General features: G+C 51.9%; 6 protein-coding genes across 6 annotated transcripts in view; 5 read left to right on the top strand and 1 right to left on the bottom strand.

The window, feature by feature from the left end:
- The first annotated feature begins 10,646 nt into the window (after positions 1–10,646).
- FHAD1 (forkhead associated phosphopeptide binding domain 1) lies at positions 10,647–32,949 on the top strand. Its single transcript, XM_056508311.1, has 28 exons — positions 10,647–10,908; positions 11,074–11,280; positions 14,639–14,900; positions 16,418–16,497; positions 16,759–16,983; positions 17,472–17,595; positions 17,992–18,122; positions 18,832–18,897; positions 19,295–19,387; positions 19,886–19,984; positions 20,656–20,739; positions 21,080–21,232; positions 22,120–22,315; positions 22,622–22,692; positions 23,002–23,139; positions 24,489–24,596; positions 24,792–24,881; positions 25,050–25,275; positions 25,731–25,812; positions 26,167–26,282; positions 26,926–27,085; positions 27,381–27,468; positions 29,378–29,513; positions 30,317–30,444; positions 30,770–30,817; positions 31,441–31,661; positions 32,043–32,208; positions 32,471–32,949. Exons 1-28 carry the CDS (start codon positions 10,813–10,815, stop codon positions 32,552–32,554), a joined length of 3,678 nt encoding a protein of 1,225 aa, XP_056364286.1. The 5' UTR covers positions 10,647–10,812; the 3' UTR covers positions 32,555–32,949.
- Positions 32,950–34,192: 1,243 nt separating this feature from the next.
- Positions 34,193–39,494, top strand: EFHD2 (EF-hand domain family member D2). The gene is made up of 4 exons (XM_056508320.1): positions 34,193–34,389; positions 37,366–37,513; positions 38,258–38,392; positions 38,523–39,494. Exons 1-4 carry the CDS (start codon positions 34,193–34,195, stop codon positions 38,655–38,657), a joined length of 615 nt encoding a protein of 204 aa, XP_056364295.1. The 3' UTR covers positions 38,658–39,494.
- A 378-nt stretch (positions 39,495–39,872) lies between these two features.
- LOC130261779 (chymotrypsin-C-like) lies at positions 39,873–41,767 on the top strand. The gene is made up of 8 exons (XM_056508319.1): positions 39,873–40,252; positions 40,365–40,456; positions 40,534–40,631; positions 40,713–40,838; positions 40,954–41,090; positions 41,180–41,325; positions 41,459–41,611; positions 41,704–41,767. The coding sequence occupies exons 1-8, from the start codon at positions 40,213–40,215 to the stop codon at positions 41,719–41,721; spliced, it is 810 nt and encodes a 269-aa protein (XP_056364294.1). The 5' UTR covers positions 39,873–40,212; the 3' UTR covers positions 41,722–41,767.
- A 4,188-nt stretch (positions 41,768–45,955) lies between these two features.
- Positions 45,956–47,999, top strand: LOC130261778 (chymotrypsin-C-like). The gene is made up of 8 exons (XM_056508317.1): positions 45,956–46,066; positions 46,179–46,270; positions 46,348–46,445; positions 46,530–46,655; positions 46,735–46,871; positions 46,954–47,099; positions 47,681–47,833; positions 47,931–47,999. The coding sequence occupies exons 1-8, from the start codon at positions 46,027–46,029 to the stop codon at positions 47,946–47,948; spliced, it is 810 nt and encodes a 269-aa protein (XP_056364292.1). The 5' UTR covers positions 45,956–46,026; the 3' UTR covers positions 47,949–47,999.
- A 270-nt stretch (positions 48,000–48,269) lies between these two features.
- On the bottom strand, positions 48,270–55,279 carry CASP9 (caspase 9). The gene is made up of 10 exons (XM_056508316.1): positions 54,130–55,279; positions 53,106–53,325; positions 52,625–52,705; positions 52,450–52,481; positions 51,756–51,932; positions 51,005–51,094; positions 50,237–50,384; positions 49,713–49,892; positions 49,426–49,535; positions 48,270–48,806 (listed from the first exon to the last, which is right to left on the bottom strand). The coding sequence occupies exons 1-10, from the start codon at positions 54,259–54,261 to the stop codon at positions 48,714–48,716; spliced, it is 1,263 nt and encodes a 420-aa protein (XP_056364291.1). The 5' UTR covers positions 54,262–55,279; the 3' UTR covers positions 48,270–48,713.
- Positions 55,280–57,279: 2,000 nt separating this feature from the next.
- DNAJC16 (DnaJ heat shock protein family (Hsp40) member C16) overlaps positions 57,280–67,386 on the top strand; it is a 12,354-nt gene continuing 2,247 nt past the window's right edge. Inside the window, exons 1-14 of the mRNA XM_056508312.1 lie at positions 57,280–57,581; positions 58,886–58,952; positions 59,801–60,131; positions 61,084–61,268; positions 62,397–62,501; positions 63,037–63,195; positions 63,516–63,646; positions 63,876–64,059; positions 64,228–64,410; positions 64,594–64,670; positions 64,921–65,001; positions 65,086–65,184; positions 65,584–65,754; positions 66,166–67,386. The exon at positions 66,166–67,386 is cut by the window's right edge and continues 2,247 nt beyond it. Coding sequence (XP_056364287.1) covers positions 57,415–57,581; positions 58,886–58,952; positions 59,801–60,131; positions 61,084–61,268; positions 62,397–62,501; positions 63,037–63,195; positions 63,516–63,646; positions 63,876–64,059; positions 64,228–64,410; positions 64,594–64,670; positions 64,921–65,001; positions 65,086–65,184; positions 65,584–65,754; positions 66,166–66,562 — 2,337 coding nt within the window. The 5' untranslated portion in view covers positions 57,280–57,414 and the 3' untranslated portion in view covers positions 66,563–67,386. The remainder of the gene's footprint in view (positions 57,582–58,885; positions 58,953–59,800; positions 60,132–61,083; positions 61,269–62,396; positions 62,502–63,036; positions 63,196–63,515; positions 63,647–63,875; positions 64,060–64,227; positions 64,411–64,593; positions 64,671–64,920; positions 65,002–65,085; positions 65,185–65,583; positions 65,755–66,165) is intronic.

Raw genomic sequence — 67,386 nt, 5'->3', positions numbered from 1 at the left:
ACAGTTTACACTTTCTGCATTGGTCACAATTAGCATAACAATCACAGGTGGAAAGTTCTCCACCCCTATTCCTCCCAGGACCTTTCTAAAAAGACTTTCCACAGCTGTGGGATTTTTTTTTCCCTAGCTATCTCCTTTTTCTCCTCTTCTTGGTCTCCATGCCAACAGCCTTGGTCAGAGAATACTTCTCAAACAATTAACCCTCTCTAACCCACAGCTGGTCCTGCTACATGGCTCCTAAAGTGCCACAGCTCCTCTTTGCCAGCCACAGCCATGGAGCTGCCCTTTCCCCCCATCCTTCATCCCCAGGGTAGGAAGGATCCCACCCTGTCCTGGCCACCCCTTTCCATGTCCATGGCAGGGGCTGCTCCACTGGAGAGGCTGCACAGGGCACCCAGGAGAGGAAATGTTTGCTCAGGAAGGAAAAGGCAACTGCAGAAACTGAGAGAAGACAAGAAGTGCCACAGCAGGGACCCCCAAAGCCACTGAGGGAGCAGCAGAGCTCCCAGCACTGCTGAGGGGAAGGGAAAGGGTCTCTCCTTTTATCCCAAGGCAGCCAGAATTCTACAGGGTGAATAGAAGGTTCAAACCCCAAGTGCTTGTTGAAATGCAAAGAGGTTGATTCCAAATACTGAAAAGGAACATAAAAGGATGTGAATGGGATGCAGCAGCTTCTGATTGTGATCAGGCTGGAGAAGACCTAGAAAAGACTCACCCAGAATTAAAAAATGAAACCCAAATTCAGGAATCCTGGCTAAATGTGAACACTGAGCCCAGTGAGGAATAAGAAAGAGTTTTATGCAGATTGCAGCTGCCAAATCTGTGAGGTGCATGGAGATCACCTTGAATGCACCTGCAGAACACTGATATTTGTAACCCTAACATTGCCAGAAAAGAAACACTAACCCTAAATCTAATGTTAACCCTCACTAGAAAAAAAACATAACATAACACTAACCATAAAACTGAACCAAACATTAGCCCAGACCTCAGCACAAGCACAACCCTAATACTGACCCTAACTAATCCTAACCCTAACTTGTCATCCCAGAGGATGAGGGAGATTTAAGTTTGCTCAGTCCAAACCTCAGGTTACACTAAAAGTTTACAGAAATCCTTTGAGGGACATGTCCAAAAAAAAAAAAAAAAAAAAAATCCACCAAAGTGCCCAAAAGCCAGGGGAACAAAGGAATATCCAGTCAGAATATTAAAATCAACTGTAATGGGATGGGTTGCTCTGCTATGAAGCCTAAAAGAAATCTTCATCTCATGAAACAGAAGGAAAAAAAAAAATTAGAAATTTAACAGTTGGAATAAGGCAAAGAAATTTAAGGTGTGGAGTAGGTTAGACAACCCCAAAGCAGGTTTTGGGATCACTGAGATGCAGTTGATGGGCTTTTTATAACAAGCACAAAATAAGGAATACTAATAATGACCTTGGGCTAAAATTGCATTTCACTTTTATTTAGAAAGATGTTCCACTCTGGGCACATGAATAAATCAATGTGCAGCACATCTGCTCCATGTAAGTGTAACCTGACAGTTTGGAGTGGCAGCTCCCCCCAAATTAAGAGTTACTCCAAGCCCTGGTAATGGGTTCATCAAGAGCCCATGGCCAGGTTGTGCATATTCAACCCACTGATTTTATGACAAACCATTTGTCAAGGTCCCCGAAGGTGAGAACAGATTCTGAGTGCTCAGCATTTCTGGAAATGTACACAGATGTCTTTTTTATTATTTTTTTTTAATAAGAAGAGTCTGCTGGGGATGATAATGATGTCATGGAAGTCAAAAAAACAGTGAGCTGACAAGAGATGCTTAAAATTATTTTATCATGTGAATAACAACAAGCTCTACCTCCAGAACTGGCAGCTGTGGTCTGGGTGAGCAGAGCAGACACCATTGTCCACTTCCAAAAATCCCCAGTGTGCCCATGACAAGAGTGGCTGGGTGCAATGGGAGCCTTCTCCTCAGGAAGGACAAAAAAAATTAAATTAATGTGTGGGGGGCTGACCCTGGCTGCATCCCACCAAAGTCTCTCCATCACTGCCCTCCACAGCAGGGCTTCAGCTTTTATATTTTCCAGAATTTTTCAGAACTGGAAAAGCATCTGATGCATCAAGGAAAGATAAAGAACAGGACAAATGTATGGAAGTGATCCTGTGATTGTTCTGAAAAATTGCATTTTTCTCTGTGGCCTTCCATGGACTGTTCCTCCATGAGTTTTTTCATTTATTTTTTAAACCCCTGTAAATACCCACCATCTGGCCCTGATGTGACAGATCCACAGCTGATTATCATTTGTGGGAAGAGACAAATTCTTTGGTGTGTTCTGAACCTGCAACCTCATCGTTCTGTGTTCTCCTGTTCTTGTGCTAGAAGTGACACTGAGACCTCACATCCCATCAGGCTTCCCCAAACTGCATTTTCCTGCCTCTTTCCCTTTGGCCCTCTCTGTTCCAGGGAGTTTGTGGCAGCCCAAAGTACACCCAAAAATGGCATTTCAGCACAGAGCACTGCACTGCTCTCAGTGGTTTCACCTCCTTGTTCCTCTGTTCTCTCCCTTCTGGGTTAATGCTTGGACTCCAGGATCTGAGAGGTCCCTTCCCACCCCAGCAATTCCATGATTCCATGCACAGCACAGTTATCTTGTGCTCAGGTAAGCAGCAAAATCCTTTCTAAGTAATTGTAATTTTCCCCCCTCCTCTGGTGGTGTTTCTTTTTCTTATCCCACCAAAAGCAGGTTTTAACCAATTTTCTGAAGGCACTCTGCACCACAAGGGCAGTTCCTCACTGAGCTGAATTCCTCTCTGGGAGCAGAGATGTGGCAGAACACCTTTTTAACATCCTTAGCTACATCCTGAGGACACAGCTCCTTTCCCTCCCTGCAGGTAGGAGCTCTCCTCGCTGCTCCAACCATTCAGTGAGGCACCAACATTTTTGCAGTGTCATTAATTAGAGCCCCTCCAATGCCGAGGGCTCACAGAGGAGCATTTCAGCTGTGTGTGTTCACAGCCAGCTGCTCTGCAGGTGTTTCCTGAGCACTTTGATGGCCCTGGAGCCTCTTTAGGTCCCTGTGACACATCCCAGCTCCCTCCCAGCAGCAGCTGCCACTGGGGCTTGGTGTGAATCTCCAGTGTGAGCAGACCCACAGGTCAGCACAGCACTGCCCAGTGTTGCTGCAACAGCCACAAAAATCCTTTTGCTGGGCAGCCAGCAGGGCTCTGCTAAGGGAAGATGTAAGGAAAAGCGTGGCAAAAAGTTGTTGTTATTTTCCTTCCAATTTTCAGTTCTGTTCTGCCCTTTAATGCATCTTCAGTCCAAGGGGAATGTTTCCCTTTGTGCTCACTGGTAGGAAATTGCTCTTGAGAGCCTCTCTAATCTTTGTCAGGGAATATGAGCTCATTTCCCACAGCGACAGGATAAGATTGCCCTCGTGTGGTTTACAAGAGAAATAAAGGCAGGGAAAAAATAAATAAACATTTTAAAATTTAGAATATTATTTTTAATTTTAAAAATAAAAATAATATAAATAAAAAATAAAAAATAAATTATAAAATTAAAATATTTTAAATTAAAATTTAATAAAAATAAATAATAAAAATAAACACTAAAATTAAATAATAAATAATAATTTAAATTAATTTAAATTAAAATACAATAAAATTATTAAATAATAAATAATGAATAATAAATGATAAATAATAAATGATAAATAATAAAATCAATTTATTTAAATTAAAATAAAATTAATATAAAATAAAATAAAATAAAATAAAATAAAATAAAATAAAATAAAATAAAATAGTAGTTTGGCAAACTGGTTCCTGCTGTCTTGAGAGCTGCACCTCAGGGAAGACATGAAACAGTTCCTATAATTCCAGAGAGGACAAGTGTCCGTGGAGGGACAGACAAATAAGAGAGGATTGAAAAAAATAAGGAGAACATCGACATGATTGAGGTGAGGATGGAAAGAGCCCTTGGATTTATAGGGAGCTGATAAAAAATAACACATTTGCCCCATCCCTGAGAGTGTCCAGGGTGGGCCTTGGAGCAGCCTGGGATAGTGGGAGGTGTCCCTGCCCCTGGCAGGGGTAGAACAAGATCAGCTCAAGGTGATCCTTTCAATCCACCCATTCTGGAAATAATTGATTCAAAGAAAAAAGGTTTCAGTAACAGATATGGTGAAGCTTTGGACATTTATGAGGCAATTGTGAAATTTCCCAGGTTTGTAGGGCCTCAAGAACAAGTCAGACAAGCACCTGCCAGGAATGACCTGGAAAGAATTGCTTCTGCTTTTGTAGGAAAATGTAAATCTGTAGTTGAATATAAACCTGTGTGGATTAAAAGAGCACACAGATGTATCAATGGATCTGCAGTTCACCACAAATCTGGGTCAATAGATTGTAGCTCACCAAATGTGAATCAGTAGATCTGTATCTCACAGTAAATCTGCTGGATCAGTGGATTCACAGCTCACCGTGGATCTGTCTGGATCAAAGTTGTGTGGCCCAGCAGCTGTGGGTCTGCTCTGGTTTCACAGGGACACATCTCCTGTGGCTCCTGGTGGCACTTGCACCCTGTTTCTCCTTTTTCACTCCTAACACACAGAACCAGGAGAGCACGGGGCACCCCCAGAGCTGCACCCCCAGAGCTGCACATTCCAAACACGAGCTCTGGATCAGCCCAGTGGATCCAGGCCCATGGCAGGGGCTGGAATGAGATGGTCTTTGAGGTCCCTTCCAGCCCAAACCATTCCATGAGTCTGTCTCTGTGCCTGGTGTAAAAGAATCACAGAATATCCTGAGCTCGGACTCACAAGGACCATCCAGTCCCACTGCTGGCCCTGCACAGACACCCCAACAATCCCACCCTGCCCAAATATTCCAGGAGCTCTGGCAGCCTCGGGCTGTGCCCATTCCCAGCCCCCTCTGGAGGAAGAACCTTTCCTGATATCCAACATAAACCTGCCCTGACACAGCTCCAGCCATTCCCTGGGGTCCTGTCACTGTCACTGTCACTGTCACAGAGCAGATTGGAGCTGTCCCTCCCCACACTCCAATCTCTGATATCACTGTACAAATCTCTTCCTTCACTTTCCCCTGCCTCAGGTGCCTCTGTCACCAGCCCAGGGATTTTCTCTCTTTGACCCAGGTGTGCACATCCCCTTCCACAGAGGGATGGTGTCCATGGTGTCCATGGGGTGCTGTGACCCACCTGGGGACAGTGGACACAGCTCCTGGAACACCCAGAGATTGTGTCACAGCCCTGTGCACAGCTTTATCAGGCAATAAACATTAACAATCCATCCTCAGCCCAACTGCCAGAGTGTTGCTGGAATGGATTTGTTGTTTTTATGAGGGAGAAGATGAAAGGCTGTGGGAGAGAAGGCCCCAATAACCTGGACAGCACCTGACTGAACACCCACATCCTCCCATAAAACTTCACCTCAAACAGGAGTGTTTTATACCCAGCCCTCTGTCGGTTTTGAGTGATCCAGCTTCAGGATCAACATCTGCAATTGCCCCTGTTTCACACAGAACAAACATTATTCCTGCCATAAACTCTTCGAGGCAGGGCTCCTGCTTTATTTGCATTCATTTGTCCAGACTCTTTTCCAAGCCACATCCTGTACTCACAAACCCCACAGGTGGCTCTCAGAGACAGTCCCTGACTAATTTAACTGAGGGCTCTTTTTTGCTGCTGCTTCTCATGGGCAGGTGCAGAATCTGGGATCCCAGCAGAGGCAAGGCTGCCCCTGTGCATCTCCAGCACATCAACCCAGTAACTGCTCCTGGATCTTCCCCAATGACCCCTCCAGGCTCCAAAATCTCTTCAGCAATTAGCCAGGGCCCTCTGAGCCCCTGGTACCCAAATCCTCTGGTTTTCACCCCCTCACACACATGCTGGACACTCCTGGGATCCCATCCCCACACACCACACAGCTCCAGCCCCTGGCACATGAGCTACCCACCCACAGTCCCACTCCAGAGGGGCTCTCAGACCTCCCTGCAGAGGGAATAAACAGTCCCTGACCCAGGAAAGGATTTAGGAATGGAGGTTAATGAGAGGCCACACCACAGTGTGCTGATCACTCCCCTTTACACAGCACTGGCCACTCTTGTTCCTTTAGCCTTATTTTTTTTTCCCTGTATTTGTCTCTCTCCAAATTCCATCACATCCTCCATTTCCCCACCTTTGTTTCCTCCCCTGAACATCCTATAGTAAATCTAATGGGATCCTGAACGTGCCTTCCCGTGAATTTCATGTTTCCTATACAGGGAGAGGGAGAGAAAATTCTGTTGGATTCATAGAGACGGATTTCACACCTGGACCACAGAATTGTGGAATATCCTGAGCTGGAAGGGACCATCCAGTCCAACTCCTGGTCCTGCACAGACACCTCAACAATCCCATCCCGTGCCTGAGATCATTGCTCAAAGGAACTGAAAGCTCATCTCATTCCACCCCAGCCATGGCAGGGACACCTCCCACTGTCCCATCTGCTCCCAGCCCTGTCCAGCCTGGCCTTGGGCACTGCCAGGGATCCAGGGGCAGCCACAGCTGCTCTGGGCACCTGTGCCAGGGCTGCCCACCCTCACAGCCATGAATTCCTGCCCAATATCCAGCCCTTGGAGCATCCCCATGTCCCTCAGAGGCCTTTGTTGACCTGCAGTGACAAACCAGGTTTTGGTCACATCTTCAACACCTGAGATGCCCAGAGTGACCCTGGGACAGCCCCTTGGCACAATCCATTTCCTTCCTGGAAGGAATAAAAGAATTCTGTGTGTGATGTTCTGTGAATTCACAGCTCTTATCAGAGACTTATCAGAGTTCAGACCTTCCAGCCTCCCCCAAAAACTTCAGCACCTGGATTGCTGGAGTGGCACCTTTATTATCCCTGCAAGTTCCTGTTGTTCTCTGTGCCTTTGTGTGCTCACTCAGCCACATCTGTCCCTGAAGGCCCCAAGGTCTGAGTCAACAAGAGATCAAAGACAAGGAGCAGCCTTAGAGCACACAAAGAAAAATTATACCAGACAAGGAGAACTTAGCTTTAGCAGGCTGAGAATAAACACAAATATTTTTCAAACCAAGATATGTTTTTACCTACAAATATATGCCACACTTGGTACAAGCTTCAAAAAATAAAAAAACAAAACAAAACACAAAAAACCCACAAAAAAACCCACAAAAAAACCCCAAAAAATATATAACAAAAAAAAAAAAAAAAACTTCCAAAGGTATTAAAAGCCAAGCAGTTCATAAGCAAACCATGGATCCTTGAAGGTGTCACAGATGTGCCACTGGATGTGCCTTTCTGGAGAATCTGGAAATAATTCCTTGTCCCTCTCAGTTGCCCCCTCACAATTTTCTTCTCTCCTTTCCCAGATTAAACAAATTAATCTCCCTCACCTGATGTGCCACAGACCCATCACCACCTTGTTCACTCTGCACTGGATTTTCCAGGTTTTTTCTCCAGGTATCTCCCAGGAGAGGGGTTGGATGCCTACAATGAAATACCCAAAAAGTCAAAATTGCCTGGGGCAAATCACCTGAGTGACAATTCATGCCCCAGCTGGGAGACACCAAGCTGTGGGGTATTTGCTAACAGGAATATTGGGATTCACTGCAAAAGCAAAACAGAAAATTTACTGATCTGGTCAAAAAGTGTTTCACAATGACAGGACTGAGAACAGCAATAAAATTCCTTTATTCTGATTCTAATGCCTGATAGTGAAATATCCCAGGCAGAGGAGAACATGAGATCTGTGTTTCAGACTTCTGGAAAAATCAAAAGTTAAGATTCTGGAAAGATCTAAGAGAATTCCTATCCCAGTGATGATAGTTTTTATCAGAACATGGCAGTAAATGTAAAATATTTAATGCAAATTCTCCATGGCTGTGCCGTTGCTTTTATGGATTTTTTTATTGCTTATAAACCAAATCACCTTATCACTGGTAGTTAAAATGTCACCCCAAGGACAATCCCACCTTTGTGTGCTCAGTGTTTGCTGAGCACTCCAGGATCCTTGGATTTGCATGGGATGGGAGCAAAGACCCACTCAGGGATGACACCCACCCCACTGCCTCTATCCTTCTGCTTTTTTTTCCGTGAAAAGTACTGAAATTTCCTTAAAAAAAAAAAAAAAAAAATAGCAAAAGCTTCTGTTCTACTATTTCCTAGGTGGGGGCAAGTCAGAAATTCACTGATTGAACAAAAAGACAAAAAGAAGGATGATTGAGCACTGGAATGCTCAGAGAGATTGTGGAGTCTCCATCCTTGGAGACGTCCAAAGGTCACCTGGAAACGGTCCTGGGCACTCAGGTCTGGGTAAAGTGGGACTGGATCACCCCCAGAGTCCCTTCTGTCATAAATGGGAAACAAAGTCTGGATATTCAGCAAAATTCAGATTTATTTTATACAGCCAGAGCAAGCAGCGCTGGGGAAACGTGAGGGGTCACTGCCCACCCCACACTTCCACTGAATGTGGTTTGCAGCTCCCTTTTTATAGTCTGGTTTACTTGTAGGAATCAATAATTGTTATTGTTTTGTTGTAGTAATTCTGCAAGGTAAGCAGTGGTGCTCAAAGAAACTTCCAAACTTCCGTGGGACAGCTCTTGGGACAATTGGTCATGGAACCATCTGGTCTTGGTAGGTAAAAACAGAAGAAGTGGGAATTATGATCTTGAGCAGATAGTTTGTGATTGATCACACAAAGGCAGGAAATCTGATTCTGCAAAAAAACCTTTCAGAGTATGGAAAACCCTTTTTTTCTTTTACAAACTGGTATACACAGTATTCATAACAGGGGGATTCAAACAGAGTGGGTTAAATCATATATTTCCCTTTATCCAGGTCCACGTTCTTTTCTTATTTTAGGTATCCTGGTTTATACAAACTCCAAAACTTCTATGATTAACATGAATCATTTATCAATTATCACACTTCCAACCTCAGCACTCCGGGATTCTGTGAAGAAATGGCTTCGAGCCTTCATATTTTTGAACATTTGAAAGGAATGAAATGTTTTTGCTGGTAAAACAAGTTGTTCTCCTGCCTGCCTCAAATTGTTTTTGGCTTTTCCCAACGCGCATGCGCAGACAGCCGCCATCTTGGGAAGGACAGCCTGGGTGCTGCGCCCGGGTGGCCATCTTGAGAGTGGCTAGGTCATTTCCGGTACACCGACACCATCTTGAGTGTGGCGCCGCGAGTTTCTTCCCGTCCGCCATCTTGAGCGTTGTGTACGTAATTTCCTATCATGTGATACATTACTTCCTGTCATGTGACATATGACGCCCTAGTGGAATAATGCCGGCTCCTTCCTCCGCCGCCATCTTGAGTGTCCTGTCACGTGAGCCGAGGCAGTGCGCATGCGCGCCGGGCTGGCTGCAGTACCGCCTTCAGCCTGCGGGTGTCCCCCGAGCCACAGAACCAGCGCTGGCTCTTGTCCCTTTTATCCCTTAGTAACTTCTAAATGTTCTAAAGAGTGAACTTCTCACAGCTCTGATCTGCCAAACGTGCTACTCTTACCTTAAAAAGAAACACGATGAAATCTTGCAGGGCTGGTGAGGGCAAACTGGGGGTGATGGTGGCAAGTGGGGTTTTTTGTCCTTTCTCTTCTGTTGAAAAACGAGATGTGGCAAAACGAGCAATACTGATGGGTGACAGCATCCACCTGACAACGTTTATCCCCTTGCCTGAGGTTGCAAGACCGGTTTCTGTGTGTGTGTGAGAGCATGATATGAAATAAAAAATAAGGAAAATTAGGACAAAAAAGGTTCTTTGTCAGCCCTGGCAGGTGGCAGGGCCCCTGTGGGGTTTGGGATTGTTAAAAATGACAATGTAATATCGGCTTTCACATTTATGAATTAGCCTATGCATGCTAATATTGGCCATAAATATTCGGATATATATAATCTGTCTATATATATAATATTATAGATAGATAGATAGATAGATAGATAGATAGATAGATAGATAGATAGAAAATTATATATTTGGATATATAATCTGATTATAATATAATATAATATAATATAATATAATATAATATAATATAATATAATATAATATAATATAATATAATATAATATAATATAATATAATATAATATAATATAATATAATATAATATAACCGATATATAGATATATAGATATATAGATATATAGATATATAGATATATAGATATATAGATATATCGATATTCAGATCTCAAAAATCTGTCTATATATAATATAATAATTATATATGTTATATATAATATATATAATCAATGTATAATTCTCTTTAGCTGTTCATTAGTATAACATCATCTATCAGTTTAAGTATGTACAGGTTATAGAAGCTGTACAGTATGTATAGGTTATAGAAATAGTGGTGTGATGAATGGGGAATTCCTCTCACTTTCTAAACTTCTAAAAAAGAATCTTCCAGACTGCAAATCTCGTTTCTCACATTCCCACGTGTGTCCCCCAGCTATGGGATCGCTGTGGCCACGCCAGCACGGAGCTGTGTTGTGCTGCCGGGACAGTTGCTTGGAAAAAGAAGAAAAGAAAAGAAAAAAAAAAAAAAAAAAACCTAAACAAATCAAAGAGGAAAAACCCAGCCAGGCAAGCAGCAGCGAGTTCTGGCGTGGCCGAGGTTTCCAAGGCTACTGCAGCCGCACTGAGCTGGGACAGAGCCACTTTTGGGGTCATTTTGTACAATTTTTAGTGCTTGAGTGGCTCAGGTTGCGTGTTGGGGGGGTGGAAATTGCCGGCTCAGGATTTATTTGCTCGGTGCAAGTTTTGCAAGTGGGGGGGTTGGGCAATGCGAGCTTTCCTAAAGAGCTCGGAGGGGCTTTTCCAGCTGAAATCCGGCACCACGAGCATCGGGAGCCACAGAGGGGCTGACATCGTGCTGCAGGTGAGGCAGAGCATCCCAAAACTGGGAGGATGGAGGGAAGAGGATGTGCTGGAGTCCTCCGTGCAAAGTGTGGAGGTTAATCCCAGTTTATACTGGGATTGAGGATGACAAAAGGGGTTTGGGATGAGCCTGGAGCTGCCTCCAGCACCCTCCCTGCTGCTCCAGTCCGCAGGGGTAGCAGCTCGCCATGCAGCCCTGGAATTCTCCGCCTCGGACAAGAGCTTCATCCTCCGGGACTTCAACTCCCCCCACGGCACCTTCGTCAACAGCTGCCGGGTGCAGAACGCGGCCGTCAGGGTGAGGCCGGGGGACATCCTGAGCTTCGGCAGCGCGGGAGCGTCCTTCGAGCTGGGGCTGGACGGGGATGCGCAGGTACGGGTGGGGATGGGCAGGTACGGGTGGGGATGGGCAGGGAAAGGTGGAGGGGGATGCGCAGGTAGGGGTGGGGATGCTCAGGGAACGATCATGGGGATGACCAGGTAGGGATGGGGATGCCCAGGGAAAGGTGAGTGGGGATGCCCAGGTAGGGGTGGGGATGGGCAGGGAAAGGTGGGTGGGGATGCCCAGGTAGGGGTGAGGATGCTCAGGTAGGGGTGGGGATGCCTAGGTAAGGATGGGGATACCCAAGTGTGGATGAGGATGTCCAGGTACGGGTGGGGACGGGCAAGGAAAGGTGGGGATGCTCAGGTAAGGGTGGGATGCTCAGGGAAAGGTGGGTGGGGATGACCAGGTAGGGATGGGGATGCCCAGGGAAAGGTGGGGATGCCCAGGTAGGAGTGGAGATGTGCAGGGAAAAGTGGGGATGCCCAGGTAGGGGGAAGAATGCTCAGGTAAGGGTAGGATGCTCAGGGAAAGGTGGGTGGGGATGCCCAGGTAGGGGTGGGGGTGCTCAGGTACAGGTGGGCATGCTCAGGTACAGGTGGGCATGCTCAGGGAAAGGTGGGGATGCTCAGGGAAAGTGGGTGGGGATGGACAGGTAGGGGTGGGAAGATTCAGGGAAAGGTGGGGATGTTCAGGTAGGGGTGGGGATACCCAGGCACAGGTGAGGATGCTCAGGGAAATGTGCCCAGGGAAGACTCCAGAAGCAGAAATTCACTCCCAGCTCATCTCGGAGAGCCTGAGGAAAGGTGCCAAAAGTGGGTGTCAGGAAAATCCACGAAGACCAGAGGTTTATGGCCAAATAGGAGACAGAGGAGTCCTTCATCTCTATTCAAATAAAGGCAGAGAGTCCACTGGGGCACACGCCCGTGGGGTTTTCTCTGTCGGGGTTTCAGAAAGTGCAGCCTCCTTTTATCGTAAACTCCTTTTATCCCAAACTCCTTTTATCCTGAACTCCAGGGCTCATGGTTCCCTCTTCCTTTCCCCACTGGCCGAGGCACCAGGAAGGCACAGCCTTCCCGACCCACCTGCCCTATATCCCCCCTTGAACCTACTGTTGTACCCCGAAGTTCAGGAGTTCAGCCTTGTGCAGACCCTTGCCTGTGTCAGGAGCCAAACTCTCCGGGCTCTGCAACAAACCTGCTGCCCAAAATCATTAAAGACATTAACACCCATCCCTTCACCCATCAAATTATTTGTAAATCATTAGCACACATCCTTCCTGTCCCGGGGGAGGAGGAAATTAAAAGCTGGAGCTCCCTCTGCTGAAGAAATCCAGGCAGTTCGGTAGGAAAATGGAAAAGCACAGCACAGAGATGCATTAGCAAAGGAAGACCTGGAAAATGTCCTTTCCCTCTATTTGCATTTTATCTTTCCTCCCAAGCCACTTAACAAGAGAGAAGCTGGGTTTTGAATAGAACAGATGAACTGATAATCCCTAGTGTATTGATTACATTTTTATCATTTTGGCTCTTGAAGAATCCAAGATGCTGCCAGGTAAGGCTGGATGGTGCTGGAGCAGCGAGCAGTGAATTCTCCAAGGCAGGATTTGCACAGAGCTGGGTCTGCACACGATCAGAGCCTGCCCATGGGGAGCTTTTTCCTCACTCCAGGCCCTGTGATCCTCCTCTGGAGGGGCAGCTTTGAAGCCTGAGCCTGCTGCCTGCAGGGAGGAAACCTGGGCTGTGCAGTGTCTGACAGGGGGGGATTGTCACTGTGGGGTGAGCAAGCAGTGAAAGAATGCAGCAACACAACTCCTTCCAAAGAGCAAGAAGAGATGATTTATTGAAAAGCCATGGCATTTATATAAGGGAGATCACGAAAAACAAAGTAGCAAAGACTCATTGGTCAAAGAAGGCAACACCTCTTTGAAAACATGCTTTCTGCAAAATATCACCAGACACTCAAACGGTTCAGTGGTCAACACCAAGTGCTTATCTGTGTTGTTCTTTATTCCTTCCCTTGTTTTGTCTCTGAGAAAGGTCCCCAGCCTGGGAAAGGTCTGGGCTGAAGCTGAGAAAGTCAACAGCTTGGGAAAAATCCGGGCTGAATTTTTCCATGAGCCTTCAGCAGTGTCCACAAAAGATCGCTCCTCTGGACCCTTGGAATGTGCTGAGCAGAGCAGCAGCACCCAGCTGGGAATTGCATCCTGCTGTCAGGAAAATTCATCCACAAATACCAGAGGTTATGTCCAAAAAGGAGACAGAGGAGTCCTTTTTGCTTTATTTGAATAAAGGGAGAGGCCATGGGACATTCCCCTGGGATCTCTCAGATTTTTGGAGGACTTAGCCTCCCTTTTTATCCCAATTTCCCATCCAATTTCCCTCTCTCTTTCCCCTTGGGCTGAGGTACTTTAGAGGCACAGACTTCCCAGAACACCTGATACCTGAGATTCCCATCTAATGTATAACCCTCCCTTTTAATTTTTTATTCTTATACAATTCATAGATTTTTCCCGTTGCTTCTTTCATCTTCCATATCCAGTTTAATTTATCAGCAAACCTACAGTTTGTTTGTAAAGGCAAATATCATTTCCCATTCATCAATCAGTGGAATCCATCCCATTGTTTCTTTTATCTCTCAATGCTGGTTTTATCTACCAGCAGACCCACAGCTTGTTTGTAAAGACAAATGTGACATTCCTCTCACTGCTGTGCCCAGGCAGGGACAGGAGAAAGTTTTTGTGCAATCCTGCTGTGAGCCAGCAGCATGAGCAAAACAGAAGGGCTGGGATGGGCCCTGGGAGAGGGGAAGGTGCTGGAGGAGCAGGAGCCTGCACTGGGGTCTGGGGTCCCATTAACAGCCTGGGTTTAATGACCCACACCCAGGTCAGACCCTGCACTGGCAGATGTTTAATGCAGCTCTTTAACTGAGACCTTGCTGGTGGCCTGTCCCCACTGTCCTGGAGAGCTCTGCTCATCAGGAGAGCAGCACACAGTGTCCTCATTCCCAGGGTGACAGGCCCAGCTGATGGGAAGACAGGAGCACAAGGAGAGCCTTTGGTTTGTCCAGGAGAATGGGAGCAATGATGGGATAGGAGGACGTGTGAGCCAGGAGAGCTGTGACAGGAGTGCTGCTGGATAGTGCAAATGATGTGCAGAGTCAGGGCAGTCAGATGGAGAGGGGAAAGCTCAAATAGTAGAAAACCCCAATAAGTAGAAAACCCCAATAATTTCCATTTGTTTCAGCAAAGCGTCCGGATGCCTCGATAAAAATCTGAGTAATGGAAATGGGAAAAAAACTAAAATTGTGCTTCTGCTGAGATCTGTGCCTGGGTTTTCCACAACATGGTGCACCAGAGCTAAAACATTTCCTAAAATCTTGCAGATAACCTGGTGTTTTCCTACTGCAGGTGCCCTGTCCCTCCTTGAAACGCCGCACGGGGTGGAGCAGGCAGCTCCAGGTGGTGGCAGAGCCCAAACCCTGCACTCCTGCATCTCCTGTGTGCCTGCCCTCGCTGCAGTGGCAGCTTCCCCCCGATTCCCTGGGCAGGGGATTCCCCGGGCGTGTGCCCCAGCTGCTGCTGCCCCGGCGCCCTGCCAGTGCCCAGGACAGGAGCACGGCCAGTGCCACCTCTCTGGACAGCTCCAGCAGCACCTCTGCAGCCAGAGCAGGTACTCCATGATGCCAAAAACAGCCCTCTGTGTCCTGGTGTCCTCACAGAGCCGCTGGATTGGAGCAGAAAAGTGACAAGCACTGAGCAACTGGGTGGGAGGCATTGTCCCCTGGAGCTGATCAGAACCCCTGTGTGGTCCTGGGTGGCATTTGGGGCAGGGGAGAAATGAGCTGAGATATCTCCTGGAGGGAGGATGGGCTGTGGGAAGATAAAGATGATTGCCCAGCTGGTTTAAAGATGGCCCATTAACAGGAGATATCTCCTGGAGGGAGGATGGGCTGTGGGAAGATAAAGATGATTGCCCAGCTGGTTTAAAGCTGGCCCATGAGCAGATAATGTGTGCCAGGAGATCAGGGTCACTGCCCCACCCGGCTGCAGCAGGTGGGGACAGAATTCACATTTCTGTCACACCAACCCCACACGATGGGAATGCTGGAGCAGCTATCTTGAACCTTTATTCCACCACAATTATTAGTCTCATTTTACAGAACCCAGCAAGGGAATGGAACAGCTTCAGCTGCTGGCACAGCAGACTAAGTTCTCTTTCTTACAAAGTTTTTTAACAACTTTCTAGCCAATAACAAGATGTTAAAAGCTGACAAGTGTTTGCTCAGGCCAATTAATAAAGCTGCAAGTACATCTTGCTTTCAACAATGCTTGCTTGTAGTAGCTTAAAACAATGGATAAAGCTTCATTATTAAACTTGCATATTTCTACTATCTTGCTTAACATATTTTCCTGAGGCCTGTCTCTACACAGCTCACAGCCCTATTGTTTCTTGTCCTTGCATCTTCAGCATTCTTGCACTTCTCCATCCTGAGATTTGCTTTCACACAGCTTTCTGAGAGTTCTAGACCTTTTCTGTCTCCCACAAGGCACTTTAAAATAAACCTGTATCTGATGCACCCCTGGAAATGAAGTGTGTGATAGAGGGGCAGAGGTGAGGGTTTGGGTGAGCAGCACAGCTGGAGAATTGACATTTGCCATGAATGTTGTGGCCTGGTGCTGTGATTTTCCTGCTGTGGGGTTGGGATTTTTGAGCTGTCACAAGCAATGAGCAGTGAGGTGCCAAAGTGCAGAACTGGAAACCACAGGGAGGGCAAAGGGAGGGACACACACAGCCAGGGTAGCACAAACTCCTCTTTTTGGGAGCAGCCCAAAGGATCCCCAGGCCCTAATGGCAGCAAGAAGAGCTATTCCCATGTGGGAAGACAAAAAATCACATCTTTGGGCTGGGCAATGCTGAAAAATAAGAGCAGCCTCTCTCTGCTGTGTCTCTGCTGCTTTAAGCTGTTTTGGCTCCCAGAGGTGAATTAACTCTCTCTTCTGTGCAGACTGTTTACACTCTAAGTGTCGATTTTTTTTTTTTTTTTTTTGTTTCTCTGCCATTTATGAAGTGGCAGAGAATAGTGGCCACTGCCTTGGAGTTGTTCTGGGATAAGGGAAAATGGTGCTGCAGGGAGCATTTCTGCTGTCTGCAACCACCTCTCATGCTGATAATTTGCTTTTTTCCAGTCTCAGCCAGCTTCTCTGGCAATGGTGCAGGCAGTGTGGGGGGAGCCCCTTCCCTGGGGACTCACAAGGTGGATCTCCAGGTAATTCTGGGGAGGAGGGAGGGAGTAAGGACCCTGTCCTGGTCCTTGGCAGAGCAGGTGAATCCTGCCAAATGTCTGTGTCCCACCAGGAGTGGTGGGGGCTGTCCCAGAGCGGGTGGATGGGACAGTGGGTGGCTGCAGGGTGTGGGAAGCTGGGGACAGCAGGTCCCTTGCTGATGGCCATGAGCTGGTGGCCCTGGGCAGGTGGCCTGGAGCTCCTGTGGCTGCTGACTGACCAGTGGCACCTGAATCCACCTACAGGGTGAGAAGCTGCTGGAGAAGGAAATGGGTCACCTTTTTGGTCTGGAAACAGAGCTAAAGGGGAAGGATGTGGTGATAAGAGAGCTGCAGGAGGAGATCACAGCCATGACAAAGAACCTGGCCCAGGCAGCTGTGAGGAATGAGGCTGAGCTGACCCAGAAGCTGCTCACCTTCAACCAAGAGCTGGGAGCCCAAGCAGAGGAGATCAGAGCCCTGAGGGAGCAGGTACTGGAGGCTTTCACAGGCACCAAGCAGGGAAAACACCTCTCAGGTGTTTGTTGTGTGTCTGTGTTGGTGGTGTGACACCCACCTTCCTTCCTGGAATCCTTCTTTCCTGGAATCCTGGAATCCTTCCTTCCTGGAATCCTTCCTTCCTGGAATCCTGGAATCCTTCCTTCCTGGAATCCTTCCTTCCTGGAATCCTTTCTTTCTGGAATCCTTCCTTCCTGGAATCCTTCTTTCCTGGAATCCTGGAATCCTTCCTTCCTGGAATCCTTTCTTTCTGGAATCCTTCCTTTCTGGAATCCTTCTTTTCCCTAGTGTCTCTGGCATTAGGGTTTCAGCAGGAGCAGCCAGAGCACATTTAAGGTGATATTTGAAGATGCTCAGGAGCAGTCCCACCACACCAGAAGTTCCAGCTGACCCTCTCCAAAGGGGCTGTAGCAGTCAGTGAATGTTCTGGTGAGGAACACAGGGAAATCTGTGTTTTGCAGGTCAGTGACCTGCAGAAAGGCTCAAACCAGGTTTTCAGCCAGTCCCTCCATGAGAGAGACCTGGAGATCAGGAGGCTGCAGAGGGAAAGGGAGAAGTTGAAGAGGGACCAGGCTTTGAGTGCAGGTACTGTATCCCTGGAGCTCTGGGTCAGGGCAAGAAGCAGTTTGGGACTGGCTGTGGATAAGGAGCAAGCATTGGCCAAACTGTACAGGCAACAAATCCTTCCTGTGGCTTGTAGAAATCATCAAATCACAGAATGGTTTGGGTGGGAAGGGACCCTAAAGACCACCTCATTCCACCCCCTGCCATGGCAGGGACACCTTCCACTATCCCAGGCTGCTCCAAGCCTCTGGAGCAGGGGGATAACCTGGCCTTGGGTATTTCCAGGGATGGAGCAGCCACAGCTTCTCTGGGCACCCTGTGCCAGAACCTCCCCACCCTCACAGGGAAGAATTTATTCCCAATATCCCATCTAAATGTCACACCTGGGTGACCTCTGACCAGAATTGTTTTCCTCAGGTCTGGTGAGCAACATGCAAAGGGAACTCCTGCAAAAGGAGCAGAAAATCCAGCAACTCCAGCAAGAGACTGAAAATCTGAATAAGGAAAACCGAGAGAAGGACAAAGAGCTGGCCATGGCTTCAGCCAAGGTTGGCAGCACTATGAGGGGCTCAGGAATTTATGATCCCCTGTCTGACATGGGGATTAAGGTGGGAAAGCAGCTGGGAAGGGTTGTGCTTCTCTCTGGGAGGATGGTAGCAGTTGTATGACAGGGATATGGTGGTGATGGTCCCATGGCTGTGTCTGGATGTGACATGATGCCACAGATCAGGGTCTCCCTCCCCAGCTGGATCTCCCTCCTTGCTCTGCATCAGGTACTGTGTGCCCTGGACTCCTGTGAGCTGTTTGTACACACAAAATATTCCTGCCAAGATCCTCCTGAGGAGCCATGGAAACCCTGTCACTGTGCCATGGGGCTCCCTGGGGCCCAGCCTGGATTTGTCCCTAAAGAAAGTGGTTTTTGCAGCAGGTTGTTCCTCTGCATGTGCAGCTCCTCCTCAACAAGCAGAGCTGCACTGGGAGCATAAGGGGAGAGGCTGTGTTGGCTGCAATGTGCAAAGAGACCACAAGGATTGACTGAGAATCCAAGAATTGTTTGGAATTGACCTGTAAGATCACAGCCATTACCCCAGCACCACCAAGGCCACCATTAAACCCTCTCCCAAGTGTATTTTAAATCCCTACAGAGATGGTAACACAACCCCTGCCCTGGGCAGCCTGTGCCAGTGTCCCATTCACAGCAGGAGTGGTGGCATCCCTGCCCTGTTGATTATTTTACTTGGTTGCCATTCCTTCTAGTGCTCAAGAATTAAAGAAGAAGCAAAGCATGAACTCAGAGAGCAAGAACTGATCTCCTGCAGAAATGTGAGTCAAAAGTCATTTGGGGTTAGCAGTGACTACAGGAGCACATCAGCAAGGGAATAATTAACTGGGCATTGTGAGGGAGCTGTTTGGAGCTCAGCTCCTGTCCTGAAAGGCACAAAATGGGCACAAGACCTGGGCAAGTGCAAACTCTGTTGGATCTGTAACACTGGTTTTGGTGTGGAGGGTGGGGGAGAGAGGATTTGGGGGATGTGATCAGAAATCAGATTGAATTCCACTTGTGAGCTGGTAGAACCACAGTAAATACAGGTTAGAAGAGAATTTCAGTGTAAACAAAGTGAGTTTGATGGACAGAACATCTTGGTCGTCAGTGGAGGTGACCCAGAGGGGCAATGCTCAGCTGCCCCAGTGAGACCCTCCCCTCCCTGGGCTCTTGCAGAGCATCCAGGAGCTGGAGCGGGACCTGGAGGGGCTGCAGAGGGAGATCTGGAAGCAGGAGAGTGTCCAAAAGCAACTGGCTGAGAAAGCCAAGGTACCTTTGGCTGCAGGGGCACACAGGGGGCAGGTCCAGGGGGGTGGGATGGGGATTAGCAACCCCTGGGAGCACAGGCTGGATGGGCAGGGCTTCCAGCTGTCCTGAGCTCTACATGGAGCCTGATGGAGGAAAAAAATAGATGGCAGAGTGCCCTGTGTGGATGTTGGGTGAGAAAATCAAGGATGGACACAACCCCAGGGGCAAAATTCAGACAGAAAGTGCTGTGAAGGGTCAGTGCTGCAACCCCACTGCCTGCAGCAGGATTGCTGCAGGATCTATATTCTATATTCTATATTCTATTCTATTCTATTCCATTCCATTCCATTCCATTCCATTCCCAGATTATATATATATATGAATATATAATTATATCTCTATATCTCTGTCTCCTGGTATTCCAGAGGCACGTTTGGACTTGTCTGATAGGAGCAGTGGTTGAAATGCCCATGGCATGGTTTTGGATGTCACTCTGAGATGCCAAAGCTCTCGTTGCAGGCAGAGGAGGAGCTGAAGGCAGCCTGGTCCCAGCAGCTGCAGGAGATGGGGCACAGGGAGCTCCTGCTGAGATCTGACGTGCAGAGAGCTGGGGAGCAGGTAGGAAATGGCAGGGATGCCCAGGGGGTGTGGGCAGCACAGGGGTGCAGCTTCCCATGGGGAAGGATGTGGAAACAGAAACCCAAACCCTGGCATGGGACTTGTCCTGTCAGTGGGTGAAGTATAAAAGGCTTATCCACAGAATTTGTGTGGGCAGCATGGACACAGAGCAGTTTAATAGGGTACAGAGAAGGAATCTCTGATCTTAGTTGTGCTGTCTGGGAGCCACACTGACCCCCTCAGTGCCTGGGTGCTGCTGCTCTGGGCAGGGACATGGTGCTAGAGAGGGATCACCTGTGACCAGAGAGCAGCTGTCAGTGATTGCTGGTGTTGGACCAACAGTGATCACAGAGCAGCTGTCAGTGATTGCTGTGTTGGATCACCATGACCAGAGAGCAGCTGTCAGTGATTGCTGTGTTGGATCAGCAGGGATCACAGAGCAGCTGTCAGTGATTGCTGGTGTTGGATCACCAGGGATCACAGAGCAGCTGTCAGTGATTGCTGGTGTTGGATCACCAGTGATCACAGAGCAGCTGTCAGTGATTGCTGGTGCTGGATCACCATGACCAGAGAGCAGCTGTCAGTGATTGCTGGTGTTGGATCACCAGTGATCACAGAGCAGCTGTCAGTGATTGCTGGTCTTTGTTCCCATCTGTTGATCCCTGCTGCAGCTGGAGTCCTTCAAGAGCCAAGTGATGCAAGCCTGTTCTCCATCAGCAGTTGGCAGCACAGGGGAATCTGTGACAGAGCAGCAGGTGAGTTTGGACACCCTCAGAGATGTTCAGAGCCTGCAGAGCCCCGGGTGGCTCAAGGCAGCTGCTCCATGTGCAGCACCCAGGCTTCTCCAGATGTGTGCAGTGGCTGTCCCAGGTTAGTGGCACTGCTCCATGACATGAAGGGGACAGTCCTTTTGTCCTTTTTTGTCTCCCAAAGTCCTTTTTTCCTCCCAAAGCTCGGAGGGAGTCAGTGCTGTGCAGCAGGGACAAGCCCAGGGCTCTGATGTGGCTGCAGCAATCCCAGCTGCTGCTCTGAGATGATCCCTGGCCCCTCAGCTGGAAAACAGCCTTACCCTCCTTCTTCACTCACTCTTGCCAGGTGATAGAGAAGGTCAGGCAGATCTGTGATGAGAACCAACAAAGCCAGGAGAGAGAGAAGAGTCTGCAGGAGGAATTGAGCTCCAGGCTGACAAAGGAGAGGGAGGTGTCTGCAAACATCGAGGTGCTCAAGAACTCCCTGCAGGAGCTCCAGGTCAGCCTTTCAATACTGAGGAGCAAATGGCAGCTGGGAGAGAGGGGCACAGGGAGTTCTGTTGGCCTGAGGAAAGGTCAGAGTGAAGATATAACCATGAAACAAAGCATCATCCCTAAGTGTCCATGTGGCAGGAGTTTGTCACAGATTTTCCATAGAGCCCATCCTGTTCTGTTGGAGCTCTGGGTACTGAGAGTTTTACTGAGCTGACAGGCACTGACCCTCAAGAGAACACTGCTTTTGTCCTGAGGCTGTGGAGAGGGCCTCCAAAATTGAATGACAGAACTGGGATCATGGGTGTGTAGTTTAAATAGAAGTGTGTGGTGTCACATGGTGGAAAAATTAGAATTTAAGGTTTTAGGATATACTAATATATAAACAACAAGATGGAGGTTTTAGGGAGAAGGTTTTGTCTTTCTTCTTCACCTTCTTCTTGGGTCTAAGTGTTTTTTTTTTAATTGGATAAAAAAGCTGCATTGCAGACCACAGGTTGTTAGTTATTAGGTTAAAAGTAAAAACAGTTAGGTAACATTTCTTAATTGAACCATCTGGCCTTAAAAGGCATTGTAAAAAAAATACATCTCTATTTGTAACTTGTTGGCTAAAAGAACTGTAAAACTCAGTGTAACATAAATAAGAATTAACAAACATCTGAGTCCAAACAAGAAATACCATCTCTCAAACATTTAATCTCAACTCTAGCATTAAAAAAAAAAAAATTAAAAAAATAAAACACAATAGAGTTCCACCCCCTGCCATGGACAGAGACACCTCCCACTGGACAAGGTTGCTCCAAGCCCCATCCATCAGAAATGTTGTGTCATTTGCCATTCCCTGAAGGTCACTGACACTGGACACTTGTTCCCCTCTGGTTCCATCTGTTCCAGGTGTGCCTGAGGAGCCCCTGCAGCAGCTCCAGCCTGCAAGGGCAGCTGGGGCAGCTGGAGATGCTGTGCCTGGATCCCCCCATCTCAGCCATCAGGACAGCAGTGCTGGACATGGCACGTGGTGTCCTGACCTGGCTGGAGGGAGCAGAGCAGCTCCTGGACACAGCAGGGATGGACCTGCACACCTCTGGCAAAGGTCTGTGTGTCCCTGGGAATGTGGGGTGTCCTGGGAAGCCAGATGTAGAGGAGAAAGTCCAGCATGAGCCACTTCTTGGGAGAAAATCACAGAATCAGGGAAAATTTAAAATTTTAAGGCTGGGAAATACCTCCAAGGCCACAGAGTACAGCCAGGAAGTCAGCACTGTTCCCAAGTGATGGGATCCCACTTCCAGGGATGGGGGCCTATCCCAATGCCTGACCATCCTTTCCACAAATAAATTTTACCAGACATCCATGCTATGGGGTGTGAGCACCCACACTGAGGCTCCATTGACTTTTGCAGGGCTGTTGGCTGCTCTCAGGAGCTTCTCAGAAAGGAGTCAGGAGCTGGCACAGAGGAATCAGATGTTGCAGGTACAGAAATATTTAGTCACATAAACGAGGTGGATTTGGACTCTTTCTGTGGGTAAATGTGATGGCAGTGCCAAGCCAGCCAGTGTGGCACCTGGGCTGGGGATGTGCAGCAGCTGAGACCCCTGAGCCTACAGGAAATGTAAGGTGAGGGAGACAGAGCCCACTGTCAGTGTGTCCACATCCCTAATGCAGCAAGCATGGAGAGGAGATCTCTTTTGTGAATTTTTTTGTGAGTGAATGAACACAGGAGGTTTATTTCTTGCCCTGCTGCTGACACACTTCCTTTAATACCTCCATGTCTCCCTGTAGGAGCAATTAGAGAAGCTCCAGGAGCTGCAGGCAGAGCTGCTGCAGGAGCACACAAAGGAGCTGGAAGCAAAACATGAGCAAGACTTAGAGATGAAAATCCAGCAAATTATCCTGGAAAAGGACAAGGAGAGCAGACAGGTACAGTGACATGGGTGGTGTTTCAGAAAAGGAATGTTATGCAGGAAAAATGGACATCTGTAAGCATTGGATAATGAGAGGAGGAACATCATGAGTGCAGTCCCAAGGGACCAGATATCCTCCCATATGGATCCAGGTGATGTAAACTCCCAAAAGTACCTATGGTGGAACTGGGAAGCACCTGCAGGTGACATCAGGGTGCACAGCTGCCAGTCAGTCACTGGGAGAGAGGGGAGAACAAGGAGCAACATGACCCATGAGCTTAGGGAAACACTGCTTTGCTTCACCTCAAACCTTCTCCCTATGCTGAGGGCCCTTTTTGGCTGGAAAAGAAGGTCCCTGTGGAGCAGGGGGGCAGCAGTTCCCCCCAGCCCATCACCAGGCTCTGGGGTGGGATGCAGAGTCAGGGTGTGAATGGGTGTTTTGTCATGTGTGTTGTGATCATGGTGGCCTTGCAGGACAATTTCCAGTCTGCTGTGTCTGGCAGCTTGGGAATGGGCACCCAGGTGGTTTCCTGGTGTTCAGTTTTCTAAGGATTCAGGCAGAAAGCTGCCAAGCAGCTCCTACCCAGTCTCTCAGCTGCATTTTCCCCCAGATGCTCCCATCCTCTCTTTCACTGAGTTACCTCTAGTCCTGACAAGCTTGTTATGAATGCATGAAATATTGTTGGCTCTTTGCAAGTATTGGATAAATGCTGTATGTATAATGCTAAAATAGCATTTTTATATGGATATAGTCTTGGGTAATAGTAAAAGTTAGACATAAGGTTTTTTTAGAGATAGTATGCTTAAACTACCTGCTTAGTCAAAAATAACAGCCCATGAACATGTGATGGGGACCCCTGCAGCTGACACGACAATTATCAACACGCACCGGCTGGACCACCACCCAAATTAAAAGGGATAAGGAGAAGAACAAAACCACAAGCCAAGAAACACGCACGCTGTAAAAAGGCAAACCCAAGGAATGGCCATGCTAAACAGTTCCCAGAAACAATTGACTATGCATGAAGGTCTGTGAATATGTAACAAATGGATGGATTGTAAAATGTATTTAAAGGGGTGTTCTCAAAGTAGTGGTGTGCTCTCAGCAGCATGCCAAGCACCCGGCCATTTTAACCCTTTGCTTTATGTATGTCTCCTATTGTCTCTTTATTAAACCTTTTAATTCTCCCAAAACAGTGAACCGTGTTTTTCACAGTTGGGGGCTCGTCCGGGATCGACACCTCGCCTCCGAGAGCTTTTCTCCCATCACCTGCCTCTGCTCTGGAGCAATGATCTCCCTGCTGCTTTCCTCCTTGGACCTGAGTTTTTTTCCCTGAGGTGAATCTGTGGGCTGTTGGTTCACAGGTTCTGGAGAGTGCTGTCAGCCAGGAGAAGGACAGGTGCAAGAAGTCTGTGGAGGAAGAACAGAAGAAGATCCACGAGCTGGAAAGCCACCTAAGAAGCATGGCTGAGGTGAGCATGGGAGGTGAAGCAGAGCAGATGACTCTTGGAATGAAGAAAAGGGAAAGTGTGCTGTAGTGTGGGGCTACAGGGGCTCAAATCAGTGGATGAAGGGGTTTCTTCACCCCCCAAATACACAGAGAGCAGCTCTGCAAAAAGAAAGGTGGATTCCTGGCTAACCTAATTACTGCTAATTTCCTCTGGTAGGCAACAGCAAAGAAGGCAGAGGAGCAGGAACTGACAGAGGGAAAGCTGAGAGAAGCTTTGCACGAGCTGAAGAAAATCACTGCACAAGAGGTACTGACCTGTGCAGGTGCAGCATGCAGTGCTGGAAAAGAAGCTTCCCCCATCCCTGAAATCCATCCCTCCACTCTGGTGACCACCATCCAGGAGAGATGATGCTGATGGTGATCCCAAAATAAACCCCCAGCACTTCCAACCAAGCTCCCATGTCTCATTTCCCAGGCAGTGTTACAGCAGCAGGTGCTTCAGCAGGACCAGCAGCTCAAGGCTGCCCAGGAGGAAAATGAGCTACAGAGGCACAAACTGCAAGAAGAAGTAGCAGGATACAGGGAGCAAAGCAAGCAGCATTCCCTGACTATCTTGGCTTTAGAGGACAGGCTGCTGGAGGCCACTCAGCAGCAGAAGGTGCTGGAGGAGGAAAAGGCAGCGCTTGTGGAAAGAATGGAAGGTAGGTAAGGGTTGTATGGGATGCACCTGGAGCAGGAACCAGCTGGATTAGCATGAAATGTGTGTGGAGATGGAGCAGTGAATTTGCTGCTATAGAAAACATTGGGAAGATGTTGAATGAAGGTTATTCCAGGCTCTGTGAGACCCTGCAGAAGCCATTGTTTGGTGGTTTTGGAGAACAGACAGGGTTTGCCACTGGATAAGGGCTCTTTGCCCTCAAAAATGACAAGACTGGGGTGCTTTGGGCTGCTCCAAGGCAGAAGCAATCCCAAGTAAGGCTGGATGTCAAGAATTGTCTGGCTGGCCTGGGAACTGAGCTCTCAGGGACATGGATTTCACAGAGACAGTTCTCAGCCCTCAGAGCTGCCACAGGAAGGAAATTATTTGTGTAGCAGAAACAACAGGCATGTAAGTATTAGAGAGAAGTAATTGGCCTTTTTTTCTTGTGTCCTGTAGGATTTCAGTGTGAAGCCTACAGGTCAGCATCGGGAGCTTGGCTGGAGATTTGTCCTGCCATGGAGTCTCATGTTTGTGTCAGGTGAGCAGCGCTGGCTGATGGGGATCAGAGAAGGGCAGGGACCACTTCTTGAGAGAGCCTGAGGAAGTTCAGCACCACTTCCCCAAGATCTTTCTAGTCTGAGATAGGACTCAAGCCCCTCTGCTAGGCTGGTCCTAAGGGCACAGAGCATCAAAGTGATGCCAAACAGCACATGAGGATCTGCCATCCCATCTGGATGGCTCCAGATAAGAGCAAGTGTTGTGGCCAATCCCACACCCCAGGGTGACCCCAGGGGACCAAAAGGCAGGTAAAAAAGGGGTTGTGTATTAACCAGGAATGCAGCACAGGAAGATGTGCATGGCAATGGCTGAGATCTGCACTGATATTTCCCAGGAAGCTGCAGGAGGAGCTGGCAGTGGCACAGGGCACACTCCTGGAGAAGAAGGCAATCATCAGCAGGCTCACCAGGGAGCTGTCAGAAACCAGAGCCAGGATGTCAGACATGAGAGGTGGGTGATGTGCACTGTGCCATCGTCCCCATCCTCCTCCAAACAGTGATAGTGAAGTGGGAGCACACACAGATCCCAGGAAATTGATGTCACCATTCTCAGGCAATGCTTTGTCCTGCTGAGGGCAAAGCAGGCAGTTAACCTTTTGGGAAGGTGAATTTCTCCCCATCCTTGGCTAAGTAATAGTAGTGACAATGAGAGAACAGAGTAATGAGGGGAAGAGCAGGTAGACAAAACTGAGCTCAAACTCACACTGGTGAACTTCTTGGAGCTGAAGATGTTTCAAGGCAGTGGACTGGGAGAGCCTGGGATTCCTTCAGGGCATGTGAACATGGGAACAGAGCCCATGGGGATGTGTGGAGTCAAAAGATGCAAGTCAGTAAATGCTGGTGACCTGTCCTCCTTCAAGCTGAAGGAAAACTGCCACATCAGGAATTACCCTGGCTCATACCTCCACAAAGAGGCTGGGATTTAGTAAACCAGGATGTCTTGTTGGCATGGCCCTGGATCTGAGGCAGAGCAGGGCAGGGCAGGCTCTGCAGAGATGAATCCATTGTTGCTTCCATGAGTGTGCACCAGCTGCAGATCCCCCATTACTGGCTGATGAGTCAGCCAGCATCCCACGGGACTGTTCTGTGCTTAGGGGAGCTGAGTGAAGAGCAGAAGGTGGAGCTGGAGCACAGCCAGAGGCAGCTGAAGCACCGGGAGTGGGAAGTGAACCAGCTCAGGGAGAAGCTATCCGAGATGTCCAGCCTTGTGGAGGAGAAGGATCAGGCCCTGAAAGCAGCATCTGAGGAGTTAAGGTACACCCTGACATCACCCAAGGCTTCATGGATGCCACTCTGTCCCCAGCAGCTGTTGGTGCTCAGGGTTTGTGTGAGAGTACCAGGATGGAGCTCAGCTCTGAATCCATGACAAAGGAACTGAAATGGGGGTTTAGTGGAGCTCAAGCCAGTAGATGTGTAACTCAGGCACTTGTATCCAAGCAAGTTCCCACCCACACCGTGGTAGTCATCAGCGGGTGCCCAGGGTCTGCTCTCCACAAGCTGTTTGGGTCACCTTCATCCATTCCCCACAACATCCTGTCTCTGCACACAGCCGAGCCCAAAGGCGCTGCCTGCTGCTGAGGGATGCTTCCCAACAAACACTGGAGAGCCCAGAGGATGCTCCCAGGACACCGGTGCAGGTGGGTGAAGCCTCCCAGGGTGAGTCCTCATGGAGTGTGGGTTTGGCAGCAGCATGGATGGCAGGCAGGGTTTGTTGGCATCACGGTGAGAGCCGAGGCTGGAGCTGCCCGGGGATGGGATCACGGCACTTTCCCGAGCTGTGACCCGGGACCCAGACCCCAGCAGGCTGGTTAATGAGCTGATGTTTGCACAGCACTTTGGAACCTAGTGTTGTGAGTGCTAATGGCTGCGTTAATTGCCAATTAGAGGGAATAGCAACATGCAAGCATTCCTTCCTTTTCCCAGCTTGCCGAGCTTTTGTGCAGGTAATGCAGAACCAGTTCTAGGCTTGGATGTGCAGAAGTTGGGGCAGCTTGTTGCAAAGCACATTCTCCTGTGCCAAATCCCTATTTGATTTCCCCGAGGCTGGAAAAGGGAAGAACTCACAGGTGGTGGCGGCAGCAGATGGAGGGACTGTCGGAATTGTACATTCTGTACAGGGAGGTGGCAGCCAGCAGCGTGCCAGGAGCCCGGCTGGCTGCGGGGGCCGGGCACTGACTCAGAGCCAGCTGATGGGTGGGCAGGAGGCACTGCCCGTCCTGTTCCACACTGGGATGGGGAGGGGAGATCCCAGCGCTGGGGGTGCCACTCGGGAGCGGGATGGTGTCCTGGTTTGGAGGACAGGTATCTGCCAATAAAGGCAGGAACTTCTCTTTGAAATGGAGAATGTAAACCCCCTCCCTCCAAATTATAATAATTTTGAAATTAAGGGGCTCTCAGGCAAAGATAGGGGAATTAGGAATAAAAGTTCTCTACTATGAAAATTAAAATAGAAATGCAGTATTACAAAGGACAATCCCAAAACACTGCCAGAGTCAGAATCCAAGCTGACACCCGTCAGTCAGTCAGGGTGTTGGCACAGTCCCATTCAATGGTGGCTGCATCCTCCTGCAGGGGCAGATGTGGTTCAGCTGGAGCAGTGCTCCTGGAGAAGGTGCAGTTTCCTCTGAAGCTCCAGGGATGATGTGGAAAGGTCTGGCTTTCCTCTGGAATCCAGTGGAAAGAAGGTGCCTTGGTGTCCAAAATCTCAGTTTTTATCTGGGTAGGAAAGGCTTGGCTCCTCCCCTGGCTGGAGCATCTCCCAGTGGGATGATGGAATTTTATCAGTCATGCCCTGGGACTCACTGGCCATTAACAGGAGATATCTCCTGGAGGGAGGATGGGCTGTGGGAAGATAAAGATGATTGCCCAGCTGGTTTAAAGATGGCCCATTAGCAGATAATATGTGCCAGGAGATCAGGGTCACTGCCCCACCCAGTTTAACAGATGGTGACAGAATTCACATTTCTGGTCACATCCTGTATTGCAGCCCAACACAGGTGGGCAGGGGGCACTGCCTGTCCTGTTCCATACTAGGATGGGGATGCCCTTTGGGAACAGGATGGGCAGGGATGTGGGGGGACAGCAGCCAGACAGGAGCTGGGGTCTGCAGCCATCACAGGGCACAGCCCTGTGGCCCAAGCCCTATCACAGATTTTTGGGTTTGTCATAATGAGGGGTCTGGGAGAGGGTAGTGCACACACAGAGAGTGATGTCCAAGTTTGTGTAGGGGCAGTCTCTGAAGTGCATCAGTGTTTGAGTGTAGGTGGCAAATGCACTGTGGTGGTGCAAAGGAAAAGGGAAAAATGCCAGCATGGCTGTTCAGAGCTATGCACCAGCCCTCTCCTGGCTCTCCAGAGCATCTGCAGGGTTCATATCCTGACCATGGTACAGCAGAGCAGGAAAGAGGTCTCTGACAAGTCTCTTATACCCCACCAAGTCCATGGGGATGCTCCCCAGGCTTTGCTCTTGTGCCAAGTGCCCAGTGCCTGGCAGCAAGGCTGTGTTTACATTGAGCTTCAGACTGGGCAAGAGCCTGTCTTCTTCCAGGAGCCACCATCAGGCTTGGCTGAGCTTGGTGCAAAATGCCGAGGCCTGAGGCACGAGGAAACCATCCAGCACCAAAAAGAAGGTTTGGCCGAGCTCCGGGAGAGAGTGAAGGTGCTGGAGAAGAGACAGTGCTCAGGTGAGCAGGGCTCTCCTGGAATTGTGGATTACTTTGGGTTGGAAGAGACTTTGATGACCATTCTGTTCCAAACCAGCCATGGGACACCTGCCACTGTCCCAGGCTGCTCCCAGCCCCATCCAGCCTGGCCTTGGGCACTTCCAGGGATGAAGCAGCCACAGCTTCTCTGGGCACCCTGTGCCAGGGCCTCCCCACCTGCTGTCTATAGTGTGTCCTGAAGCTCTGTTTTATTCATGTTACAGAGCATTATATTTATTTTTCTGCTGTGCATCTTATAACATAACAACCAATCAACACTTTTACTATTACTTATAGCTTATCTTAACTACTAACATTAGTATATTCATGTTACTGTTTTCTAATCTCTAAAAGTTGGTATGTTACAGTTTAAGCTAGAAGTTGTTTTTCAGTTTTTTTACGGTGGAAAATTCTGAAATTTTTCTTTTAGGTGCAGCATTGGTTTTCTTGTTTGTGAAAATCTTTTTGCTTGGTAAAAACATCTTTTGTTTGAGGTAGATTTATCTTTTGCTCAGAGTTATAAAAGTCCTCTCCAATTTAGTTGCTCTTTGCCTTCTTAGTTACCCAATAAAACTGGTTCAACAATTCTTTTCTTCTATATCAAAACTTGCTATCATTTTTATTTCTTTTTCTGATTCTACATTCAAAGATCTTTTTGATCATACATACATATTTGTGAGACCTTCCTGTCAAATCCTTACCCTTCCCAACAGCTGGGAAAGCTGGTCAGCCTCAAAGTTGTTTGAAGAGTGGAACAATTTGGCATCTGCTTTTTTTGCATCCAGGTGCTATGAAGAGCAATTCAGTGCCACTGGTTGTCCAGATGAAAGACTCACCAGAGAAGATAGTCCAGCAAAGAGGTCTTGAGCTGGAACCTGCACCTGTGATGGGAGAAAAACTGAGGGCTGGCAAGGTAGGGAGGCAACGTGTGGTTTGTAAAGCCTGGGACTTTGTTTGGAAAGTACATCCTGGGAAAGGGAGAAATGGGTTTTCAGAGGTGCTACATCAGAAATCAGGGTGGGAGGTGCAGCCTGGTGGATGCAGGCAGGGCTCCTGCAGAGGGTGCAGCTCCATCAGGACCAGCACACTGCCTGTTGGAGAAGCACCAGCGATGCCATGGGCTGGGCAGGGTGGGAGGCTTGGGGCCACAGCTTGGGGCTTTTCCCATGAGGTGAAAGGCCACTTGATCAAAAACCAGGCCCAAAGTGGGCTCCATGGGTCTTTCCCTGTCTGTGCAGGTTCCTAATGGGGGCTCGTTCGGGATCAGCACAGTGGAAATGGCTGAGGTGAGAGACTTGGGTGAGAAGATGGTACATCAGGGATAGATGTGGTAAATCATGTGTAGAGGGTGTACATGCCCACTGTGTGTAGAGTTCAGATGTTTTTTGAGCACATTTCAGAGGTGTGTCACATCAGGATGCTGCAGGAATGCTGAACTGCTCTGTGGTCCAGTTGAAGACATCCCTGTCCATGGCAGGGGGGGTTGCTTTGATGACCTTTAAATTTCCCTTCCAAACTAAACTATTCTATGATTCTATGACCCAGAGCACACTGTGTGTCTGCCAGGACATCCTGGGACCCCAAAACATGCCAAGGTGCATCAGAGAGCCTGGGAAACAATGTAGGGAGCTGCGAGGGAAGGGGTCCATGGGTAGCACAGCTGGGTGGGTTGGGTAAGGGGGTCTCTTCCCTCCAAAAAAGGCAGGGAAGCACCCAGCAGGGAAAACAGTCATCTCAGTAAAGGAAGCAATCCAATCCCAGTAAGCTGTGCAGCTGGGAATAGAATACAAACCTACTTTCCTTGGGACACTTTCATCTCCTCAGGAAAGCAGACAGAAAGCAGATGGCTGAGCAGCGTGATGGAATGCAGCAGACCTGGTAAATAATGCATTCCCTCTTCTTCCCACAGTACCTTGATGTAATTGGTGCTCTAGGAAGCCTGGTGGAGATGAAGGAGCTGTCAGGAATGCAGCCTCTGCAGCACCTTGCTCAGGAGAGAGGGGCAGAAGTGGGACTGCAGAGACAGAACACCCTGGAGCTGTTGTACAAAAAGATCAGGAACCTCCAGGTTTGCCTGGAAAGGAAAGAAGAAAGGCTGAAAGATTATGAGGGAAGTGTGGAGCAGCTCAGGTATGGAAAGTCAGGGTTCTGAACACGACCTGGACCTTGGATGCCAAGTGACAGGGAGCTTGGGGCAAGGAGTGATGTGACACTGCTGAGTCCTGCCTGGGACCAGTCTGTGTCTATAGCCATGGTACAAAAGTCAAATTCAAGAGGAGAGGGGAAAGGTCCTCTCAGTTTTCTGCAGTGGTACCTGCTGCAGCCTTGCTTGTTTGGGCAGAGCCAGTGCTGGGAAAACCTTGACAATTCTCTTGTCCTGGGTGGCTGGAGCCTGGGAATGCAGAGGGTCAGTGCCAGCAGGACCAAGGGAGGTGTGGGAGAGCACAGCTGAGGGTCAGGGGCTGATAAGGACAAAAGACCAACAGAATCCTCCCCTCCTGTCCTGCACAGGCAGAGCCAAGCTTCCCTGAGAAGGTGCCAGGAGGAGATGTCCAGGCTGGAGGATGAAGCCCACAGGGAGGCAGAGGAGAAGGCTCTTCTGCAAGAGGCTCTGGAGAGGATGCAGCTCCAACAGGACCAGCAGAAGGGGCTGCAGCAAGTGGCCAAAGGGCACAAGGTGAGAAGGCAACACCCAACTCCTGCTCTTTGTACAACAGCCAGCTCCACCTGGAGCCAGCTCCATGCACAGAGTGGTCAGTCAGACCATCCCAAGGGGCTGAAGGCTCTGTGCCCCCAACACTCAGCTGCAGCATCCCTTGATGAAGTGGGAGGAGGTGCAGACAGCTGTACCATGGGTGTGTGCTCTGTATGAGGGCAAGGGAGAAGAGAGCAGGTCATGCTGAGCTCTCATTGCTGTGTCTGTTGTCCCTGTTCTGCAGCCTGGAGCCACAAAGCCTCTCTGCTCAGGCAAGCTGAAGGCCAAGAAGCACGTGGCAAATGCTGTCAAACCAGGGAGCTCATAGGAACAGCAGCACAGGGACCTTCACTGGTGCTGGCCTGCAGTGGAACAGGTCATTGCTGTGCACTCTGAGGGTGGAGGTGCTGTGAGCTGTGGGTGCATTTTGAGGAGCCCCAGTTTATCCCATAGCTCCTGGACACACACTGGTGTGACTGTACAATGTAGGACCTAATTCTCCCACAGTCCATGTGCCATAGAGTGTGGTGGGATTTATGGCAGTGGAAAAGGTGGTGAGGACATAGTCCAGTGTACGTATGTGTGTTTTTGAGTGTGTGAGCACAGCCCAGTGTGTGTGAAGGCCACTTGTGGGGGGTGTGAAGGCATTTGTGGGGGTGTATCCTGTCCTTGCTGAAATGGCCTCATGCACATGAAGCCAACATGGATTGAAATATCTCTTGCAACTCCTGTCTCCTCCAGTCTCCATCGTGTCTTGGGGAAACTGGAACATAAGGCATGATGGAATTCTGGAATTCCTGGAACACCCCAGGAATGCTGGACCTGCCAGCTGGGAAGGGGGAAGAAGAGGATCTGTGTCAGCCACACAAGTGCAGCAGCATCATGAGGACAAGCTGGGGATGAGAGCAATGTGCTGGTGGGGTGGGGTGATGGCACAGGCTCACTTACTGATTCTTGTCATTAGCAAGGGCGAGAGCAGACCCTGGATTTTGGGAAGCAGCAGTGCTCTGAGAGAGGAGGGGATCCCTGCAGGCAATAGGCAGCTCCAGCACATCATCCCTGCAGCCCATGTGCTGAGTCCTCTGCAGACCTCTTCAGCTGAGAATAATTTGGATGCAAGCAGAGCCCCTCTGGGGCTTTTTTGTCTTTATTTTTAAATAGGAAAAAAAAGGTCTGGAAGCAGCACAGAGGGCTGCAGCTGGCAGATGCAGGGCTGCATTGTCTCTGGGCATGCAAAGCACCCATGTGTGCACAGTGGCAAATCCCTAGTGGCAATGGCAGTGCCACGGGGCTCTGCTAATTGTTGTGGCCTGGTTTTCCTTCTCCTTGTGCTGAGAGAAGCTGGATGCTTCCCTGTCTGAATGCCTGGGCATTTACTTTGGGGCAAGGCATGACCTCACATGCTTGTGTAGGTTAAAGGTGCTGCCGTGGGCATCCTCTGCAAGGTCTATCTGGAGGTGTTGGGTTGCTCCATGACTGTGTGTCCTCCCCACGCCACCCTTGGCAAACTCTGGGTCACTAATGGTTGGAGATGGCAAGAGCACAGGTGGCTGTGAGTGCACCAGACTCCACACCCTCCTTTGAGCCTATGGATTCATAGAAACATGGGCTGGTTTGGGTTGAAAGGACCCTAAGGACACTCAGGGGGGAATCCCACCGGTGATGCTGGACCTAAGGATCATCCCAGGCTGATCCCGCCGGGGGATGGATGAGCCCTGCCGATGCTGCCTGTGGAGGGGAGGGGGTCTGAAGGGACGGTGATGGAGGGATGGAGGAATGAAAGGATGGAGGGATGGAGAGATGGAGGGCGGCGGGGAGCGGACCCCCCGGATGGCTGCGGGAGCCGGGCGGGGCGGTCCGGGGGCGGGCAGCCGAGCCCCCCGGGCCGGGCGCGGGAGCCGGGGGGCTGCAGCCCGGCCCCGGGGCGGAGCGGGGCGGAGCGGCGCGGCCATCCGGGCACCGCACCATGGCGGCGGCGGCGGAGGAGCCGGAGGGGCGGCGGGGCCGGGGGCCGCGGCCGGGACCGGCTCCGGGCAGCCCCGCGGGGCGGGCGGTGGGCGAGGGCTCGCCCGGGGGCAGTGGCCGCCGCGTCTTCAGCCCCGCCGGGGAATTCCGCGAGTTCTCCCGGCGGCAGCTCCGCGACATGGAGCGGCTCTTCCGACAGTGAGTGTGGGGCGCGGGGAGAGGGGGGGTCCCCGGGTGGCAGCGCCGGGGCGGGCGGGGGACCCCGGGCATCAGCACATCCCGGTTCCTGCATCCCCGGTGTCCCGGCTTCCAGCCGCCCCAGCGCCTCCTGTTCCTTGGGAGAGGGACCCCCGTGCACCCCAGCCTCTTGCGGGAGGGATCGCCCGGCTCCTTGTCAGACTCTCCCCGCCCCAGCTCTACAGCAGGGATGCCAAGGCACCTCCAGTTCCTTGCAGGAGGGATCCCACTCCTGCCCCTCTCAGGAGGGATGCCAGGTACACCCCTCTCCTCCCAAAAAACCCCTCTCAAGACTGGCGCTGGGGACACCTTCCCCCAGCTCCTTGCAGGAGCCGTTCCTGAGCGCCCCTCAATTCTTGCAGAAGGAACCTGCTGTTCCCCATGAGGGGATACCCTGGTGCTGAGGCCAGAGAAAGGGGTCTGAAAGAGGGGACAGGGACCCTCACATTCCCTCTGCCGCATCACCCAGGGATCGCACATCCCCGCAGCTCCCGGGGCCGCAGAGGCCAGGCTGGCGTGTCCTCAGCATCCCTGCCCGCGCTGCGTGCCACCACGCGTGGCGGAGCGTGACTCGGAGCACGGGCCTCGGCCCCCGGCCCCTGGGAAGGGGGGGAGCTGGCAGCGAGCCTCCAGCCCTGGAAATTTCCAGGGGGAGCCAGAAATCGGGGTGACTCCAACCGTGGTCACGCTGAGATGCGAACGGGACAGCATCCCCATGGATCCCGCGCTGGGCGCTTTGTGCAGGAGGCGTGGAGACAGCGCGACTCCTGGAAAGCGGGGAGGCACGGCTGAGATGCCAATACCGCCGGCACCGGGGAGAGGGAGGGAGGATCCGCATCGGCGTCCTGGGTGTTCTCGCTCGGACCCGAGTGGAGGAGCTGGGGGGGTTGGAGGCGGTGACCGCCGAAACACGAGGTTGGGGGGCTGCGTAGGGTGCGGGCGCGCCCTGTCAGCATCCCTGGAGTGTCAGCATCCCGTATCCTCCCGGGGCTGGCACCCACCAGCAGCATCCCTGGCGCTACACGGAGCCTCCGTGTTCCCCGTGTCCTCCCGGGGCTGGCACCCACCGCCAGCACATGGCAGCGAGCCAGACGCGCAGGTTGCTGCCAGCCGTGCCCTGCAGCAGAAGGGAACCTGCGGCGGGGACAGCGGGGGGGGACAGTGGCAGCTCCCGGTGCCGGGAGCGGTGGTGGCCGTGCCCGTGGCCGTGCCGGTGGCCGCGCCGGTGGCCGTGCCCCGGGAGCTCCGGGCGCAGATGGCAGGGCGGGGGTCGGCGCCGCGCAGGCGGGGAGCGGCGTGCGGAGCAGACGTGTTTGCTCTGGCAGCTGCGGCGTGTCGCTGCAGCGAAAGGAGCAGCGCCAGGGCTGCGAGGCACTCGGGAGGTTTGGGAGCTGGGGGGGGTCTCCCAAGGGAAGGATGCTCTGGAGCGGAGCCCTGCCTCACTGTGCTCGGGATGTGACAATCCGGCTGTAGAGGGTAAAGTGATGTGGGGAAGGGTTTTGGATCTCCTTTGGGAGATGCAGGATGCTGGTATCCCAAAAAAGGAGGAGGGGATTGAGAGGAAGGAAGTGGCTTGCGTGGCGTGAAGTGGCCAAGTCAGGCTAGGCAACTCACCCCTTGTGGAGAAACTGTGGGATGCAGGATGGAGAAGGACTTTGAGCAAGGGCAGGGAGTGACAGGACGAGGAAGAAAGTCTTCAAAAGTGACAGGGGGCAGGCAGGGTTAGTTGGGATACTGGGAGGAAGTTCATCCCCGTGAGAGTGGTGAGGCCCTAGCACAGGGTGCTCAGAGAAGCTGTGGCTGCCCCATCCATGGAAGTGTCCAAGGCTGGGTTGGGCAGGGCTGGGAGCAACCTGGGATAGTGGGAGATGTCCCTGCCCATGGCAGGGGGTTGGAATGAGGTGGTCTTTGAAGTCTGTTCTAACCCAAACCATTCTGTAATTCTATAATCCTGTGCTCCAAGAGGGGTATTGGAGGCAAAAATCATGTGGGATCTGTGCCCATAGCCCCACTCTGAGTGTGATGGCAGCAGTAGCAGGGGGGAGCAGGACCAGCCCCGTTTTGTGTCCCTGGCAGATCAGGGAGGTGCTGCTGGAGACACAGAGCAGACAGCAGCAGGGGAGGTACAGATGAGTCACGGACCTGCGGCAGGGGGAGCCAAGGCTCTGCGTGGCTGCTGCAGTGACAAGATACCGAAAAAAAAGCCCTGACACAACGGGTGCAGTGTGTAGCTGCCCACCTACGGCGTGTGGAGCTGTACAAAGCATGGCTCCGTGCTGGCTCCCCGTGGAGATGTCGCTGTGCCACGCCAGCGTGCTGCTGGCACAGCCCACGGTGCGCGGGCAGCGGGCAGGGGTGGTTCCTGGGAACTGCAGGGAGCTGTGGCACAGCCACAGGCAGGAGTCTGAGCAGGGGCATTCCTGACAGCTCTGTAGGGATCAGCGAGCAGAGCTGTGCACAAAGCTCTCAGCCAAGCCCAGGCACCTGGCCAGAGGTGGAGCATGGATGGCACAGGCTCTGGGCAGTGAGGGTGGGTCGCTGGAGGTGTCAGTGAGGAGGAGCTGGTGCCATGGGCAGCAGTGCCCGCTGGGCTTAGGCCCATGGCCTGTTATCCCGTGCTGCAGCCAAGGGGAGCTCAGGCTGCTGGCACAGGGAGCTGGCAGCAGGCTTGGCAGCATCCTGGCAGCTTCTCCTGCCAAGTGCCTCACGGACACAGGCACGATCCTGGATAGGGCTCCAGGGGCTTGTTAGTGGCTCAGCAGCTCCTTCCCTGTGGTCTGGAGAGCTGCCGGACACATCAGTGCCCAAGTCCTTGCTGCTCCCTCTTTGCTCCCCAGCCAGTGTGAGAGCACACAGGGTCTGCTGCTGGGGGTCAGTGTGGGGCTGTGGGGGCTCTGCCCCACGGGGATGTGTCAGGATTGTGCTGCCATCCTGCAGGTACGACGCAGGGAAAGACGGCTTCATTGACCTGATGGAGCTGAAGCTGATGATGGAGAAGCTGGGGGCTCCACAGACACACCTGGGGCTGAAGAACATGATCAAGGAGGTGGATGAGGACCTGGACAGCAAGCTCAGCTTTCGGGAGGTGAGGGGATAGGAGGCTCCATGCTGGCAGGGAGATGTCCCCAGCCACTGTTCAGGCTGGTGAGAAGGTGGGCAGAGACTGTGGTGGCTTTGGGGTCTTCATTGGGAGCCAATGATGATTTACCAAAATAAGAGTATTGGTCTAGTACCAATACTCAACTGTGATGGACAAAACACTCTCTAACAATTTAAAGATACAAAGTGTATGTTTATTCATCTTGGCAGCAGCGTGAGGTAATCCTCTAATACGCACTGCAAAATCACAGGCGATCACAGAGGCTATTTATTGACAATTGATTCAAACAAATACATATTCATAATAACAGCCCCTCCCATTCCCCACTTCCATTGGTAATTAGCTAGAATAGCTATTAAGCATGCGTGATTGACTTCTTAAATTAAGTCTGGGGTCGAGTCTTAAAAGGAGGAAGTAAGGCAAGTCTTCCTCACCCTAAACTCTTGTCCTTTTCTATCAATAACAATACAAATGATTTCTGGGGATAGTCCAATTTTTCAAAGAATGGGTCTCTGGTTGCATTGTCTATGTTTCTTTGGGTCTGCTCACTAGTTTTGTCTTTTCCCATTGTAAGCGCAGCTGAGCAAACATGAAATGACAGACAATCAATTATTTAAGTTTCAGATAACTACTCCCTTCTAACTTCTAACTTTCAATTGTTTTCAGCCAGGTAACTAAAACCCTAATTTAGTAAAATGAGTGTTTGAATGCTCCCGTGTCCCCTGGCAGTTCCTGCTGATTTTCCGGAAGGCGGCAGCGGGCGAGCTGCAGGAGGACAGCGGGCTGCACGCCCTGGCCCGGCTCTCTGAGATCGACGTCTCCACAGAGGGGGTGAAAGGAGCCAAGAACTTCTTTGAGGCCAAGGTGAGGCAGGGCTCAGGAGGTCCCACTACAGGGTGGTGATGCACCAGTTTGGTGCTGGGTAGCAGGAGTGGGGATGTTGGGTGGGCAGAGGAGCTTAGCAGAGGTCACAGCTGGGCATTTCCATCTGCAGGCACAGGCCATCAATGAAGCCAGCAAGTTCGAGGAGGAGATCAAGGCAGAGCAGGAGGAGAAGAAGAAGCAGGCAGAAGAGCTGAAGCAGAGGAAAGCAGCCTTCAAGGAGCTGCAGTCCAACTTCACGCAGTGACAGGGCCAGGCAGGACTGGGCAGTGCCCAGAGTGGCGGCGCTGCCTGTGCCACGTGCCAGCCATGCTGGGAGTGATGCCCAAGCTGTGTGCCACCCGGGCTGCTGGCAGGACCCACCTTGCTGGCAGAGCCCAGTCACCCCAGCTCCCCCCTCCCCTCTTGCTGTGGTGTCTGTAGGTGTTGTTCGTGCCCCCCACCTCCTCAGCGTGCCCCCCACCCTGAGCAGCACCCCGTTCTCTGCCCACAGCTGCACTGGGGGTTGCTGCTGCCCATCCCAGGGGAGCTGTGTCCAGAGTGTCTGTCCCTGGCACGCCTGTGCCCAGACTGTTGTGTGTTGTGAGTGCACTGGGAGCTTTGCAGGATGGGGGCTTGCACAGGTGGCCATGGTGGGTGTTGTGGTGGCCGTGCTGGCTCGGTGTCTGTTGGTATTGCTGTGTGTGACACCAGTGACAAAAGCCATGGCAAGGGCCAGCTGCTGGTAGAGGAGCTCTGTGTGTGTGTGTGTGTGTGTGTGTGTGGTGCTGGGGGTGGGTGCCCACCCTGCTGGCATGGAGCCCCCCAGGAGCTGTGTCTCTCTTTATTTTGGTCAAAGACGTACAGAAAGGCAGCTGCTGGCTCATGGGGCTGTATTATGTTTTTTCATGTTATGTTCAGCCTGGCAGGATGAGTGTGGTGGCCACAAATGGTTGCCATTGGTCACTGAGGCTCTTGTCTTCGTGGGTGGCTGTAAAAACCCACATCTGTCCCACAGTGTCCCCCGAGTGGCGGCATAGGGGGTGTGTTATGGTTTTTTTTTTAATTTAATCCCAAATAAATATTATATTTCTTAATATAATTTTAATAATTATATTTCTTAAGTGCTGGTTGCTGGGGTGTAGCTGTGGGATGGGCATGTCTGTGGCGGGGTCTGGCATGGGGGAAGGAATCTGAGGAGTGGGTTCTGACTGTGGGCACACAATTCCCATGGGGAGGGTGGCACTGAGCAGGGATGAGCTGTGGCTCATTGGTGTGGAAAGCAGCAGGGGCCTGACCCAGGTGTGGGGATGTGGGGCTACCAAAGGCCATCAGCTGCTGATAGCTATGCCTGTCCCACCTTGTGGCACCAGCGGGGTTTTGGCTGCCCTTGTCCACATCAAGAGTGAGATAAGGAGACCTTGTGCCTGGGGGTGGTGGTGTGAGGGGGGCAGAGCCCTGGGGGAGTCGGTGCTCAGGGTTGGGGGCAGCAGGGCTGTCCAGCACCCCACTGGCACCATCATGGCTGGGGGCTGCCCACCAGCTGTGCCCCAGCAGGGACCCTGCCCATTCCCACAGCAGGGCTGGCTGTCCCTGCCGTGTCCCAGCATGGAGCCAGCACATGACAGGCAGATGTGGCCATTCCCAGGCGGGACCCTGAGTGTGATAAGAGGGGGCCACGAGGCTGAGGAGCCCCTGTGCCCACAGCGTGGGACAGTTCCCACCTGGCAGTGGCAGGAGGGGCCACTCCAAGGTCCCCAGCAGAGTGGACACTATAAGAGGGGTGAGCAGCCCCAGCTGCAGCACCTTTGGTCACCACAACCATGCTGGGAGCCGTCTGCCTCGTCGTGCTGCTGGGCTACGGTGGGTGCAGGGGCCAGGGCAAGGGCTGGGGCAGGGGGACAGGGCTGTGGGGCCTGGCCTGGCCCTGGGCACGGGCACAGGCAGCCTCTGATGTCCCTTTGGTGTCACACAGCCTATGGATGCGGCCAGCCGGCCGTGCCGCCGCAGCTGAGCTCCCGCGTGGTGGGAGGTGTTGACGCCGTAGCCCACAGCTGGCCCTGGCAGGTAAGGGGGCACAGGGACAGGCATGGGGACAGGCATGGGGACATTCCTGCTCTGACCCTGTGCCTCTGCCCCTGCAGATCTCACTGCAGTACACTCGCTATGGATCGTGGTACCACACTTGTGGTGGGACCCTCATTGCCCCCCAGTGGGTGCTGACAGCTGCCCACTGCATCAGGTGGGTGTTGGGGTGCTGGGGGGGTCTGTACCAACAGGATGAGATATCTGTGGGGACTAACATCCCCTCTGTCTCTGGCAGCTCTTCCCTGACCTACCGTGTGATGCTGGGCAAGCAGGACCTGACAGTGGATGATGAGCCTGGTTCTGTGGCTGTGGGTGTGGAGAAGACCATCGTCCACGAGAAGTACAACTCCTTCCTCATCATGTAGGCAATGGGATGCATCGGTGATGGGTCATGGATGGCGTGGCACAGACCCCTGTCCCTGTGGCAAGAGGCCCTGTTCTCATTGCCAGGGACCATCGTTCGTGTCTCCTTGCAGCAATGACATTGCCCTGGTCAAGCTGGCAGAGGAGGTGCAGGAGAGTGACACAATCCGTGCTGCCTGCCTGCCTGAGGCTGGCAAGGTCCTGGCCAACGACTACCCCTGCTATGTCACCGGCTGGGGACGCATCAGGAGTGAGTGGGGTGTCCCCAGCGGGTCCCCAGGAAGGGGATGCAGGCAGGGGGTGTGAGGTACGAGCTTTGGCTTGGCTTTGTCCTTGCAGCCAACGGGCCCCTGGCTGACATCCTGCAGCAGGCTCTGCTGCCTGTGGTGGACTACGAGACCTGCTCCCAGAGGGACTGGTGGGGCAGCAACGTCCGTGAGACCATGGTGTGCGCCGGCGGCGACGGCGTCGTCTCTGGGTGCAACGTGAGTGTGGGAGTGCATGGTTCTGAACAGTGCAGAACTGTGGGCACTGGGGCAGAGGGGATGGAGCCATGCTGCCAGGAGGGATGAGGGCAGTGTTAGTGGGGAGCCATGCCCACACTGTGTCTGCCCACAGGGTGATTCTGGCGGCCCCCTGAACTGCCAGCGCGACGATGGCATCTGGGAGGTGGACGGCATCGTCAGCTTCGGCTCCGGCCTGAGCTGCAACTTGGCCAAGAAACCCACAGTGTTCACCCGTGTGTCTGCCTACATCGACTGGATCAACGAGGTGGGTGCCCCTTCCTCTGCCCCCACACCACACAGGGGCTGTTCTCGCCCCACTGAGGGTCTTACCGTGACCCCCCTGTGTCTTTTTGGCAGAAAATCAGCGCCAACTGAGGACGCGGCGTGTGGAGATACCACTCTTGATAAAAGCCAAAAACAAAAGTGTTGTGCTGGTCTTGCTGGTTGTTTTTTGGGAGGGGAGGGAATGTGGTGGAGCTGGGGACACACATCCAGGGCTGGGTCTTGCTTGTGTGCTGGGGAAGGTGCCCTGTTGTGCAGTGGGGCTGGGCAGGGCTCTGGGAAGGCTGTTGGGCACATCCTGCAAGATGCTTCCAGTCCTTGTGGCCATGGCTGAGCCAAAGGGCTCAAGGTTTTACAAGTTGTTGGATGGGAGAGGGGTGGGATCCATACAGGTTGTTTAGGGGAGCTCCAGCTGGCCCTTGGGGACGATCTGGAACAGTTGGTAGCTCCCAGGGTGCCTTAGGAGACTTCACTGGTGCTGCCTAGATGAGGGCTGACTTTCAAATGGAGGTCTTGAGAGAACTGAGTTGGCCTTGGGGGGCTTGAGAGAGTCTGACTGGTTTGGGAAGTGGTCAGGGTGCCTGCAGGAGCTCTGTTGGAGATGGAGCCCTTGGGAGCTGTACAGCACTGCCAGCTCCACCTCCAGAACATGTGATGTGGCCCAGGAGCAGAGCATCTTACCATGGATCTCCTTCCGTGGTGGCTGGAGGAACAAGGTGAGTGTGGGCAGCTGACTGAACCCCCAGCTGTGGGGTTCCCAGGAGGAGCCAGGGCTGCCCTGGAGGAGAGAGGGGGATTTTCCAGGAAAAAGGCAGCGTGTTGGTGGGAGCAGGTGTGAAGGGGCTGTCCAGGAAATGGGGGTGGGTGCTGCACTGTGAGCTCCTGGGCAGAGCCATCCATCACACATCATCCCATCGTGGCTGCTGGAGCCTAGCTGTGATCCCCACGGGGTGAGGAGGGGGAGAGTGACCAGGGATGGATGGCAGCACCTCAGGCTCGGCACAGGACAATGGACAATGCCTGGTTTAGAAGCCATGGTGCTACTGGACCATTGAGCAGCACTGTCACAGCCCAGAGAGCAGCACTGGCACCTGCACCAGGGCCCAAGAGCACTGGCACAAGCCCTGGCACTTGTGAGCCCTGGCACTTGGGGACTCTCCAGGGACCCCCTGGTACCTGGAAGCCTGACCAAAGTTTCAGCAGGTGAAGAGGGATGCAGGGTGGGAAATGGTTTGGATGGACAGGAAATGTACTGTGTCAAAGCATCTCTAGGGATCACCCCAAAGGCAGTTAAAGGCCTGCCAGTCAGATGATGTGTGGAGGTGGCCACTCTGCACAGCAGGGTGGGGCCAGGTGCTTGGGACACAGGCATGGGATTGGCAGCAGGATCTGCTGCCTGGGATGGAGAGCTCCAGGCTGTCCATGGGAAGCTGGGCAATGTGGGGTGCCCCTGTCCCCTCTGCCTGTACCCACATGTGCCAAGGGGATGGCTGTTGGGGCTGGGAGTGCAGGACCTGTTGTCTGTGAGTTGTGTCCCATTCTCACAGGGGGTTTGGTGGATGGAGGAGCCCCAGACCAAGCTCCAGAGTGCCACAGCCCCTGTGCTGGGGCATCCCTGCCCCACCCAGCCAGGCATGGGCACCCCCCACAGTGTGTGTCACCCCAATAAACAGTGTCCCCCTGCCCAGGAAGTGGTGCAGAGCTGTGATCCCTCTGGGTGAAGAACCTTTCTCGAACATCCAGTCTCTCCTTGGACAGAGCTGCAGCCATCCCCTCAGGTCCTGTCCCTGGTCACAGAGAGCAGAGATCAGAGCTGCCCCTTGGGAGGAGCTGCAGCCTCCAGTTAGGTCTGACCTCAGCCTCCTCCAGCTGAACAAACCCAGTGACTTCAGCCTCAACTGCTTTTAATCTCTAAGGCTGCAGAGAATTGAAGGAATATTTGTTATACTTACATGTTAATTGTTATTTATTGTTATGTTCTGTTCACACCATTTATAACTGGCACATTAAATCTACAAGTTAACCTAAAGAAGTGTAAGCTTTATTTTTATTAAATGTGTAACATTTTATATACAATCTATAGGATGTGTCCATTATTAAATATTTAACAATACGGGAGAATAAGGGGAAGTTTAAAAGAATGCAGCAAAACTTTGTGAAGTTCATAACTGTTGAAATAGAAGTACTCATCCAATCACTTACATCAAAATTAAACCTTGAAAGTGATCTTTACCCACTCCTGGGAGTGAGAGCTCGGGACACCCAGGGACACATGAACAAACTCTCCTGACACTGAGCAGCACCCTGATGCTGATGGCACTGAGCCACAGGGAAGCATGGCCCTGACACTTGGTACCAGTCCCCATCACAGGCTCCCCTCAGGGACATCCAGCACTGAAACACAAGGAGGGGGAAGAGCAGTGGGGCCCACGGAGCAAACGTGTCTTGGCTTGCAGGGCAGGATGTAGCCAGAAATATGTATTCAATCACCAGCTGTTAAAAACCAGGTGGGACAGTGATCCTTATCTCTGTGGGAGATATCTCCTGTTAATGGGCCATGTGTTCAAACCAGGTGGGACAGTGATCCTTATCTCTATGGGAGATATCTCCTGTTAATGGTCCATGTGTTCAAATCATGTGGGACAGTGTTCTTTATCTCTGTTGGAGATATCTCCTGTTAATGGGCCATGTGTTCAAACCAGGTGGGACAGTGTTCTTTATGTCTATGGGAGATATCTCCTGTTAATGGGCCATCTGTTGAAAACAGGTGGGGTAATGTTCTTTATCTTTCCACAGCCCATCCTCCCTCCAGGAGATATCTCCTGTTAATGGCCATTGAGTCCCAGTGCATGACTGATAAAATTACATCATCCCACTGGGAGATGCTCCACCCAGGGGGAGGAGCCAAGAATTTCCTACCTAGATAAAATCTGAGATTTGAAACACTAAAGCAGCCTTCTTAATTTCAAAATTATAATAATTTGTAGGGAGTTTACATTGTCCATTTCAAGAAAGGCTCCTGCCTTTTTAATTAACACCTGTCTTTCAAACCAAGACTAAACCCAAAATAGCATTCCCCCATTTCTCCCTGACCCCCCCCACTGTCCTCCAGCTCCACCACACACCCCAACACCACCCCTGTGCCACTGCAGTGCTCCTGCTCTGCTCTCACCTCCACCAAGGATGTCCCAGGAAGGGACAAACCACTGCAGTCCATATCATGGAAGAAGGAAGAAGACAAGATGGAGCCATCTGTGCCCAAAATCAAGCACCAACTCCCTGCACCCCCAGCCCATGGGACACCCCAGTCCCAAGGCTCCCTTGAGAGAAGCAGGGAAATAAGGGGAAGAGGGCAGGGTCACCTTTCCCAAAGGAAAACAGGTCCAGGGGAGATAGGATCAGCCCTGGCACCACCTGTACAACCAGGTGCTCTGTACAAAGGTAGCCAACACAGGACAGGGCAACCCAGAATCTTACACCACAGGGGATGGAGAAGGGATCACATGTGCCACAGAGCTCTTGGGAAAAATCCCTGGTCAGAGGCAAGGCCATTCCAGCCACATCCCTGCTCCTGCTGGACCCCCTTGGGGTGCTTGGGTGGCCCTGGCTCCCTCTGGCAAAAGTCCACATGTCCAGGTGCTCTTCTCCGGCCACGTGTGGGCATTGGTCCCCACCACTGCCCTGATACAAAGATACAAAAAAAAACTAAAATAAGCTTCTGCAGCTTCAAACCATGTAGACAACAATCTAAAATGACAACATAAAGCAAAGCAAAACCCCTCAAATCCTCAGGCATGCACTTTGGAGTTGTACATGGCAGAGCCACATGCCCCCAGGCTTTCCCCAGCACAGAAGGTAAGCATCCAAGGTGATGCCACAGCTAAGGCAGCAGCCAGGAACATGCACCCAAACATGCCAAGGATGTGTACACAAGGTGAACAAATACTGAGAGGGACCCAAAGACACCCAGTGATAAGCATTTCAGGAAAGAGAGAACCTTCTCCGTGTAGGATGGAGGGGCTGGGGGCAGGCAGTGTCCTGGGGGAGTCGGTGCTCAGGGCTGGGGGCAGCAGGGCTGGCACCCCACTGGCACCATCATGGCTGGGGGCTGCCCACCAGCTGTGCCCCAGCAGGGACCCTGCCCATTCCCAGAGCAGGGTTGGCTTCCCTGCCGTGTCCCAGCATGGAGCCAGCACATGACAGGCAGATGTGGCCGTTCCCAGGCGGGACCCTGAGTGTGATAAGAGGGGGCCACGAGGCTGAGGAGCCCCTGTGCCCACAGCGTGGGACAGTCCCCACCTGGCAGTGGCAGGAGGGGCCACTCCAAGGTCCCCAGCAGAGTGGACACTATAAGAGGGGTGAGCAGCCCCAGCTGCAGCACCTTTGGTCACCACAACCATGCTGGGAGCCGTCTGCCTCGTCGTGCTGCTGGGCTACGGTGGGTGCAGGGGCCAGGGCAAGGGCTGGGGCAGGGGGACAGGGCTGTGGGGCCTGGCCTGGCCCTGGGCACGGGCACAGGCAGCCTCTGATGTCCCTTTGGTGTCACACAGCCTACGGATGCGGCCAGCCGGCCGTGCCGCCGCAGCTGAGCTCCCGCGTGGTGGGAGGTGTTGATGCCGTAGCCCACAGCTGGCCCTGGCAGGTAAGGGGGCACAGGGACAGGCATGGGGACAGGCATGGGGACATTCCTGCTCTGACCCTGTGCCTCTGCCCCTGCAGATCTCACTGCAGTACACCCGCTCTGGCTCTTGGTACCACACTTGTGGTGGGACCCTCATTGCCCCCCAGTGGGTGCTGACAGCTGCCCACTGCATCAGGTGGGTGTTGGGGTGCTGGGGGGGTGGTCTGTACCAACAGGATGAAATATCTGTGGGGACTAACATCCCCTCTGTCTCTGGCAGCTCTTCCCTGACCTACCGTGTGGTGCTGGGCAAGCAGGACCTGACAGTGGATGATGAGCCTGGCTCTGTGGCTGTGGGTGTGGAGAAGACCATCGTCCATGAGAAATGGAACTCCATCCTTGTCCTGTAGGGAATATGTCCAGGAGTGGGTGTGGGGGGCAACAAAGCTGGGGACCACATCCTCATTGTCCATGTCCCCCTGTAGGAACGACATTGCCCTGGTCAAGCTGGCAGAGGAGGTGCAGGAGAGTGACACCGTCCGTGCTGCCTGCCTGCCTGAGGCTGGCAAGGTCCTGGCCAATGACTACCCCTGCTATGTCACCGGCTGGGGACGCATCAGGAGTAAGCAGAGGGTCCCCGGGAGGGTCCCCAGGGGTCCCTGGGGAGGGGGTGTGCAGAGTGTGAGATATGACTGTCCTTGCAGCCAACGGGCCCCTGGCTGACGCCCTGCAGCAGGCTCTGCTGCCTGTGGTGGACTACGAGACCTGCTCCAAGTGGGACTGGTGGGGCAGCATGGTGCGCACCACCATGGTGTGCGCCGGCGGCGACGGCGTCGTCTCGGGATGCAACGTGAGTGTGGGCACTGCTGGGTGGAACCTGCCCCAGCCAGAGCAGGAGTGACAGCAGTGCTGGAGCAGTGCAGGGCCACAGGTGCCATGGGAAGCACACGAGGGGTTGGAATAAATCAGCCAAAACTCCATTTTCTACATGCAGATAGTTAATTCTTTATTCATAAAGCTCATATTTGTAGAAATATCAGAAGGCACTGTGTAAAACCTAATTGATCAGTAATACAGTAAACTCAGTTCATTGATGGGTAAGAGCTATGGTATATGTCCATCGGATTTTCTCTCTAGATATATTTATATTTTTCCTTTGTGGGTTCTCATGGGACAAATCTGATTGTTTACACAGGTGTGTTTGTTTTTCACCCTCAGAATATACTGTGTTAAACAAACTTCTCGTTCTCAAAATAGCTTCACATAGGAACTTGCAAATGCCTTGTTAGCAGCACTTAGAAGAAATGACAGGCCAGCTTTGGCAATTTTAGCACAGAGATTCTTTCATAATCCTTGTACCTGTCCGTGACAGTGGCGGGTGCTGTGTGGGATGTGAGGTGTGCTGGTGGCCCACACTGTGTCTGCCCACAGGGTGATTCTGGCGGCCCCCTGAACTGCCAGCGTGAGGATGGCATCTGGGAGGTGGAGGGCATCGTCAGCTTCGGCTCCGGCCTGAAGTGCAACATGGTCAAAAAGCCGACAGTGTTCACCCGCGTGTCCGCCTACATCGACTGGATCAACGAGGTGGGTGCCCCTTCCTCTGCTCCCCTGCAGGGGCTTGGCCACACTGCCAGCTGCCAGCAGTCTCACCACGAGCCTCCCCGTGTCTTCTCTTTGGCAGAAAATCAGCACCAACTAAGGACACAGCATGGAGCACAAATACTGAGTGTAATAAAGGAAATAGTACTGAGCTCGTCTCATGTGGTTCTTTCTAGGGGATGTGGTGGAGCAGAATTAGGGGGCTGTAAGAATTTAAAAAAAAAGAATAAAAACTTTTAGTCACAAACAGGTGTGTTTGTTAGTGTTTCATCACAGCTGTTTTCATCACAGAGAATATCTCCCAGAGAGATATGGATCACAGAGCAGTGCAGACATGAGTGAAGGTTCCTACTCCTCCCACTTCAGAGGAGCCTTTAGGAGGTGTTGAAATGGCAATGAGGAGATGGAACAACCAAGGGAATACAGCTAAAGATTTGCTCTTTAATTGCATTTATTAGAAACATGAACTGAAAAACTCATCCCATTTCACTTGAACATCAGACCCCGGTCCCCTCAATCAGTTACCCGGGCAGCACAGGACACAAACATCATGATCAGCAAAGAAAAACACTGAGGCTGAGCATGGCAGTGTCAGGACAAGCCAGAAGTGCTTTCCTCTGGCTCTGTTCTCCAGCAAAGGGATTTCCTGCTCCATCCACAACACTTCCCACTGGCACAGCACAATCTCCATCTCATCTCCACTCCACAGCAAAGCCAGCGCTGGCAGATCACATTTCCCCAGACAAACATCTGGACACACAGGCAAAACCCACAGGGAGCACTGACACCAAGTCATGCTGGGCACAGGTTTCATTCAGCCACAGGAAGAATCTCCAGTGCTTGGCAGGGGGCTTGGAGCCACGTGTCAGTCGCACGTGAAGAAGAATTTTTTACGGAGGAAATTGAAACATCCCGGGATCTGCTTGTACCTCCCCTTGGCAGAGACAGCGTGTGCCACCTGGGAACACAAGAGAGGCTGAGGAATGAGATGCTCTCCCCATCCCTTGAAATCAATGGCTGCCAGGCCAAAGAATCACCACAACAACCAGAAAACAACAACAAGGTGATTCTGTAAGTTCCTCTCTCCCTCCACATTGGACTTTTCTCCTACCCATAGAGAACAGAAAAATTATCTGGGGCACCTACATTTGTATGCAGCTTTGGCAATATTGAGTCAACAAGTCTCACAAAGGAAGATGTTGATCAGCCAGACTCATTCCATATCCCTGTGCATTGTGCTCCTCCATCCCCAGGACAAGCTTACAGGAGCACCCAAATCCCACCAGCTTGGATAGGACAAGCCATGACATTTTTTAGCAATTTCTTCAGGAAGATTAAGGAAATCCTCTATTGCCATGATTATTTCTCACTGGAGAAACCTCCAGTGATTTTTGGAAGATGAAGGCCAGACACTTTCTTTGTAATTAAACCTCCCTGCAGTCCTCCAATTAGCCCATCCCTAAACTCAACACTCAATATCCTCACCCTATTTTTGAGTGTAGGCCTCCATGCCCCAACTGATCACACCCCTGACTATTTCCTTCATCAACAAAAAGAAGAACAAAAAGGACATTTACCCTCACTAACATGGTGAGCAGGTCTTCTGAATGGGCATATTGCTTCAGCACACTGTCCAGCATTTCCACATACCATGAGCCACTCGACTTCTCCCTCCAGGAGACAAAACCTTCAGAGAAAGAAGGAGAATGTTATGCCAGAACCCACCTGCTGTCCTCATCCCAACAAGTTCCTGCTGCTCCACAGAGCTGGGTTGTCCTGAATTTCCCCCATCTTTGGCCATGAAGCTCTGACTGTTTTGTTAATTCCCTCATGCTCAGAAAAGGATTTGCACAGGCTGTTTCACCTGGAAAAGTTGAGTAGGAAACCAAGATGTCACTGGGTGTGGGCAAACTGGCAATGGCATCGGGCTCATCCCCGTTATCCGATGGAACCCGAAACGGGGTCGCATCTGATTCCAAAGAACCCCCAGGAGCTTCATCTTCAGGTGAGTCACAATCCACTACAAAGCCTTGATCTCTTTGTTCTGAAAAAAAGCAGCAACAAGACAGCTCCTGACATTCATCCCACCCAAGAGATTCCCAGTTGTGAATCATCTGAGGTTAAGAAAAGATGGACAAAGAAAAGGACAAAGGTCCTAGAACAAAACAAGGCTTTTTGGCTGTTGGGCTGCACAGGTTGAGTCAAAGTCATTGCTGGTTTATACAAAATTCCTCACTGTGTGTGAAGAGCTGGAGCAGCCTCTCAGCACATGATGAGAGGAGCTGGTGTGAGAAGACAGCTGAAGAGAGGGGCAGTTGATGAACAGAAAGGGAGCCAAAGCCACAGCCTGACCACATCTCTGCTACCAGAGCCAACACAAAGATTCACCTCCACCACAGGCCTGGATGAAGAACAGTTTGGGTTTTCCTCTCAAACTCGGGCAATTGGACCCATTGAAATAGTTCACAATCTTTTCTATGGGAATGGGTTTTCCATCCGTTCCGTAAACGCCTCCAGGAAACTGAATATGGCTCGTCTGCAAGAGGAAAATGCAGGAGCTAGTGACATGGAAGGCAAGGCCACCTCTGAGGGAGCCCATTTCCCATCAGGTGCTTCATGGCATAAAGGTACCAGAAAAAATCCTGGGGTTTGCGGGAATCCCTGTTGCCAAGTCAGGGTGAGAGGACATCCAGGAGACATTGGAAATGCACTAAAACACAGTAATTCAACTTCAATTATCCAACTTGTATCCTACAGCAAAGGAGGTCTTCATCCTCTGGTACAACTGGCACATCCCATGCACCATTTCCCTAAGAATGCCTCTCCTCATCCTTCAAGAACTATCTTGGAATAAACAGGCTTTATTGCTAATAGCATCTCCCTGTCAGAGCTGGAGAACAGGAAGGAATTCAAAATTATTAGCCCCAACTTCCAAAATGGAAAACACTTGTCCACTGGCAGCACTGGATCAGACCACACCAGAGAAGCTCCTGTTTTCTTTAACCCAGAATAAGGGTGTAACTCTTTGAAATGTACTGTGATGGCAGAACAAAGTTTTGACAGACCACTTCCCTCTCACCCTGTGTGAGACCACAGGACAGGGAATTAACCCTCTCCCTCACCTAAGGAACAAAGGGAGAGATGGGACAAACCCACCTGGCAGCCGTGGGAAAGGATGACCACAATGCAGCAGTCCAAGGCACTGTGGTCCTGCCGTGACAGCTTCAGCAGCTCCAACACCATTTCCTGTGTGGAAAACATCACAGTGAGAACAAAATCTCAGCCACAGGTTACTGCCAGGCTCTGTTCTAATTGCACTGCCATGGATCCAGTCAATCTCTGCCACAGGACAACATGATCCCCCAGTATAGCTGGCAAAAGCCATTGACAGAGAGTATTTCTGCATCTCTGCCCTTATTTAACACTGGCTGCTTTAATCACACAGATTTCTCACCTCTCTTCACTCTTTACAACACAGCACCACAAACCAAAGCACATTTCCACATGATTTATCTCATTAAATCCTCTGCTTCTGATTGGGAGCCGGTGGGTGAGCAGAGAACCATATTTTACTTTCAGTTGATCAAGTTCCCCCCAGCACTTCCAGTAACAGCCAAGGATGGCACAGACAGACATAACACAGCTGTCTGAGCTGTCCCAAAAACACAGCCTCACCAAATCCCTACAAATCACAACCAGGATTCAACATTCATGCAGAGATAAAAATATACAAGGTCCTCTCTCCTTCTGCAACTGCAGCACAACAATAAAGCAAGAGGATGCAAGTGGCTCTTTGTGGGAGGTTTTTGGTGTGCTGCCAGCACGAGACACATCCCCTAAAGCACTCCCATCACTTCCAGGGGCTCATCTGCCATCCCTCATGTCAGCAGGACACACCCAGCCTCACCTGAGCCTGCAGATCCCGCTGGGTCAGGACGGTGAAGTGCAAGGCCTTGAAGCGCCTCTCCAGCTTCTCACAGTCAAGGTCAGAGCCCTCTCGGGTGGACAGCCCCGAGTCTCTGGAGAAGTTGACATTATTGAGGATCAGGCAGTGTCCACAGGGATCTGCTTTCATCTCATACTCCTGGCAGGGACAAGTCACAATTAAACTCCCTCTTATTCCAAGTGCTTGCTGGCTAATCCAGCAGGATACAGTGCCAGTCCTTAAAGTTCATTTCACAGCTTTTTCATTTCTCCAGTCCTAGGGATGGGTAGGAGCACCCATTCTCCACACACATCTCATCAGCAGCCAGGAGCAAGAAACAACCCACTAAACTAGGGAAAACCTTTGGAATACCAGCTGCTGTTTTTCTGTAGCATGTTCAACAGCAAGTTGAAATTTCTGGGGAATTCCTCTAGGCATCACCATCAAACCTCACCAAAAGAAGCCAAGAATTTGTGTTATTGCTGTGGTAATATTAAGGAGGATCTGGCTAATGACTGACCCACTCTGGGACCATCAGCCCTGTTACAGCCACAGAGCAATTGCTCAGGTAAGACAAAGTAAGAACCAGCTCCTCCAGAAATATTTTCTGGAGTCACCCATGAGGCACAGAGCTCTTGCCCAGTAGGGAACATTTTCAGCCTTCTCAAATACTAACTTGGTCACGGCTCCTCTTGTCAACAGCTGAACCTACAACAAAAAACAGACATAGGATTCAGTTCACCACACTGCTTGAGTTCATGTCTTGCCCAACACAAATTAATTTCCCCTTTCCTCTATACTGCAAATGAGCCTTTGGCATGCTGTGGCTCTAGGAGTGGAATGTGGCTTACCCCGAGTTGGCACAGGAGGTATTCGAGGTTTTTCACTCTCAGCTTGGACTGGGATAGACAAACGTTCATGAGGGGTCACATCTGTAATGACATGGGACAAAAATACAGAGGATGAGTCCAAGCCCAAAAGGTTCCACTGCTGAAAAGGACATACAGGCTGCCCTGAGAAGCTGTGGAGCCCCATCCCTGGCAGTGTTCAAGTCCAAGTTGGACAGGGCTTGGAGCAACCTGGGATAGTGGAAGGTGTCCCTGCCCATGGCTGGGGATGGAATGAGATGAGCTTTATGGTCCCTTCCAACCCAAACCATTCTGGGATCCTCCCAACAGTCCCCTCCACCAGGATAATAAAAAAAATCATTATTTTTTGCCCACAGCAAGAGGGATCCCAGCTGTCACCCCCAGTGCTGCTGTTTGCCAAAAACACACCACACTCTCAACACCACACCCCAACACCACACCCACACCACTCCCCAGCACTGACTTTTCCGCTGTTTTTCCTCCCGCAGCTCCAGCTCCACGGGCTGCAGGTCTGGCAGCTGCGGTGGCACCGGCCGGGACTGGCACTCCTGGGTCAGCATCTCGGCCAGGCTGCCCTGCCCAGTGTCCCTGAGGATGGACAGGAAGGCAGGGAAAGCCTGCTTCCCTCGAGTCTCCAGGTCGATGATCAGCTGCCGGGCCTGCTCCCCTCGGCTGCCAGCGCTCTGCAGAGGAGAAAAACCCACAACGGGTGTTCATGCAGTGCCTGGGCAGCCCTTCAACCACTCTGAGCAGGGCAGTGTGGGATCCACACCCAGGCCATGGACATGGTGAAAACAACAGCAAAACCCAGAGACCCCCAGCAACCACCCTCCTCCAACAACAATGGTCACCACTGGGACAGCCAGCCCAATAGAGAGTCTAGAGGCAAAGGGGGAGAGGGAGCACCCCAAGCCTGGCCCCTGGGGACAGACAGACATCCCTGGGCTGTCACCAGTGTGCAAGATGGGGTAAAAACACCCCCAAGCCCGTAGCACCCCCAAGCACCTGTAACAAAAACACCTTAAGGGTGTCATCAGATTGAGATGGGGACACAAAGAAAAACCTCTACACCTGGCATTGCCTGGGGCTGGGGACAAGAAGGGACAAGTGTGGGGGGGTTCTCAAACAGGGGGGGTTCCCTGGCCAGAGTGAGGGCACCTGGAGTCTCCCTTGGACTTGAGAGGACACAAGACAATCCCTCCCATGTCTGGCACTAGAGTGAGGGGGTTTGGGGGCCACCCCACAGATCTGTCACAGGGCCCAGGGGACATGGGTTCCCTCTCCGGGCCCAAGGGGACATGGGTGAGGAGACATGGGGGCCACCCTTCAGTGCTGCCACCAGGGCTCGAGTGACACAGCACCCTCCCTTGGGGCTGTCCCTGGGTTCAGGGCATGCAGGAGCTGCCCCGCCGTGCCCGGCCCCGGCTCTCAGGGAGCACGGACCCTCTCCGGGCCGCCCCGTGTCCCGTGTCCCGCTCCCGGCCCACCTGCAGCTCCTCCAGCATGGGCCGGGTGAAGAGGCCGCGCTGCTCCAGCGGCTCCCAGAGCGGCTCCACCCGCAGCGCCGCAACCAGCCGGGCCCGGCCGCGCCGCAGCGCCCGCCGCTGCTGCTCCTCCATGGCCCCGAGCCCGGGCTGCCGCAACGATCGGTGCCCCGGCACCGCCGCTGAATGCTCGGAGCCCGGACTGCCGAGCCGATCAATGCCCCGGCACCGCCGCTGAATGCCCGGGACCGTCAATGAGCCCCGGCACCGCCGCTCAGTGCCCGGAGCCCTGGGCAGCGGAGCCAACGCTGAGCCCCGGGACCGCTGCTCAATGCCCGGAACCGCCGCCGGTCCGTTATTGGAATCGCCGCTCAATGCCCGGAGCCGCCGCTCAGCCCCGGAACCGCTGGTCCCTTTCCGGAGCCGCCGCTCAAACCCCGGAGCCGCCGCTGTCCCGGGACAGCCGCCGGTCCCTTTCCAGAACCGCCGCTCAAACCCCGGAGCCGCTGCTCTGCCTCGGACCCGCCGCCAGTCCCTTATTGGAATCTCCGCTCAATGCCCGGACCTGCCGCCGCTCAGCCCCGGAGCCGCCGCCGGTCCCTCCACGGAGCCATCGCTCAATGCCCGGAGCCGCCGCCGGTCCCTTATTGGAATCACCGCTCAATGGTCGGAGCCGCCGCTTAGTCCCGGAGCCGCCGCCGGTCCCTTATTGGAATCTCCGCTCAATGGTCGGAGCCGCCCCCGGTCCCTTCCCGGAGCCGCCGCTCAGCCCCGGAGCCGCCGCCGGTCCCTTCCCGGAGCCGCCGCTCAGCCCCGGAACCGCCGCCGGTCCCTTCCCGGAGCCGCCGCTCAGCCCCGGAGCCGCCGCCCGCTGCCCGGAAGCGCCGCCGCCTCCGAGTCCCAGAATCACACCGGGAGTCAGACTGGAAGAGCCCTGGTGTGGTCCAGAGCGATCATCCCAGAGAAAACGAAACAGAACTCCGTCCTTTTGTGTTTTGGTGTTTTGTTGGGGTTTTTTAAAAATATCTCCAGGGATGGACACTCCACCCCTTATCTAGGTCACCCGCACAGTAATGTTCTTCCTCATGTTGAGATAAACTTCCTGTGCATCAGTTCCTGCTCGTTGCTCTTGTGCCACTGCTGAGCCCTCCCCTTCCTGCAGACAGGGAGGGACAGGGCCCCTCTCAGCTGTGTCTCCTCTCGAGGCTGAGCAGCCCTTCAGCCTCTCCTCAGCGAGGGAGATGCTCCAGGCACTTCCTCGCATTCGCTGGTGAGCCCAGGGCTGGACACAGAGGGGCAGGGTCACTGCCTGACCTGCTGCCAGTGCTCCTCCCAGTGCACCCCAGAGCCTCCTGACCCCCAGGACATCCTGCTGGTTCAAGGACAGCTCACTGAGCATGGGACCACAGGGACTTTGTGCAGAGATGCTCCAGCAGGTCACCCCTGCCTCTGCTGGTACTTGGGGTTGTTCCTCCCCAGGGCAGGACCTGAATCTGCCCTTGTCGAGCACCATTAAGTTTCTCTCTGCCCAATTCTCCAGCCTCTAAGTCCTGCTGAATGGCAGCACAGCCTTCAGGTGGATCAGCCACTTCTCCAGTTCCATATCATCACCAAACCCGCCGAGGATACATTCTATTGATCTGTCCAGATTGTTGATAAACAAGTTGATTAAGACTGGTCCCAGTATTGATCTTTGGGGAAGCCACTGATTGCAGACCTCCAAGTGGACCATGCCCTCTGAGCTCTGCCACCCAGCCAGCCCTTGATCCACCTCACCACCCATTCATCCAACCCACACTCCCTAAGCCAACTGCTGTGGGTTAAGCTGAGCTGGAAATTAGGCACCATGCAGCTACTTGCTCAACTCTCCCCTTCTCTTCCCCTCCCACACCATGGAATGGGAAGGAGAATCAAAGTAAAACTTGTATGTTGAGAAAATAACAGTTTAATGATTGAAAATAAAGTAAAATACAGTAGTAATGGTAAATTATAACAATAACAAAGGGGAAAACAAGTGATGCACAATGCAGTTGCTGACTGATATCAGATCCCCTTCCTGAAACCAGATCAGCTCCTTCCCAGTCACTCTCTCCAGTTTAAATACTGGGCACTTTGTTGTGTGGAATATCCTGTGGCCAGTTCAGGTCCACCTGTCCCATCTGTGCTCCCTCCCAGTGTGAACCTCCTCACTGCCAGAGCATGAGACAAGAAAGAAGTCTTTGACTTTGAATAAACACGACTTAACAGAAAACCAAAACAGAATCACAGAACATGCTAAATTGGAAGTGACTCACATAAATCATCGAGTTCAAGTGCTGGTCCTGCACAGGACACCCCAAGAGTCACATTATGTGCCCAGAAGAGTTGTCCAAATGCTTTTTGAACTCAGACAGGCTCAGTGCTGTGCCCATTCCCTGGGGAGCCTGTTCAGTGCTTCCTCTGGGGAAGAACCTTTCCCTGATACCCAACCTGACCCTCCCTGACACAGCTCCAGCCATTCCCTGGGTGCTGTCCCTGTCACAGAGCAGTGTCTGCCTCTCCCCTTCCCCTCTGAGGAGCTGTAACTGTGATCAGTCTCCTCCAGCTGGACAGACCAAGTGCCCTCAGCCGCTCCTCTTCCCCTCAAGGCCCTGCACCAACATCACTGCCCTCCTCTGGCCGCTTTCTAACACTTTTATATCTCTTATAATTGCGGTGCCCACACTTGTCCTCAATATCCCAGCTGAGGCCAGCGCCGAGCAGAGCGGGACAACCCCCGGCCGGACGCCCGCCAGGACACTCCCGGCTGCCACCATCCCCATCCAACCCATCCCAGGGCATCGCCGCAGCCCCGATCCGCCGTGACCGTCCCGGGGGCTCAGCCCAAACCCATCCCAGGGCATCGCCGCAGCCCCGATCCGCTATGAGCCCATCCCAGGGCATCGCCGCAGCCCCGATCTGCCGTGAGCCCATCCCGCGGGTCCATCCCAAACCCATCCTAGGGCACCGTCGCAGCCCTGATCTGCCGTGAGCCCGTCCTGCGGGCCCACCCCAAACCCACCCCAGGGCACCGTCGCAGCCCCGACCCGCCGTGAGCCCGTCCTGAGGACCCACCCCAAACCCACCCCAGGGCACCACCGCAGCCCCGACCCGCCGTGACCGTCCCGCGGGCCCAGCGCGGCGCGGCGGCCGCGGCTCCCGGAAGCGCTCGGTCTCCATGGGGACGGCGGGCGGGCGCGCCGGAAGCGGCGGCGCTCGGTGCGGGAGGGCGGCCCGTCCGCTCCGTGCGCCCGCGGGCCGCGCCGGACCATGGAGCGGCCACCGAGCTGCCTGCTGCTGCTGCTGCTGCTGCTGCTGCTGCCCGCGCTGGCAGCGGCCGCGCTGGGAGAGTTCGACCCGTACCGCGTGCTGGGGGTCGGCCGGAGCTCCAGCCAGGCCGACATCAAGAAGGCCTACAAGCGGCTCGCCCGGGAATGGTACGTGCTGCCCTTGCGTCTCCGGGCCCCGGGAGCGGTGCCGCTGTCGGGTCGGTGGCAGCGCCAGGCCCCGCGCTGGCAGAGCCGCCTGGCCTGGCTGTGCGGCCCGGTGTCCCCGCAGGCCGGCAGGCAGCCTGGCACACGGAGCTGCTCCACAGCGTGCTGGAGAACCCGCCGGAGGCTGGCTGCGGGCGAGCAAGTGCACTCAGAGTCTGCTAGCGAGGGGAGAAAGTTGTCCCAGAATCAGACTACACGGGGGAGAGTTCTCCCAGAGTCTGGCTAGGGTGGGAAAAATCTCCCAGAGTCTGGCTACGGGGGAAAAGTTCGCTCAGAGTCTGCTAGCGAGGGGAGAAAGTTCTCCCAGAATCAGGCTACAAGGCGGAAAGTTCTCCCAAAATCAGGCTACAGCAGGGAGAGTTCTCCCAGAGTCTGGCTAGGGTGGGAAAATCTCCCCGATTGTGGTTACGAGGAGGTGAGAAGTTCTCCTAAGTGTGGCTGTGGGGGGAAAATTCTTACAGAGTCTAGCAGCAGGAAAAAAGTTCTTCCAGAGTCCGGGTACAAAGAGGAAAATGTTATCCCAGAATCAGGCTACAGGGAGAAAACTTTTCCCAAAGTCTGGCTGTGGGGGGAAAAGTTCTCCTGGAGTTGAGTGATGGAAGAAAAAGTTCTCTTGGAGTCTGGCTACAAGAGGGAAAAGTTCGCCCAGAGTCAAGTGATGGGGAAAAAGTTCTCTTGGAGTCTGGCTGTGGGGAGAAAAATTTCTCCCTGGGAAATTCTAATACATGAGGGTTGATGCCTCAATGTGCAAGGGCCATTCAGTCCCTGTGCTGTGGAAGGGAAATGTGTTGGATGCACAAATGTCACCAGCCCCTCATGCAGTTGGTGTGTGGTGAGGTGCAGGGTTATGGCATGGAAATAAAAGGAATAAATCAGGCTTACCTGCAGCTTTTAGAGCCCATGTTGTTCTGTGTGACACATCCCTGAGGCCATGGCAGGAGGTGATTCAAGCAGTTATGTAGGGCAGCAGCCAGGGGAGGCATTGCTAGGAAGGAGACAGGCTCTGTGTCCTGGGCTCAGGCTGCTGGGGATGGAGCAGACAGGGGGACAGGCACACAGGCACACAGCACACATCCCAGTGCTGCCTTTTGGGACGGGGTTTGGGCAGGGACAGCACCTGCTGGGTATAAATCTGATCTCAGCCTTGGGGATGTCACTGCACACCCTCTCTGCCCATGTCCTTCTCACTCCAAACAGAGGCCAGCAGCTCCCCCAGTGACCCCTTTTCCTCTGGTTCTGCCCCATAGGCACCCTGACAAAAACAAGGACCCGGGAGCAGAGGACAAATTCATCCAGATTAGCAAGGCCTACGAGGTAACACATGCTTCCTGTAAACTCCTGCTGTCGTTAACATTAAGTGACCTTAGTTTTCCATCCATGGTTTGTGTTTTCCCAGTGTATTTCTGTGTGGGAAAGGTGGTTAACTCTTTGGAGGTGGACATTACCCACCCAAAAATTTTCTTCAGTTTTGTTGACAGAGCCACTGGGGTCACCAGCATGGTTTCTGCTGTAAATACTTCACTACAGGTCTGCCCTGTTCTGCCTAAAAAGCTTCAAAGGAGGAAGGAGTGGGTATTCCCCAAGCCCTGCCTGGCTGGGCAGTGTCTTGCCTGTGTCACACATACATAAAAGCATTTTGGGGTGATGTAAACAACGTTCATCATCACAGGGATTTGGTCACCTCAAATTATTCTTAGCAGTAGTTATTTGCACGTTCTGGAAATTGGTTGCTCCAGTTTGTGGCAGCCGAGCCCATGGAAATCAAAATAAATCCTTATTTCCCTGCTAAAAATGGAGTTTCTCTGCAGGGCTTCTGGCTGCTCAGTGAAACTTTTGGCATTTTCTGAACCCTCCAGATTGAAAGAGACACCGGCAAAAGCCACTCCAGAAAAGAGTGTTTCTGCTCAGAACACGAGATGTTCAGACCCAAGGAGCTGTTGGTGACAAAAGTGGTTACAGCAGTCTGGATTTAGGGCCTCCTTTTCTTTGGGCTTTGAAGATTTTTTACCTAAGAGCCTAAGAAGGATGTGATGCTTCCTTTTTCCAAAATATTTCTGTGTCTGATGTGCAGCAAAGGCTGCACTTTCCTTACTGAGGTGTTACAGTCAGGGCAGTTCCCCTCATGGTTTCAGGCAATCACTTTTCCATCATTTGCTTTCCAGATTCTCTCCAACGAGGAAAAGAGGGCAAACTTTGATCGCTACGGAGATGCTGGGGAGAGCCAGGGCTTCTCTCAGCAGCAGCATCGCCAGTTCCACCGTTTCCACGACGGATTCTACTTTGACGAGTCCTTCTTCCACTTCCCTTTCAATTCCGAGAGGCGCGACACCTCCGACGAGAAGTACTTGCTCCACTTTTCCCACTACATCAATGAAATCGTGCCAGATAGTTTCAAGAAACCTTACCTCATTAAAATCACCTCAGACTGGTGCTTCAGCTGCATCCACATCGAGCCCGTGTGGAAGGAAGTTGCTCAGGAATTGGAGGCTCTGGGTAAGGCTGAGGTTGTTGGGGTTGGTGTGTGTCCCTTGCCTGGTAAGGCTGCAGTGGTTTGCCTTCAGCTTTGTGTGACCCAGTTTAAACCCCATGGATTTCCTCAGGGTTTTATCCTAATGCTCTCCCAAACATTCCTAACTCCAAAGCAGGGTGCTGGGTAAAGGAGCAGGTCATCAGTTTTCCACTGGGCATTTGGGTTGCTGGGGGTGTGTCCTGGTTTGAAGGACAGGTGTCTGCCAATAAAGGCAGGAACTTCTCTTTGAAATGGACAATGTAAACCCCCTCCCTCCAAATTATAATAATTTTGAAATTAAGGGGCTCTCAGGCAAAGAGATGGGAATTAGGAATAACAGTTCTTTACTAGGAAAATTAAAATAGAAATGCAGTATTACACAGAACAATCCCAAACCCTGCCAGAGTCAGAATCCAAGCTGACACCCGTCAGTCAGTCAGGGTGTTGGCACAGTCCCATTCAATGGTGGCTGCATCCTCCTGCAGTGGCAGATGTGGTTCAGCTGGAGCAGTGCTCCTGGAGAAGGTGCAGTTTCCTCTGAAGCTCCAGGGATGATGTGGAAAGGTCTGGCTTTCCTCTGGAATCCAGTGGAAAGAAGGTTCCTTGGTGTCCAAAATCTCAGTTTTTATCTGGGTAGGAAAGGCTTGGCTCCTCCCCTGGCTGGAGCATCTCCCAGTGGGATGATGGAATTTTATCAGTCATGCCCTGGGACTCACTGGCCCATTAACAGGAGATATCTCCTGGAGGAAGGATGGGCTGTGGGAAGATAAAGATGATTGCCCAGCTGGTTTAAAGATGGCCCATGAGCAGATAATGTGTGCCAGGAGACCAGGGTCACTGCCCCACCAGATGGTGACAGAATTCACATTTCTGGCCACATGCTGTACTGCAGCCCAACACAGGATGTCACAGGTGATCCTGTGCTCTCCTTTCCAGGAGCAGGAATCGGCGTCGTTCACGCGGGGTACGAGCGGCGCCTGGCCCATCACCTGGGTGCCCACAGCACTCCCACCCTGCTGGGGCTCATCAATGGGAAAATCACCTTCTTCCACAGCGCTGTGGTTCGGGAAAACCTGCGGCAATTCGTGGAGAACCTCCTGCCAGGGAACCTTGTTGAAAAGGTAGGTCCTAGCAGGGGTGTCTGATGCTGCTCCTTTCTGCCTGGAGATCCCCCTTTCATTGGCTGTTTGAGTGGCTAAGCTGTTTAATTTGGGCTCCAAGCTGATCTGTGGCACAAAGCTCCAAACCCTGCAGCTGTCAGAAGCATTCTCACCCCGCAGCTCTGTATCACTTGTCCTTGAAAAGAGCTGATCCTGCTACTACATGGTCACACCAGTGATTCTAGTGGTGGCTGACCCCAGCTGTGACACCCCACAGGGCTCTACCCAAGCTATCCCCAGGACAGGAACCTGCTGGTTTTCACTTCTCTCCTGCTTTCTCAGCAAATTAGGGACTACTCACTGCCTCATAGGTCACATCTGCTAAAACTGACTGACACAAAGTCCTGTTTGTTTTGTCCAGTTTTCCTTCAGACCTTTGAAACAAGCTGGAAGCATGAGCCTTTTGAAAGTCATAAGTAAAACCTCCTAACTGATAAAATATTCTGTATTTCAGCCTTCTGGTGATTTTTGACAGAGAGCTAAAATGCCCACCACCCCTGTGATGTGACTGGGTCAGCCCCCACAGCACTCTCACCTGCCTGGCCTCTGCTTGTGGCCTTGTTCACCTCACCTCATTTTCCCTTGGGATCTTTACCAGAGGTCACCTTCCCCAGCAGACTCTTGACTTGTCTTTTGGGTATTGGAGTATCTTCTGGGCATCTTCTCACCCCAAAAATAGGGATTGTTTCCCCTTCTACAGTAACTGCAGCCATTTATGTCCTTCTTGAGAGGTATCACACATGAAACAGAGCTGGTTTAATGGAGGGCTCAGGTGCCTTTTAACCCTTGGCTTCCCATTTTTGATATATATATAAAGAATATGGTCCCAAAAACAGGAGAATAACAGTGTTGTCATTGACTTGGAATGGTATCAACAGAGGCTGCAATAACTAAGAGGCCTGAGGGAGGTCAAGAGTGATGGTTTTAATTCACTCATTAATCAGGAATATATGTTGGAAAGACCAACCCTCAGTCTGCTTCCTGCAACACCTGGACTCAGGCTCAGCCCTTGTTTAGACACCTCATTGCAGAGTGTTGCTGGTGTCTGGCAGCTTAGAGGTTAAACTGACATTCTGCTTCTCTCTGAAGATTACAGATAAAAACTACATCAGTTTTCTGTCTGACTGGAGAAAAGACAACAAGCCCCACGTGCTGCTGTTTGATCACATGCCAGTTGTGCCATTGTTGTACAAGGTAATGTTATTTCTCTCACTGCATTGTTGATTGATAAATCCAGATGTACCAGATTAAAACACACCACTGCTGTGAGCAGAGGTGGACTGATGCATCTGGATATCACTGACTGGTTTGAGGAGAGCAAGGTGCTTTGTGCAGGTTGTAAATGACGTGGCCAGGAGTTTGTTTCTTTGTCCTGACACAGTTACCCTTCATGGGTGTGAAGGTGCAGGTATGTTTTACAGGTAACAGTAACACAGGTGCACAACCTTTGTTGAGAATGAAAGATGTCTGTGGCATATTTAAGTTGCTGAAAATCCCATTTCCTAAGAAGCCCCTGCTGCCCTTCAACCTATCAGGCTGTAAATAAAGCTGTGGATCCATGGAAGATCCTGGCACAATGACTAAGAGAACACAAAGTTTAGTTCAGTGAGGGAGAGCACATTTGACAGCATCCAAACTGCAGGATCTGTTCTTGGAGCAAAGTCACCACAGGCACTTGGGGAAGAAAATGCTGTGACATAAACACTGCTGGGGCTTTCCTCCCTCCCAGCTGACAGCCTTTGCCTACCGGGATTACCTGTCCTTTGGCTACGTGTACGTCGGGCTCCGAGGCACTGAGGAGTTGTCCAGCCAGTACAACATCAATGTCTACACTCCCACCATGATGATCTTCAAGGAGCACATCGACCGGCCCGCTGATGTTGTGCAGGTATCACTCAGAGCCCTTTCCAAGAGCTAAGGGAAAGCAGGCACAGGGCTTTTCTAACAGGGGTGGGCAGTGGTGCAGTTTGGAGGAAGTGTTTGTTCTCAGCTTAACCTCAGGCTCTGGAGAAGGAGAGGGAGTGTTAGGAGGAAGCTTGTGGCACTCCAGCCTGTTGGGGAGGAGGGACACGTGTAACTTCCCAGTCTTGGGGCCTCAAAACATCTTGGGAGGACCACAAGGGCTGGCAGCCTTCCCTAGGAACATCCAACAGCTTTCCCCTCCTTTTCCTGCTCATTTCTGACTTCTGCTTTCTTGGTCCTTGCCAGGCACGAGAAATGAAGAAGCAGCTCATTGATGACTTCCTTTCCCAGAATAAGTTCCTCATGGTGGCCAGGCTCACCAGCCAGAGGCTGTTCCAGGAGCTGTGTCCTGTGAAGAAGTCTCACCGTCAGCGGAAGTAAGTGAGGTGTTCCTGCTTTGTTTCCCAAGGCTCTGGGGCTGCTCCTAGAGTCACTTTTGGTTTGGTTCTGAGGGATAAGAACAGTGACTGCATTGGATCATGCTCAATACCCACACTCTCAGGGAGGCTTCTGGCTCACTGTGATTGTTCTGGCAAGAGGAAAGGGGTTGGTCATTCCCTCTCACCTCCAGACTGGCTCTTAATCCTGCATTTTGTTGTCACCCAGGCACTGTGTGGTCTTGTTTACTGGGGAAGGAGAGAAGTTTGCTGAGGCTTATGAGTCCTTTTTGACTTTTGCTGTGGCCAACACAAAAGACACGCTGAAGTTTGTGCACGTCTACAGCGATCGGCAGCCGGAATTTGCAGATGCCTTGCTGATGGATGAGGAGAAGTATCATGGAAGATCAGCTGTGAGGGTTTCCTTTTATTTTTTTAATCTCTTTTTCTCTTAGTCTGTCATTTAATTGATGCTGTACCTTGATCTGATACCTGGTTCTGGGCAGTGGTTTAAAATGAATCATCTGTCTAGAAGAAAAAGAAGCCCCTTTCTCTCTGACATCTGCTCTTGGCTCATCCAGGTGGTCATTCTGGAGAGACGCAATAATGCAGGGAAGATTGCCTATAAAGCCTTGGAGGAAGCCTGGCAAGGCAGCAAAGAGGACAACTTCATCCTGCTGGATCTCCTGGACCAGCTGAGGACAGACCCTGGCCTTCTCTCATCAGAGACAGTTGTGGCAGACCTGAACGATGAGCTCGCTCCTGTAAGTGCACAGCCTTTCCAGACAGTCCCATTATGGTTGTTCAGAGGCATTATTTATATTTAAAAATAACAAGACAAAATTCTTAGAAGATTTCTTGCTTACAGAAGGCATGCTCTGAACCTGTTGTGGCTCTTTATAGTAGTTTTGTCATTTAGTTTTTTGCTTTTCATTCTTTTTGAACAGATGTTCCTTATCCGATGGTTCTACTCCACGCTGGACTACATCTCAGACTGCTGGGACAGTTTGTTTCACAGTAACTGGTATGGATTGGGCATTCATTGTTGGTATTCACTTCTTCCCTGTCACCTTATTTTAAAACAGATCCAATTTTAGCCTCCTTTTGGGTGGGAGCAGGACAGCACTCAAAAACATGATGGTCTTTAAGACCCAAGAAACAAGCTGAGTTTCTGGGGAAGGCACACAGTGTTATCTAACATAGGCAGGAACCGAAACTGAGGCAGAAAATGTGAACTCACAGACCTAACTGCTGCTTGCACATCTTCCCCTCAGGCGAGAAATGATGCCACTCCTGTCCTTGCTCTTCTCTGCGCTCTTCATTCTCTTTGGCACCGTTATTGTTCAGGCTTTCAGGTGAGTGCACACCAAAATGCCCTCTGGGACAGCTCCTCAGTTCAACCCCAACCTTAAACACACACAAAATCACTTCCTCTGCAGTGATTCGAGTGACACGAGGGACACTCCACCCTCGGGGAAGGACGAAACGGCCGCAAAGACGGAGAAGAACGACGCAAGCTTCAGCAAAGAGAGTAACAGGTTCCCTCTTAACTTCTCTAGAATGTTTTCTGCAGAAGCATTACTCAGGAAACACCTGTGCAGGGAGGGTTAGTGAAGGGTAGAGAGGTGCTGAAGTTGCACATAGTACAGTTGTGCAGGCACAGCAAGGAGGGAGGACCAATGCACAGTCAGCACCAGCCAGCAAGTACAGAGGACACTAATCTGCTAATTAAACAATTCCCACCTAGTTTGCCCAAGACAGCATCCTCAGGGGATAGGCAAAGGGGGAGGTGCAAACCAAGCCATTGCACCAGCTACACTGGCTTTTGCTACAGGGCACAGGGATGGCTCTGCATTAAAGGCTGGCAAATGCACTAACAGTTTCTCCATTCTCAGTTGCTCCCATCCCTTGTCCCCCTTTCACTCTTTTTGTTGCAGCAGGATTCCCAAGAAGGGCTTTGTTGAGGTGACTGAGCTAACAGACATCAACTACACCAGTAACTTGGTGCGCCTGAGGCCAGGGCACATGAACGTTGTCTTGATCCTGTCCAACTCCACCAAAACCCCCCTGCTCCAGAAGTTCGCCCTGGAAGTCTACACATTCACAGGGTAGGCTGGGCCTTCTCCCAGGCTTCTGTTGCAATGTTAGCCACTTGTGTGATGCTGCTCTGGTGACACGTGAGGGATGGGGTTGGCTGCATTGCCAGGAGTGAATGCTTCTGGTGGGCGAAGCGGCCTCTGTCCTCATCAGTGGTAATGAGGCACCAAAAACCCAGACTTGGTGTTCCCAGCCAGACTTGGTGATGGTGGCCAGAGAGGTCACTTGCTGGTGCCACTTCAGCTGTACCCGTGTTTTGACAAATATAAAGCGCAACACTGCTGCATACACTGAGCTGAAAAAAGAGCTGTGGCAACACAGCACAGCCCTACCCTTGTTGACAGTTCCTTACCTGTTGAGTAGGAATCCAGCCACACCCAGGGCACATGCTAACCCCAGTGTCTTCTCTGCTCTTCCCCCAGGAGCAGCTCTCTTCACTTCTCCTTCCTCAGCCTGGACAAGCACCGAGAGTGGCTGGAGTATCTGCTGGAGTTTGCACAGGATGCAGCCCCCATCCCAAACCAGTACGACAAGCATTTCCTCGAGCGTGACTACACGGGCTATGTCCTGGCTCTCAACGGCCACAAGAAATATTTCTGCCTCTTTAAGCCTCACAGATCAGGGGATGAGGGGGGAACCCTGGGATTGTGCAAGGATTACGATTCTTCACAACATGCGGAAAACAGAGGGAAATCCTCATCCAGCCCAGGATCTAGATCCATTAAAAACAAATTACACAAATTGTCCTTTTGGATGGAACGCCTTCTAGAGGGTTCCTTACAGAGGTTCTATATCCCCTCGTGGCCCGCACTAGACTGAGGGATTTTACAGAGATTCTAAGGGGACAAACTTTTTATGAAGATGACAAGGGACAGCTCTTTCCAGGAATACTCCAACAAGCGTGATGAATGGACCTTAGGTTTTAGGTGAACTCTCCTGGGGCCACCAGCTAGAACACACGTCCCGCGTCCGGAGCCGGGAGCGCAGCCCAGCGCGCCCACGTGCCCTCCACCGCCCCGCCGCGCTCGGACGCCACACAGCCCAAGAGCCAACAAGTCTGTTCTGCCCCTCTTGTCCTTCCTGCCACATCTGCTTCCCAAGTCACCCCCATCCCACCTCGTTTTACCTCGGTTGAAGAAATCCGTGACTTCCCTGGGTCCGGAGCAGCCACAGCCGGTGCCGCAGGCGGGTCGCGCTTCTCCCTCCCCGTCCCCGTGTGCTTAGCCCATGGTGCATGGTGTAACTCTGGCAAGACCCTGCAGACCCTCCAGGCCCTGCCCTTCCTAAAGGCCTCCTCCCACCAGGCAGTCGGCTTTCCCCATGGTAAGTGATGCAGAATCCAGTCAGGAGGATCTCCCTTGTAGCAAACCTTAGCTGGGACTTCCCCGTGGTGCAGCCTTGTGGGCAATCTGCATGCTTCATGCTCCTCGTGTCATGGTTCCACCTGGTTCACTGGCTGAACCATAACAGGGAGGGAAAGGGCATGGCCGTAAAATACTGTCAAAGTGTTGAGCCATTTAAATGTCACGTTGATTTTTCAGATGCCTTTTCTGCTTCTGTCGATTTTAGACTGTGTATCCTAGAGCCATAACTTTACCTGCGTCCTCAGATTGTAGGCGTGAGCTGCTATGAGCCAGTAGATG

This window comes from Oenanthe melanoleuca, chromosome 21 (assembly GCF_029582105.1).
Source record: "Oenanthe melanoleuca isolate GR-GAL-2019-014 chromosome 21, OMel1.0, whole genome shotgun sequence".
NCBI lineage: Eukaryota > Metazoa > Chordata > Aves > Passeriformes > Muscicapidae > Oenanthe > Oenanthe melanoleuca.
This window is presented reverse-complemented; position numbering and strand designations above follow the sequence as displayed.

Bases quoted from the DNA above. Each gene is read 5' to 3' on its own strand.
- LOC130261779 (XM_056508319.1), top strand. From the start codon at position 40,213: ATGCTGGGAGCCGTCTGCCTCGTCGTGCTGCTGGGCTACG. The intron at 40,839-40,953 runs GTAGGCAATGGG...GTCTCCTTGCAG, and splicing joins TACAACTCCTTCCTCATCAT to CAATGACATTGCCCTGGTCA. The intron at 41,091-41,179 runs GTGAGTGGGGTG...TTGTCCTTGCAG, and splicing joins CGGCTGGGGACGCATCAGGA to CCAACGGGCCCCTGGCTGAC.
- EFHD2 (XM_056508320.1), top strand. From the start codon at position 34,193: ATGGCGGCGGCGGCGGAGGAGCCGGAGGGGCGGCGGGGCCGGGGGCCG. The intron at 34,390-37,365 runs GTGAGTGTGGGG...GCCATCCTGCAG, and splicing joins ATGGAGCGGCTCTTCCGACA to GTACGACGCAGGGAAAGACG. The intron at 38,393-38,522 runs GTGAGGCAGGGC...TTCCATCTGCAG, and splicing joins AGAACTTCTTTGAGGCCAAG to GCACAGGCCATCAATGAAGC.
- FHAD1 (XM_056508311.1), top strand. From the start codon at position 10,813: ATGCGAGCTTTCCTAAAGAGCTCGGAGGGGCTTTTCCAGCTGAAATCC. The intron at 22,693-23,001 runs GTACAGAAATAT...GTCTCCCTGTAG, and splicing joins AGAGGAATCAGATGTTGCAG to GAGCAATTAGAGAAGCTCCA. The intron at 30,818-31,440 runs GTGAGAGACTTG...TTCTTCCCACAG, and splicing joins GCACAGTGGAAATGGCTGAG to TACCTTGATGTAATTGGTGC.
- CASP9 (XM_056508316.1), bottom strand. From the start codon at position 54,261: ATGGAGGAGCAGCAGCGGCGGGCGCTGCGGCGCGGCCGGGCCCGGCTG. The intron at 51,933-52,449 runs GTTAGTATTTGA...TGTCCCTGCCAG, and splicing joins ACAAGAGGAGCCGTGACCAA to GAGTATGAGATGAAAGCAGA. The intron at 51,095-51,755 runs GTGAGGCTGGGT...TTTTCCACACAG, and splicing joins AGCGGGATCTGCAGGCTCAG to GAAATGGTGTTGGAGCTGCT.
- LOC130261778 (XM_056508317.1), top strand. From the start codon at position 46,027: ATGCTGGGAGCCGTCTGCCTCGTCGTGCTGCTGGGCTACG. The intron at 46,067-46,178 runs GTGGGTGCAGGG...GGTGTCACACAG, and splicing joins CGTCGTGCTGCTGGGCTACG to CCTACGGATGCGGCCAGCCG. The intron at 46,656-46,734 runs GTAGGGAATATG...GTCCCCCTGTAG, and splicing joins TGGAACTCCATCCTTGTCCT to GAACGACATTGCCCTGGTCA.